The 71,322-nt window shown below is 51.0% G+C and overlaps 1 protein-coding gene across 1 annotated transcript; it reads left to right on the top strand.

Moving 5' to 3' along the window:
* Positions 1–28,698: 28,698 nt before the first annotated feature.
* LOC141998486 (E3 ubiquitin-protein ligase TRIM39-like) lies at positions 28,699–59,545 on the top strand. The gene is given in 8 exon segments (XM_074971345.1): positions 28,699–29,216; positions 32,098–32,199; positions 32,746–32,976; positions 33,518–33,540; positions 34,233–34,348; positions 57,510–57,569; positions 59,032–59,364; positions 59,367–59,545. Coding segments are annotated over 8 exon segments (1,461 nt in total). The 5' UTR covers positions 28,699–28,799.
* Positions 59,546–71,322: the final 11,777 nt, after the last annotated feature.

Here is a 71,322-nt window from a genome sequence, read left to right as displayed (position 1 = left end):
AATGGTCCCGTTATTGTGGGGAACTTTCCTGACTTAAACACTGCCCGGGTGGAATCAAATAGCAGAAGGATCTGAGTCCTCGCTCCCTCTTCCCTCACCCAGAGCCTGTCTCACCTTGGGGGCTCCCCTTCCACTCTCCTGTGTGGCAAAGTCCTTATAACCCCGACAAGGCTGGGCCCAGGCTTCCTGTGGGGCTCGGCCCCCCCAACCTGGTTGTGACCACTCAGGACACGGGCTAGAGCATCCCCACTCCGGGTACTTCCTCTGCTCTGGATGCTTCCCTGACCTCTTCCCTGACCATTGTCTATATCCCAGAACAAATGCAATTTATTAAACAGCAGCTAATAAAAGAAATCAGGAAGCAATGGGAAAGGTGAAAGGAAAACACTTAGCCCCACTCTGTGGGCTCTGGGGAAGCACAACCAGGGTCTCTGGAATGCCAGGGCAGTTCACAGTCTGTCCTTCCCACATCCCAGGCCTCCTGCCCAGGCCCTGGCTGTGCTGCAGGGATGCTGCGGGTTAGACCTGTGCCCTGGCAGTGGCCACACGCCCTCAGGCTCTCGGTGACAGGACCTTTCTTCCCTGTGTCCTCAGAAAGGAGCAAATCCAGAGGATAAATAAAAAGCCCCCCCCCTTTGGTAATCTCTGTCAGCTGATGGGGAGGGGGGAGACTCCTGATCTTTGAGCACTTCTGGCTGCTGAGCTAGTTCTGTCCCTGCCCTCCCCCAGGGTTCCACGGGGTGCAGGCCATGGACTGGGACACCCCATGGGGGGAGGAAATGACAGTACGGCAGGGATGACTTCATCAGCTTCCACATCCTGCGTCAGGCCCCTTACCCCTGTCTGCATCCCGACTCCCCCCCCGCCCCCTGAAGCCATGGCCCTGCTCCCGGCCCCACCTCAACGGGATGGGGCGGCACAGAGAGGAGAGGGATAAGGGGGGACACCGCACCCCTTCTCTAAAAATCATTCCACTGGGCCCAGAGCAATTCCAGCCTGTCTGCCTGCGCTTTGCAGGGCTAAACCAGTCATGGCGGCAGCAGGGATGCCGGGTGGGGGCGAGAGCCAGTATCCTGGGCGGGGGCCTACGTTGTGAATTCCTTTAACGTGTAACCAATACAATTTCAATAGTTGAAACGGTTACTTTTGTAAAATGCTATTTTCATCCCTAGTCTGGACACCTGCCTTGTAGCTTCAGAGCCCTTAGGCAGAAACCTCCACCTACCCCCAAAGCTTCCCTGACTATTTGCAGTAAAAGAATGCCCCTCCCCCTCTCCTGCCCCATGGGGTGGGGAGCTGCCATTGTATCTTTCCCTCTCCTTCTCCCTGACCCCACCCTCTTTCCCTCCCTCCCCCAGCCAGTCTGCTCTTGCTCTCACAGTCTACTCCCAGCTTCCCCCAGCCTGACATCCCGCCTTCCCCTCTCAGTGACCCCCACCACCAGTTTCCTTCTATTGCAGCTCTGTTCCCGTCTGGCCCATAAGTCTTCTCTATTCCCCTGCGTTACCCCATGCCCCCTGCCCTGCCCACTGCATCCCCCTCCTGCCCCTGACCCGTCCTTCATCCCCCCTGCCACAATCCCATGTTTTCTACACCCCCTTCCCCTCTTCAGGTGTCTTTCAGCTCCCCGCAGGGGTGGCTGTCTCAGCCCTCCGCACTGCGTGGGCTGGCTTCCCCCCTGCTCTGCACACAGTGGGAACTGGCGAGTGTCGTACTGGAAACTGTTCCCTGTAGGAATGTGCTACCTGCACCCGTTGCAGATATGTAAAAGGTTTGTAAGAAACTGCTATGGGAAAAACAAATGCTCTCTGATGGAACAAATGATGACAGAGAACAGTTTGCCCCCTGCACTCATGGCAGGACTAAGTATTATCTGGACCATTCCTGGCAGGTGTTTGTCAGGTTCATGACCCCCCCGACCAGTCAATTTTCCCCCCTGATCAGACCCTAGCTGCCCCCCTTCTCCGATTTGCCCCCTTTGCCTCTTTTTAACCCCTGTAAAAAGCAGTTAGCACAATCTTATGCTTAGTAAGGGCAGGGTGAAGGGCAGTGGCACCATTCCTACAGGGAGCAGTTGTCTGTACTGCACCAGCGGGAGAGTTAATTAATCCACCCCAATGGGCGATAGCAGCTATGTCCGTGGGAGAAGCCAATTGACTCTCCTTCGGCAGGAGGCAGGCAAATGGGAAATGCCAGCCAGAGGGGATTTCCCTGGCAGATACTGTTTCCAACTCTCCCGGACCAGACGCCATTGCCACAAATGGCGTCCGGTCCAGGAGAATTGGCAACCCTACTGGCAGATGAAAAATTTTCCCCACAGACCCTAGAAGAGGCTAAAAAGCTGAAGAATGATCAGCTCTGGTCTGAGCATGGGCAGCAGGTATTACAGGCCAGGGGAAGGGATATTAAGCAACGGTGGTTGAAGCATGAAGGGACAGAGGAATCTTTAGCGTATCTGGCATGTAAATATCTTGCGACTCCGGCTGCAACAGTGTCATCAGATTGCCTCGTCTCACTTGCCGCATTACCTCCTGCAAATGGAAACAAACTTGTTTGTCTAAGCGATTGGCTGAACAAGAAGTAGAACTGAGTGGACTTACAGGCTCTGAAATTGTACATTGTTTTATTTTATTTATTTATTTATTTATTGAATGCAGGTATTTTTTACATAATTCTACATTTGTAAGTTCAACTTTCATGATAAAGGGATTGAGCTACACTACTTGTAAATAGGTGAATTGAAAAATACTATTTCTTTTGGGGGGGGGTTTACCGGCAAATACTCGTAATAAAAAATAAAGTGAGCACTGTAGACTTTGTATTCTGTGTTGTAATTCAAATCAATATATTTGCAAATGGAGGCAACATCCAAAAATATTTAGAGAAATGGTATTCTATTATTGTTTAACAGTTCAAATAATCATGTGATTAATCAGGATTAATTTTTTTAATCACTTGAAATCCCTGATTCCAATTGATTTCTTTGTTAAAATTATATGATAAAAAAGAGAAAGGAAGTAATTTTTCACTAATAGTAGCTGTGACACTTTTGTCTTTTTCTGTCGGATTTTGGAAGCACGTCATTTTTCAGTGAGCCAAGGAGGCAAGACAGATCAGATTCCTGAAAGAGGTACCATGGTGGGGAAAGGCTGAGAGCCACTGGAATATAGGACCAACAGAAAGAGCACACTGGAGAACAGACAATGGTGGGGGGACCACTTCAGCGGTTTACTGGACTATAACTGGGGGACAAGAACAGCACCCTGCGGTCCTTCAGGAAGCCAAAAGGAGAGCATGCTTTGCATTCATGAAAAGGGGGATTTCATCAGTGGTGGCTGGTGACCCTGGGAGAATGCTTTAGCCATGGATTTTACCTGTTAAAGTTAAACTCGGCCTATCTGAACCCTGTTATACCTGATGATTGGTTTGTAACCTGTTGGTGTTATTGCTTCGCTCACTATCTCTTCAATCTTAACTAATAAACTCCTGTTTGTTTTCACTAAAAATACATTTCAGTGCTGTGATGTTCTCTTGGCACTGACCCTCAGTTGAATCAAAGAAGCTGGTGTTGTCCCGATGGCCTACCTGGGAATGTCTGAGTGTCCAGTGGAGAGGGGGTGGCCACTACAGAAGGACACGTCACAGGGGCTGGAGACAAGGTTGCGCCCAGTGTTAATCTGCAAGGCAAAGTTAGGACTGGCAGAGCCCTGATGAGTTTTTGTGGGGAGGTAAAAGGCTGGGAGTGACAGGGAACTGACACCCATTGAAGCAGAAGCACGACTCCCTCGCACTGAGACAGGGGTGGAAACAAGGAGATTCACTGTCCAGGGTTTTGGGATGGTGCTGAATTATTATGAATTACTGTGCTTCTTATTAATGAATGTGGTACGGCTTGACCTGTTTGAATTTGCTAGAGGATTCTGGGAGCAGGGCCTCCTTAGTTTCAAACGGTTAAAGTGGAAATTCTCTATTCTGCATATCTGTTCTGTTACCGACCTTTGTCAGTCAATATGCTGGCTCACTAGGTAAAGAAAATGTATAGACACAAGATCAGTGAGCTTGGCACAAGCTGACCCGGGGCAAAATGACCCCTTTGGAAGGCATTTAACTGACAGCTTGAGTGAATGATTGATAAGAGCACCAATGTGGGGTGATGTCTGGTCGGTACCCCTTCTGCAGTCCCTTCCAAAGTATTAATTAGGAGAAAATTAGTAATAAAATGTCCACCGGGCATATGACTCCTTTGAAAACCACTGCCTCGGGGGAATCCTTGATAGATCAGGTGACTGAGAATAGAAGACAATGAAAGAGATAAATCCTCATCTAGATTGATAGTTACACCCGCTTTCCTAGCCAATCAGAATACAGTGTGGGGCCAGTATAAATACTGAGGGTTTGTGCTTCGGGAATTGAGGCTCACTAGGGAGACGTGCATTAGATAGAATCACAGAAGCAGTATAAGGTTTTTTCAAATAAACTGTTTTGCATGGAGTCTACTGACTCTGACTTGTTGACGGGTACCGGGAACATTCTGCCCAGCTGTGAGCCATTAAAGATCCATTTCAACATTTCGTAGCCGAGGATGGTGACCGTGCCAGTGATGAAGTCAACTGTTTCTGAACTGGTTGGATAAGCTAAAATCTTGTCTTAAGATATTAGACTCAGTGGCCGAGGAATTGAGGATTGGATCAGATTGGGATCAGATTATTGGGAGAGAGGGAAATACATAGGCACATGGAGTTGAATTCGTGCTATCTTCAAGTCTATGATGTTCTGCAAGTGCGAGCAAGGTGGGTTTACTCCTGAGAAGAAGGGGGACACCCTGAGGCCTCCAGCTATGGTTGATGAGTGCTTGTTAAGACAGGTGTTTAAAAGCTTGGGGTCTGATCCATGTGTGACTGCTGCAGTCTCTACACTGCATAAGAAAGGTTTCGACAAGTTCTTGTTGGGGAATCAACAGGGCTATTTTCCCAAGAAAGTCCAAACAGCAGCACGAGTCACCTGTGCTATGTCTCAGGCTCAGAAAAGCACCATGCCTGTGAATATGAAAAGGAAAATTTGGAACAGGAATTGGAAAAACTAAAATTGCAACATGAAAACCAGAAACAAAATTTGGATAGTTGGATGGGGGCGGGCTCCCAGGGCATGGTCAGGGAGCGGGGGGGGGGGTTAGATTGGGTTGGGGGTTCCGGGGGGCAGTCACGGGGCAAGGGGAGTGGATAGGAGGTGGGAGATCTGGGGGTCAATCAAGGGGCAGGGAGAGGGGCAGGGTTGGATAGGGGGCAGGGGCCGGGTCACGCCTGGCTGGGGAAGCACAGCCTCCCCCAGCCTTCCCTACCTGTCCCTCCATACAATTTTGGTACCTGATGTGGCCCTCAGGCCAAAAAGTTTGCCCACCCCTGCTGCAGACTCATTGTCACCCCCTCGCTCTGACCCAGGGGCTATTTAATTATTTAGCCAATGTGGAGCAGCTTGATCAGAAAAGATTGAGGGGGATCCTCACATCAGAATATCCCAGAACCCCGTAGTTAGGGCAGTCACATAAGATGTGGCAAATCTCTGTTCAAACCCTTCCTCTCCATCAGGCAGAACGGAGAGTAGAACCTGTATCTCCCAGACGCCAGGCGAGTGTCCTAACCACTGGGCTCTATGTTATAAAGGAGCTTCTGCCAGCACCTCCGTTGGGTTTTGTCTGAGCCCTGATCCAAAAGGGGTGCTCAGCGCACTGCTACAGGATTGGGCCCCACAGGCAAGAGAGGCTTTCCACTGCCGGCCTTCTGCTTGGAGGCTCCTTCTGGAGTTTAGACGTGAGGCAGGTTTCTGGACACCGAGAAGGAGGCAGCAGGGCCCAGGCCCAGAAGCAGAAATTCAGGAACCTTGGGAAATTTTCCCAACGAAATGAAAAGGAGTACTTGTGGCACCTTAGAGACTAACCAATTTATTTGAGCATGAGCTTTCGTGAGCTACAGCTCACTTCATCGTTCACTTCAGCTGTAGCTCACGAAAGCTCATGCTCAAATAAATTGGTTAGTCTCTAAGGTGCCACAAGTACTCCTTTTCTTTTTGCGAATACAGACTAACACGGCTGTTACTCTGAAACCCATCAAAATGGTGCTGAGTGAGTTGAGGCCCCTGCAGAGTTAGGGGCAGCCAGGCAGAGGTTTTCTGGATTTCAGTGGCACCTAATTCTGGGAGTCAGGGGTTGAAACCTGGGCTTTAGCCACCTAAGTCCCACTGGGGATCTGGGTCTTCACTGCGCCGTGCCTCAGTTTCCCATCTGTGAAATGGGGAGAACGTCACTGACCTTCACTGTAAAGTGCTTGAGCTCTACAGATGAGAAGTGCTATGTACGCGCTAGGGGAGGAGGAGGGTGATGAAATGGCCCATGAGTCTCCACATGTCCGTGACCTGCCATCACAGGGAAAGACAGAAGCTTAGAGGCAGGAAATTGTTTCTCATTTTGACTCTCTGGGCTGGAATATCCAGGACCAAGAGGAAAAGGAGGACTTGTGGCACCTTAGAGACTAACCAATTTATTTGAGCATAAGCTTTCGTGAGCTATAGCTCACTTCATCGGATGCATGCTTATGCTCAAATAAATTGGTTAGTCTCTAAGGTGGCACAAGTACTCCTTTTCTTTTTGCGAATACAGACTAACACGGCTGTTACTCTGAAACCAGGACCAAGAGCTATTCCCGCTGGCCCAGCTTGGGGAACTGGACAGGGAGATTGGGAAGAAATTAAGTGAAAATGCCACCAACTTTTCCAAGCCAATATCTTGTCTCAACAAGCTGATCAGTGAGCTGGAGGGGCAGGGCCAGCAGCCAGCGAGTGAATTCCTGCAGGTGAGACTGTTCCAGCCACCCAGACCCCTGCACAGAGACAGGACAGATCCTGAATCCTGGGCACTGGAGTCCAGCACTCAGAGATCACAGCATAACTCGGTGTGTGCATGGCAGAGACGGGAATTATTATTGTTCTTAGCAGAGTTACAGACGTGCAGATGTTAGCGATAAAAAAAGCCCCATTCGCTCAGAGAATCCATGGCTTTGGGGCCAGGGCAGGGTCTCGATTTCCGGTGTTTGTAAAATCCCTTCTGATCCTTGTTGATGCCTGGCGGTTACCGTTTCTCTGGTTTGCTTGTGTTCCCTAATTCTTTCCCTGCAGTATTTACTGTCCCTGAATAGTCTTTGGCTGCCTCCCCCTTTCCATTCCCAGGACAGGTTGGTTTATCCTCAGATCCCTTAGGGAGCCACCGGCTGATTCTCATTCCTGCACTCAGCGTTGTCAGGGCCGTCAGAGGCTGGTGCTGGCCTTGAGTTCAGTGGGCCAGACCCAGCCAGCCATTTTTATGCAGAACTCCCCAGTGTGCTGAGAACTGCACTGATAACACATGTATCCAGGTGGTCTGCTGGGCTGGGGCCTTTCACGGATTAGATTCTGCAACTGCCAGCACATGGTTTGCTGAAATCTCATCCCCTGATGCTGCTGCAAACTCTACTTGCTTCCCTCACTCTGCATTTGCTGAAAGGAGGATGTAACTTACCATAAACAGAGCAATCGCCCTGTATCCCAGAGTCCAACAGCCCCACCCCACTGTGAGACATATTAGACCGAGCGCTCTTCTCTCTCCTTTTTCCCTCTAGGACGTCAGAGGCACCTCAACCAGGCACGTGGCTCCTTCTCACTCCCCCTCACACTTCTTGAGCCTGGGCAGGGGCGTGGCCACCAGATGAAAGCCACGTCTCCCCAGGGCACCTCAGCACAGTGTGGACAGGAGCCACATTTCCGCTACTTTCACTTTGTTCAAGTTAACCTTGAGGTTCTCGCCCTGTGAACAAAACGGTGGATTTACCCATCTCGTGGGAAAGATTATGAACTTGTTACATCCCTGGGGGACTGGCTGCCTGTAGACACTGGGGATATAATATGGGCCTTACACTGCTAGCTCTCTGCTTACCATAGGTGCTGACTTTTATTTTTCCCTGGGGGTGCTTCACCCCCGCTCCACCCTGAGGCCACACCCCCACTATGCCCATCCCTGAGGCCCTGCCCTCACTCCGCCTCTTCCCACCCCCACTCTGCCTCCTCCCCTAAGGCCTTGCTCTCTGTCTGCCTCTTCCCACCCCTGCTCCAACCCCTCCCCGAAGCCGCAGCCAATCTGCAGCTCGCTGCTCTCCGCCCTCGCCCAGGCACCTCCCCCAGCCACCAAACAGCTCATTGGCAGCCCCACAGAACAGCTGTGGCTGGTGGGTGCTGAGCTCCCCCTGTATTTTTTCCGTGGGTGTTTGAGCTCCGGAGGACCCATGAGGTCAGCACCTCTGCTGCTTACAAACATGGGACCGAGCAGTGACCAAGTATAAACAGCAACATACAATGAGACTTAGCCCACGTACTGCTGTTAATGGACAAGTCGGTGAGGCCTAAATTTACAGCAGTGGCCTAAAAAAGTGGCTATCCTTCAACAAAAAAACTTCAAAAACAGACTCCAATGAGAGACTGCTGAATTGGAATTAATTTGCAAATTGGATACAATTAACTTAGGCTTGAATAGAGACTGGGAGTGGCTGAGTCATTATACAAAGTAAAACTATTTCCCCTTGTTTATTCCTGCCGCCCCCCCCCCCCCCGCCCCCACTGTTCCTCAGAGGTTCTTGTTAACTCCTTGAAATGTGCTGGAAATGGCTCACCTTGATTATCACTTCAAAAGGTTTTCTCTCCCCCCACCCCACTCTCCTGCTGGTAATAGCTCATCTTAAGTGATCACTCTCCTTACAGTATGCATGATAAACACCCATTGTTTCATGTTCTGTGTGTATATAAATCTCCTCACTGTATTTTCCACTGAATGCATCCGATGAAGTGAGCTGTAGCTCACGAAACCTTATGCTCAAATAAATTGGTTAGTCTATAAGGTGCCACAAGTCCTCTTTTTCTTTTTGCGAATACAGACTAACATGGCTGCTACTCTGAAACCTGTTATAAATAAGAAAGCCTGAAATCTCATCTCTTTTCTCCTTTCCCCTGCCAGACACTCTGCCGTCTGCACTGGAGACACAAATTGGGGAATCCCTAGGAGCACACAGACAGGGTGAGTTTGCAGCTGGAGATTGTCTTTAAATTATGAGAAAATTCCAGTGAAAACATCTTCATGAGATTGTAACGAAAGTTACCAACCAAATCAACAGTGGCCATGACACACACAGCCCTAAAAATAACCCATTAAACAGCGAGGAGATCCAGGGGCACTGGAACATGGGGGCCCAGGGGGCCAAGCCCACCCACTTTTTAACATGGACATAATTTGGGGGTAGGGAGCTATGTTGGCCCCCCAAACTGCAAGCCTTGGGCAGGCGTGGAATATCGCAGCATTGGCTGTGCTTTGTGGCGGGGCAGCTGATCAGCTCCCGCCTGTGTAGCGCAGCCACTTCCCGGAGTTGGCCCCTCTCAGTGGTCCCACCCCTGCTCCTCTTCCCCCTGGACCCTCCACCTGCCCTGGGTGGTGCACGCCGGAGAGTGGGGACATGGGAAGATGGAGGGTCAGGGGCTCTCCATAGTGGCCAAGGCTCCCAGCCTGGCCAGAGGCAGGGCCTCAGCGGGAAGATGAAGAGTGGGGCAGGGCCAGGGAGAGGGCAGGGCCACAGGTGGTGCGACCTAGTACCCCCCTCCCCAACTTCTGCCAAGGTGCCGGAACACCTGGGGAGATCCCAAGCTGACATCACACAAATAATCCTGACACCAACCTGAGTGCTGAGTTCATGCACATGCTAATGAACAGAAACACTCTCCCTGAGCAGCACCCGAAGAGAGCTCTCTCTCCTGAGGGCTGACACATCCCTCTACTTTATCCCAGTGCAGGGGGGTCTCCTCATCGCCCTTCTCCAACATCCTGCCTTTCCTTTGGGCAGGGCTGGGCTCTCTCATTGGAGCTGCTCCCTGCTTCCTGGATTGGGAAGATGCTCTTCCTCTGATGCTGGGAGCTCCTCCCTTCTCTCTGGGCTGGGGATGGGGCTACCCCACCCAATGCCACCTCCTACTCTCTGGTGTTAATCAGCTCTTCCCCAATGCTGCATCTTCCTCTCTGTTCCCAGCCCTTGGAGTGGAGGCTGCATTAGGGGAGGGAGGTTCCGTCTCGGATTCAAAACTGTACCTGCTTCCTCTGCTCCCTCCCCACTAAAACCTTTCTTGGTGTGTCTCTCCTGCTGGGAATGGAGCAGAATCAACAGGGGTAGGTGGGAGCTGAAGCTTATGGAAGCAAATGGGAAACTAATGAAGTGGGTCTCCTTACAGAGACTGAGGAAGTGCAGTGACATCCCTGCTCAGTCTCAGGTGCCCAGGACAGAGGCAGCTCCCTGGGATCTAGGCCTGTCCCAGCCAGAACAGGGCTGCTGGGGAGTGTGAGAAATGGCCCCAGCCTCCCCCAAGGCTGAGCTCTGCCCCTCACGCTCCGATTCTCTCTCCCCAGCGAATGTGACTCTGGATCCAGACACGGCTGATCCCCACCTCGTCCTGTCTGAGGGTCGGAAAAGTGTGAGATGGGGAGACACACGACAGCGACTGCCCAACAACCCTGAGAGATTTGACACTGAGCACTGTGTGCTGGGCTGTGAGGGATTCACCTCGGGGAGACATTGCTGGGAGGTGGAGGTAGGGGGTGGGCAACGCTGGGCTGTGGGGGTGGCCAGAGAGTCTGTGGGGAGGAAGGGACGGATCAGCCTTAGCCCTGAGCGAGGGATCTGGGCTGTGGGGCGGTGGGAGGATCAGTTCTGGGCTCTCACCTCCCCTGTGACCCTCCTGCCCTGGAGCCGGGCCCCCAGCAGGATCCGGGTTTGTCTGGACTGTGGCCGGGGGCAGGTGACATTTATCGATGCTGGTGACGAGGCTCCGATCTTCACTTTCCCGCCGGGCTCCGTCCCTGGGGAGAGAATCCGCCCCTGGCTCGGGGTGGGGCCGGGATCCCGGCTCCGACTGTGCCCCTGAGACCCATAGCAAAGAGGGAACCGGAAATCAGCCTCTCTAGCCTCACAGACCCCAGTCTCTATGAGGGGGAGGAATGGAGCAGCCATGGGGGATGATCTGTAACAGGGAGGGGAGGAGAGTGGGAGAGACACAGGAAACTAAACGGATCAGAAGTGAGGGTTAGAAAAATGAATAGAAAAGGAGAGTATGAAAAGAAAGGGAACAGAGAGATTTATGACATGTTACTGAAAGTGAGACTGTAATTTATTAATTCCCTGTATTAATTCCTGGCCATTGGTGCTATTTTGGTGCCATTAAGAAAACTGTTCTCGTAGCTGGGGATCTCCTTGCCATGCTGTGGTTATTAAGGCTCCTTCTAGGCTCCTTTTACTTACCACCTTTAGTTACTTACTGTAAATAAAACATTACAAACAATTCTTCTTGTTTGTTCCGCTTGAATGTCCCAGCTGCAGTTGTCGGGGGCAGAGTCGTGGGATTTGCTTCTTGACCCCCTAGACCCCACAGGGAATATCGCACCTCTAGGAGGAGAGTTTGGGGTTTTACTGGGATGTGTCACTCTCCAGCCTCTGCTCTGTCTCTGTCCTGTGCACGCCCATGTCAATCTGGAATTGCTCAGCTGTGCGCTGCGGAGAGATGACTGGTTGCACAGGGTGCAATCCACGAAGGGACTTGGTGTTGCAATGCTGAGCGTCACAGGGCCTAGTTTGTAGGCAACCAGAAAATCACACTCTGCAAAGCTGAGTCAGGGGCCTGAACCCCCTAGACAATGCGTGGGCATCAGAGGCACCTTACAGTGCGATTCACAAAAGCCAGCTCACTCGGCGGGGAGCCATCTAAGCAAGACAAGGGGAGATGCTGACGAGGGGGGAGGGGACAAGGGGGGAGGGGTGGCCTAAGCCCTGCCCCCTCTCCCCGACAGGTGCCTAAACCGGGGCTGCAGGGGGCGTCGGTCTCTGCTCAGCCGCCCACAGACGGGAACCCAGTGCCTGACGGTCAGTGGCTCAGGCTCCTACGGCGTTTCTTGCTGGAATGAGTCAGGCACCTGCCTCGCTCCACACAAAGTGTGAGTGTGGGGGTGGGGAGAAGGTGGAGGTGGGTTTTGTGATGTCACCTGCCTTATAACTTTCACCCCCATGGTGAGAGCACTCAGCTGGCATGTGGGAGATGCAGGTTCAACTCCACTGTCTAGAGTAGCTCACCAATGTGAGTACCAACCTCAGGGCAAACAGTTACAAACCAGGGTACAAACCCCACGCTAGGTATCAAATGTGATCCTCTCAAGCACCATAACAGCCTGAACATGGAGTCACAGACAGTCCCCTTGGGTTCTCCGGTCTATCTTGCTGCTTTTCTGCCTCCTCCCCTGCTGCATCTCCCCGCTCCCCCTGCCGGGGCTGCCACATTCCCAGCAGCAGAGTCGGGGCAGCTCCTGGCCACAGGTGTCTCTGGTTAAAGCCATCAGCTGCTCTATCCTGGCCACAGAGAACGGTGGAAGATGTGGAACAGGAGACAGCCTCTCCCCAGCCCAGGAAGAACCATTAATAGAAACTTTCGCACCCCAAGGCAAAGGGAGCAGGAGGTGGCAGCCCTGGAGGGAGAGACTCTTATCCAGAAACAGGGAGAAGCATCCAGGAAAGAGCCCCCCTCAGCCCAAGACAAAGGGGTGTGGCAGCCTGAGGGGGAGACCTCTCCATTCATGTCTCCAGAACCCACCTGGTCAGAGTTAAGGGGGTTTGAATGCTGGGCACTGAGAAGGTTTCTGTTTACTGGTGTGTGTATCCCAGACCTGGTGAGGTGCCACCGGTCTGAAGAAAGGGGAACCCAATCTTCTGAGCCCCAGGATCCCCAGATAATTCAAGCCTCTGGGACCGGAACAGAGTTGACCCTCCAGACTCCCGCGTGCTTAAACTCACCATCTCCCAGAACTCCACCCCAAGGTGAGAGCCTGCTGGTTTCAGCAGAATTCCCTCCGGAGGCGCGCAGTCGTTGTGAAGCATTTGGCTCTGTCTACACTAGACCGCAAACCGCTGCCTGTGGGGTCACCTGCGAGCGCTGGGGAGAGAGATCTCCCAGCACTCCTGGTCAACCAGGTCGATGCTCAGAGCCTGTCTACACTGGTGCATTACAGCGCTCAAACTTGCTGCACTTGGGGTGGGGGGGTGTGATTTTTGACACTCCTGAGACAGCAAGCTACTGTGCTGTAAAGGCACTGTAAAGGCTGCCATCACCAATAATAGCATTAAGTCATCAGTGGCTCCATTTCACCTCCAGAGCCTCCTTCTCAACGCCTAATTAGGCTACCTCCTGTGGGAACAACTTCCTGATGACATAGACAACACGGTGTTCTCCTCTGACTTGTTGAGATAGCACTGCTCCGAGTCTGCCATCGGACGCATCTGTTTGGAGAATAAAGGGCTTTGAGAAGGCTGAGTGGATTAGTACTGGCTCCTGGGTCAACGGCTTTTGTCGTGCCCTAAATGCCTTGTCACAGCTTTTGATCCAATAGACCCTTTTGGTTGCAGTGTCCTTAACCTGGTCTGTCAAAGCGGCAGCCGTGGTAGGATGAACCGTCGATAGTATCCCGCTATTTGCATAAGCCACTAGACTGGCTTGTTAGTGAAAGGGACAGGGCAGCCCACTAGGGCTTGGCGTTTTTCCAGCAAAGGTCGTAGCTTCCCCTTCCCCACCCCACAGAATACAATACGTAAGAGACATCATGGGTGGCCACTTGACACTTGGTTGGGGTGGCCATGAAACCCAGCTGTCACTGCAGATGATGATATTATCAATGTGTGTGGCTGTGTAGGACCCATGCGGCCGAAGCACTTTGTCCATCAGCTGCTGGAAAGTGGCAGTGACCCCACGAAGTCCAAAGGACATGGTTTTAAACTGGTGTACTCCATCATTGGCACAGGAAGTTTGATCAATTGTGGAGTTGTTTGCTTTTAAATGTAACTTTTATTTATTTATTTTTTTACATTATTAAACCTGTTTTTGTTTGTTTGCTTACTTTATTCATTATTATTATTGTTGTTTTTTTGTTTATTATTATTATTATGGACATTAATATAACTTCAAAAAATGTCGGTGAAAGACTAACCTGGATAAATATTCCACAAAAAGCTAATTTGAATAATTGGTAAGCAATAGAGTAATTGGGTTTGTTCAGTCTGTAGATGAGAAGACTGGGGGGTCGGGGGGACATGATAATTTTCAAGTATATGAAAAGTTGCTACAAGGAAGAAGGAAGTAAATTGTTCTCATTAACCGTGCAGGATAGGACAAGAAGCAATGGGCTTAAATTGCAGCAAGCGTGGTTCAGGTTGGACATTAGGAAAAACTTCCTAACTGTCAGGGTAGTTAAGCACTGGAATAAGTTGCCTAAGGAGGATGTAGAATCTCCATCATTAGAGATTTCTAAGAGGCAGGTTTTTATTCTTTTTTGGAAGGGTTAGTGTAATTCTGTAAAATGTGGGGAAATGCTAAAATGGATAGATTGCACACCAAAAGCTACTTTAAAAAACTGACAAGCAATAGAGTCATGAAGTCAGAGTTTAAGATCAGAAGGGACCACTGGATCCTCTTGTCTGATGTTCTGGAGAGGATGTTGATTTCTCTCAGCCTTAACTTTGATGACAAAGTGAAATAAAAGGTAAGAAAATAGAAATGCCTAACAAAAATATATATTTATTTCTCTTTCGTTTTTAGAGAAACGAGATAACGAAATAAGTAAGTGTCATTATCCTTCCTCTGACAAGAAACTTTTTGTTCCAATTTGGAGTCTCATGTGGCTGTTTGTTTAACTGTGGTGGAGTTGTTTGCTTTTAAATTATTATTTTTTAATTGTTACAATAGGAAATCTTTTTTGTTTGCTTACTTTCTTTATTACTATCATTCTTTTGGGGTGTGTGTTTTTTAATGTGTCTTTATAAAATGTGGGGAAAGACTAAACTGGATGAATTTTCCACAAAAAACTAATCTGAAAAATTGATAACCAATACAGTAGTAAAGTAGGTAGTGGCCAAGAAAATATGGCCCAGGAGGAATTGTGGGAAGGCACTGGAGGACTATCACCCCCTGAGACGAATAACCTCCCTCCAGATGGCAAAGTGGGCATGTAACCAACCTGAATTAAAGTGGTACTTGGGCTAAAGCCTACACTCAAAGTCTTGCCAGCTAGCCTGAGTGTAAAGCACCACCAGACTTGAGTCAGAGTTTTATGCTTGCGCAATAAACAAATTGGGGCAACAGCCAGGTCTGATGCTGGCCTAACTTTGCAGTGAAGATCCACCCTGGAAGAGAGACACTCATGCAACCCAGTGAAGCTTCTGATGAACTTATAACTTTATTTTTCCCTCAGTGTATTTGTTTGTACAATATTGACTCATGCAATACCGGTTCAGACCCGCTCTCCTCTCTAATTTTGTGGCTGGTTTTAGGGTGGAGAAGATCTGTGGCACCTATAAAAGAAAGTAATTAAAGATCATATTTTATCAACATCCAGATATCTGTTCCCATGAGGCAATATGCCTCTTTCCTTGAATGTGGGAGTGGATGTGATATGTAAGGGGACTGTTGCCCCCTTACTAACATTCAGTGGGGGGGCGGGGTTGGTTGGCTAGCTCCCAGTACTAAAAGGGGAAGGGTCTATGGGAAATCAGGACCCTGAGACTGATAGTCCCCAGGAACAATGGGGAGAGGCCAATGCTCCAGGTCAGCATGAATGACAGGGTGGGCAGGCTAATGAGAGTCAGGAGGCCAGGGAGGTCCCATCCTCCCTGTGAGCTGGATTTGCCTGGGTCAGACAGAGTGAGGCCGAGCTAAGGAGAAAGCAGGGGCCCAAGCTAAGCTGGGGAGCAGAGCTGGGCCAGATCCAGAGGGACCAGAAAAGCAGCCCAGAGAGAGCAGACCCTGTCCTGGGAGCAGAGCTGCAGCCCCAAAGCCAGAGGCCCAGCCCAGAGAGAGCAGACCCTGTCCTGGGAGCAGAACTGCAGCAACCAGAGCCAGAGGGGCCAGAAAAGCAGCCCAGGAAGCAGGTCAGTGCTGGGAGCAGAGTCACAGAAGCAGCCTGCAGAGCAGACCTGTCCTGGGAGCAGAGCTGCAGCAACCAGAGCCAGGGGGGCCAGAGAAGCAGCCCAGGGAGCTGGAGGCAGAGCAGCAGCCCCAGGAGCAGTGCAGAGACAGAGTGGTGCAGCTGGGGCTGGGTGCCATGAGCAGCTGGGGGGAGCGAGGGGGACCCTGGGCAGCGGGCCCAGCACAGGGAGACGCCTCAGCCAAGGGGCTCTGCAGGCCAGGCTTGGATCATAAACCCGACAGGGCGGGGGCGATACTGGGAAGAAGGGTCCTACCACTTAGAGCCTGAGAGCGTGTGGCCACCACCAGAGCAAGTGTCCAACCCACAGCATCCCTGCAGCACAGCCAGGGCCTGAGAAGAAGACCTGGGACTTACAAGGAACAGACTGTGAACTGCCCTGACATTCCAGAGACATTCTTTGTGATGTTCCCTGCCGCAGAGTGGGGTGATGTGTTTCCTTTAACCTTTCCCATTTTTCCTTATTCTTTTTAAAATTAATTGTTGATTAAATAACTTGCATTTGTTTTAACTTGTATGTAATGGTCAGTGGGTCAGAGAAGTGCCCAGTGCAGAGAGAGTACTCCAGATTGGGGACACCCTAGCCCCTGTCCTAGGTGACCACAGCAGGGCTGGGGTTCGAGCCCCCCAGGAATCCTGGGCCCAGCCTTGTTGGGGTTACGAGGACTCTGCCAGACAGGAGAGTGGAAGGGGAGTCCTCAAGGGCAGGGAGGCCACTGGGTAAAGGAAGTGGGAACGAGGACTCAGATCCTTTTGCTAGCCCACTTCACCAGGGTAGTGCAGAGGCCAGGAAAGTTCCCCACAAGAGCGGGACTGTTCCCCCGCTTACACTCGTTCAGGGAAGAACTCCCCAGCACCCTGCATTTCACAGCATATCACAAGGTGAGACAGGGTTTGTGCCTATGTCCTACCACACCATAATGAATCTACATCATGTTACATCTACTCTTCCTTCCCCTCCACCGCTGGCATGTGCAGTGCACCCGGCAGAGATCTGTGACAGCCGCTGCCACCCGTTGTACAGAACCAGTGGGACATACACCTCCACAGCCACTTCTCCAGGGGCCGTTTGTTTTGTCTCCCTGTGCTGATGGCCAATCCCCAATTTTTCTCTGTTTCTTCCTTCATCTTTTCCCCTCTGAAGAAAGCCAAGAGCTCTGCAGTGACCCCACACTGATGGGGTGAGCAGGGACTGTGTCTGTGGATGACCCCGGCACCAGTCTCAAGCGGAGGACCAGAGCCTTGATCAGACAGGGGCTCTCCTGGCTCCATTATAAAGATACAGGGAGCTCCTGTGATCAGAGCTCTGAGCTTGTGTCTTTGCTCCTCTCTCCATCCACCTTGACCCCAGTAGTATTCTGTCTCTGGTAAACAGGATGTCACTTCAGTCTCCTCACCACTAGCATGACCCGCTCCCTCTTTCCACCAGCCACCTATTCCATATCTTCCCCTCTCCCCCAGTGGCCCAGGCCAATTGGGTGTCTCTGTGCCCCAACCTGCTCTGCCTGTCCAGCACTCTTGCCACTGAGTGGGGTCTGGGCCTAGGGGCTTGCCGGGCTTGTCCCATTCCACCGGCCTGGCACTCCAGCCGGGGAGTGAAGTCGGGTGTGGGGGTTGGCCCCGCTATCCGCCGGGACTGCCAGGTGGGCGGAGAGGGGCAAACCCCTGTGCCCTGACTCCATTTCCCCTGCAGAAGTGTGAGGAGGTGGAGGGACTGCAGGCAGAAGGGGTGGGGTGGGGTGCCCCCTTGCTCTGGCCCATGGCCCCAGAGAACCCTAATCCGCCCCTCCTCCCCCACACTCATAGCTTCTTCCTCATTACCCCTTCACTTGTGCTAACCCCTCCCTCCCCCAGGCTAATGTACTTTTGTGCTTTGACTGCTGCTGAGCAGTGAAACTCTGGGCATGTTGAATCCTGGTACCCTGTGGCCTGTTGCTGTCCGAGCTGTGACATTTCAGAGGAGGGCGGGTCCCAGCCAGGACAGGGCTGCTGGGGAGAGTGAGAAATGGTCCCAGCCTCCCCCAGGGCTGAGCTCTGCCCCTCACGCTCTGACAGGGGCAGCGAGTTATAGCTCCACGTGGTGCCTTGGCACCAGCAATATTCAGAGCCCAGGGGCCCAGTTCCACCAATATTTGGGGCCGGGTGTCGCCTCCCCCGCGCCTCCCCCAGCCCCTGCTTGCGGCCCCCCACACACCTCCCCGGACCCAGAGCAGAGCATCCCTGGCTGCCTCTTCCGTCAAGCTCCAAGCTGCCTCCCTGCAGCAATTGCTGCCGCAGAGTCCTAGTGCCCCGTCCCCACTGCCTGGGCAGACTGACTGAGCCTGCCCTTCCACGTCAGACCCTTCCCTTCTCCGGCGGGACCCTCCACCAGCACAGGGGGGACCCCCCGCCTGCAGTCACCGCTCCTGCCCCATGCTGGGCAAGAGGCAGCCCCATCCCTCACCCCCAGTGAGGCTACAGTGAGGGGCAGCAGGAGGGGAGGAGGTGCACGCAGCACCCCCTGGCACCCACCACGGGGGAGGCGAGGGAGATTCCTGGACCTGAGAGGGGCCCTAGGAGCACATGCAGTGACAGTGGTGGGGGTGTGTGTGCTGCTCGGGGGGCGGGAAGGGGGGGCTCCTCCCCCAGAGCTCACTGCTGCTGGCAGGGAAAGGGCTGGGGGGAGTCCTCCTCTCTGGCCCCTGTCCCGGAGCAGCCTGCCTGCACCCCAAACTCATCCCCAGCCCTGCCCCACCCCAGAGCCCACACCCCCAGCCAGAGCTTTTACCCCCCCACACCCTCAATCCTCTACCCTAGCCCTGAGCCCCTCCAGCACCCCAAACACCTTATCCCCAGTCCCAGCCAGAGCCCTCACCCCCCCTGCACTCCAAGCCCCTGCCTTAGCCCTGAGCCCCCTCCAACACCACAAACCCTTCATCTCCAGCCCCAGTCAGAGCCCTCATCCCCCCACACCCCAACCCTCTGCCCCAGCCAAGCCTCTCTAACACCCCAAACCCCCCAGCCCCAGACGGAGCCCTCATCCCCCACATTCCTACTCTCACCCTGAGCCCCTGCCACACCCCAAACCCCTCATTCCCAGCCCGATAGAGGCCTCACCCCCTACACCCCTACTCTCGCCCTGAGCCCCTCCCACACCCCAAAGCCCTCATCTGCAGGCACACCCCACAGCCCTCACCCCTGCATCCCTTCCCTCTGCACTCCCTCGCATCCCCAAACTCCCTCCCAGAACCTGCACCCCTCCCATCCCCAAACTCCCTCCCAGAGCCTGCACCCTGCAGCCCAATCCCCTGCCCCAGCCAAGGGCCTGCACCCCAGACCTCCTGCCCCACCTAAACTCCCTCCCAGAGCCTTGGGCAGGAGGGGGGCGGAGTTTGAGGGGGCGGATTCTGGCCACCACCAAAAATTATACAAACCTGCTGCCCCTGTGCTCTGATTCTCTCTCTCTCTCCAGTGACTGTGACTCTGGATCCAGACACGGCTCATCCCGACCTCGTCCTGTCTGAGGGCGGGAAAAGTGTGAGATGGGGAAACACGCGGCAGGATCTGCCCGACACCCCTGAGAGATTTGACACTTGGCCCTGGGTGCTGGGCTGTGAGGGATTCACCTCGGGGAGTCATTGCTCGGAGGTGGAGGTGGGGGGTGGGCGATTCTGGGCTGTGGGGGTGGCCAGAGAATCTGTGGGGAGGAAGGGAGGGATCAGCCTCAGCCCTAAGGGGGGGATCTGGGCTGAGGAGTGGTGGTGGGGAGAGGGGTCGGCTCCAGGCTCTCACCTCCCCTGTGACCCCCCTGCCCCTGAGCCGGGCCCCCAGCAGGATCTGGGTTTATCTGGACTGTGGCCGGGGGCAGGTGACATTTATCGGTGCTGGTGACGAGGCCCCGATCTTCACTTTCCCGCCGGGCTCCGTCCCTGGGGAGAGAATCCGCCCCTGGCTCTGGGTGGGGGTGGGGGGGATCCCGGCTCAGACTGTGTCCCTGGGCGGGGCGGGGGGATATCCCACTGGGGAACCAGAAATCAGCGTTTCTAGCCTCACTCACCCCAGTCTCTAAGACCTTGGAGGACCCCTGTCTACCCAGCCCCTGGCTCCTCATTTCTATGACCCCTGGAAGCCCCTCCCCTTCCCTGTAGCCCCAGGGATGGGAGGGGGAGGAACCCCTGGAGCAGCAGGAGGAGCAGAGGGGCCCTGAGGGGCAGAGGCGGGGGCTGGGCAGGGGGCAAAATTAACAGCCGGGCTGGGGACAGGCAGAGGTGGGGGCTGGGGGGGACCCAGCATGAATCAGTCAGGGTTTGGGGGGTTGGGGAGAAGCAGCAGCAGGGAGCATTTTGTACAAATCTGTGTCCTTAGATCCCATTGCAGGTCTCCCAGCCAGAGCTTCTGTGCAGAACCATAATTAAGCATTTTAGCACCTTCGGCAAGCAAGGATATTTGCATCCCATAGATGTGATGTGGGGGGGGGGGGCGGCATCCATGTGACCCTGTGTGCCCCCCAAAGGCACACAGTTTCTGCCTTCCATTAGCACAGAACTATTCCCTGAGGTGCTTTCTGCAATACCCATCCCCTTGGGCATTGGCCTCTCCGCAGCCCAGTCACACCCCGCTCACTGCCTGGGGACCTCCCATTGCAGCTGCGTCACTCTCCCCAGCCTCCCTGTGCAAGGAGCAGAATTGTCCCTTGCTCCCCTTGGCTGCCCTGCCCCGACCTGTGGCTGCCAAGCTTGTGATCACACAGCCCAAGCTCTGAGCCCAGCTGTGCGACCCCAGTGTCCAGCCCAGGTGATGGGGGCAGGCCACTGCGGCTGACAGGGTGGACTCAATCCTGCAAGCTCTGGAAGCCGAGGCCATGAGAAAGGAATGAAACCCCCACCACCACCGCACAGGCCACCAGACATGGGGAGGTGGCAGGGGGCACGTCTGACACACATTTCCGTTCAGGCCTGTGGCACCCAGCTCCCTGCCACTGCCCCACGGTCCTAGCACTCTCGGGAGATCCTGCTCCAGCCAGGTTCACTGGGCCTGATCCTGCGGGGAAGGAAGACTGCTAAGCACCGTGGGCTCCCTCCAGCTGACACTGCTGGGCCTGATCTTGGAGGGGCTGAGCACCCTCTGTTCCAGGTGACGCAGCTGGGCCTGAACCTGTGCGGCAGGGGGCTGAGACCCCTCTGCTCCCGCTGAAGCCACTGGGCTTGATTGTGGGTGTGGGGAACAAGAACCTCTGGCACCATGGCAGCTAGGTTTCATGGGCAGGGGCCAGCTCCAGAGGTTATCATTAGCTGACACTGGGCTTCTTTAAAAGAAAAGGAGTACTTGTGGCACCTTAGAGACTAACCAATTTATTTGAGCATAAGCTTTCGTGAGCTACAGCTCACTTCATCGGATGCATACTGTGGAAAGTATAGAAGATCTTTTTATACACACAAAGCTTGAAAAAATGCGTGTTTACCACTACAAAAGGTTTTCTCTCCCTCCACCCCACTCTCCTGCTGGTAATAGCTTATCTAAAGTGATCACTCTCCTTACAATGTGTATGATAATCAAGGTGGGCCATTTCCAGCACAAATCCAGGGTTTAACAAGAATGTCTGGGGGGGCCGGTAGGAAAAAACAAGGGGAAATAGGTTACCTTGCATAATGACTTAGCCACTCCCAGTCTCTATTCAAGCCTAAGTTAATTGTATCCAATTTGCAAATGAATTCCAATTCAACAGTTTCTCGCTGGAGTCTGGTTTTGAAGTTTTTCTGTTGTAATATCGCAACTTTCAAGTCTGTAATCGCGTGACCAGAGAGATTGAAGTGTTCTCCGACTGGTTTATGAATGTTATAATTCTTGACATCTGATTTGTGTCCATTTATTCTTTTACGTAGAGACTGTCCAGTTGACCAATGTACTTCTTTGGGGCATAAGTAAGAGTGCATCATGGGTGCAGCTTAGAGCTGTGCTCCCCACCCTGCCTGGGGAGACCCTGGCCTTGCAGAAGCAGCCCGGCTCGGGGAGAAGGACATAGAGGGCTGCTGGGAGTTAGGGGGCTTATTCCTTCACCCACTTACTTCCCTGGTCTTTCTCGCATGAACAGAGAACAACAATACCCGAAGTCCAAAGGTTCAAACAATTCGATGTTTATTGGGGTGAACTTCCAGCAAGCATGATTCCAGTTTCATAGAATCATAGAATATCAGGGCTGGAAGGGACCTCAGGAGGTCATCTAGTCCAACCCCCTGCTCAAAGCAGGACCAATCCCCAATTTTCACCCCAGATCCCCTAAATGGCCCCCTCAAGGATTGACCTCACAACCCTGGATTTAGCAGGCCAATGCTCAAACCACTGAGCTATCCCTCCCCCTTCCTTCCTTAGTGTCCCCCTTCCCAGCTCTGACACCACAGAGCCTTACACCTGTGTCCCTGTTCCCATTCCTGCCCTTAGCCAAACATGATTCCAATTTCCCCACCCCCATTCCTGTTCCCATTTCCCCCACCCACACACTCACTCCCTGATTGACTGCAGACTATATAGTAAAACTTGAGTTCTGCTTAGCTATACCTTAACCAATCATTTTCCTAACCAATCCTAACATAGTGTAACATGATTATTTAACCAATTATATCCCACCACCTTAATTAGTTTACACCCAGCAAAATTAATTATACAGCAGCAGAAACAATCACAGAACCAGACAGAGATTATGCAGACAAACAATAGGGAAATGGGGACTACAGTGATAGAACAAACACAGAAATGAGGATTTCACATCCCAGCTATTGATAAGTGAGTTCTTGCCAGACAGGATGCTATCAAACTAAGTTTCCTTTTACATGTTCTAGGCACTTCCCTTTCTCTGGAGGCGATGGGCATTATCAGGAGAGGATTGTATTCCTAACAGCCCAATAGCACTTTATTTCAATGTGACTAGGTTGGAATGTGAGGATGTGACCGGTCGCTTCCCAGCTTATGGCTGCCTCTGCTGCTTAGCCAAAGGCCTTAGCCTAAGAACAGGGCCTCAGACTGTCACAGTGAGAGAAGGACCTTACACCCGCAGACAGTGATTTTGATTCTTTCTTTTATACCTCTAGAACTAGCCAAGTGATAAGAATACACCTAAATTCTTAAAGACTAGGCCTTTGCAGACAAGCCTGAATATCTATATCCTAACACTAGGCAGACAGCCAGTTCCCTGGCTCCCAAAGCATGAGCAGGCCAGGTGGCTTCCACCAGCTTCTGATCTGCCGGTGCCCCCCTCAGTTTGAAAATCTCTGTGCTAAATGGAAGGCAGAAATCGGGGGGGGGGGGCGTGAGTCCCACTTGCACACCGGCCCATTTTTCTGCCCCCGCTGGCTTTGCACCCTGGGTGGCTGCCCCTCTCACCCTGCACTACTTATGGACCTCTTCCTGTGGCAGGGGCCAAAGGCACCCTCCTCTACGAAGCTGGGAGGGTTGGCACCATTGTAATCACACACATGGGGATGAGCAGGGAATGGACAAAAATCACAAGATAAACCAGATATATTATATAATATATTTTTGAAACCTCCGTTTTTTTTGGCTGGGGCGGGGGTTGTCAAACCCATGCTTTTTGATTCTCCTTTTCTTTCTAGAAAAAATGGTGAGTCAAAAAGGAACAGTATGAAAGAAAAGGGAATGCAAGAGGGACAGAGAATTATAAACTGTCCCTGAAAGTGAGACTGTAACTCTTCAGTGTTACTTCCTTTACTTTGTTGTCATTTTAGTGCCATTAAAAAAGCTGTTTCCAAAATCTGTAGGTCTCTTTTCCATTGTTGTGGGTATTAAAATTGCTTCTCGGCTCCTTTTCACTCAGATGGGTATTTATAGTAAATAAAGCAGGAAAGACAATTCTGATTTGTTCCTTGTTAATATTCCAACTGCAATTGTTGCGAGGAGAGTCATGGGATTTGCTTCCCTGCTTGGTTGTGTCCCCCCAGCACCCAGAGAAAATATACCATGTAGCCTTTTATTTTATTTAAAGTGAATTGAGTAAGGTGGTGTTACACCTCCCTGGGTTCAGCTTTGGTGGCGACAGTTTCAAGCTCAACAGAATGAAAGTCGCCTCTGTTACATGTTTCAGATTTAGAGCCTCTAGGAACACAGAAAGACCAAGGATGGCGACCGCACAGACATTCACAAGTACATACATCCTGAACGATAGTCTTCAGGTCTGATGGCTGCCTTGCCAATTGGTCATTAGTAGAGGGATGGTTCCTGCAGGAGTTTCCCATCGGAAACTCATTTTACCCAATCTGCAAGCAGGGGTGCAGGTGCTCGGGCTGTGGAGGGCACCAGGATTAGTAAGGACGGCCCTGCTCAGCTGAGATCTAAAGGGTCCTGAGGTCAAGTGGAGAGGGGGCTGTTGCAGTCAGCAGGTGCAATGCTCACCGTCCCCCCTGCACATGTCCTCCATTTTGCCCGTTTTGGTTTTCTTTGGTGGAGTTTCCAGCTCAGTAACTGTCCCAACCTGGTTTTTCCTTTCTCCTGTGCAGGGGGTGCAAAGATCTCCCCCCTCTTCAACTCTGCTGCTGTGCCAAGCACTCGGGGAAGTATGGTGTCGGCACCAATACCTGCAGCTGGCACAGACTGAGGAATTTGTCTCTCCAGTCTCCTCCCCACTGCTCCTGGCTTTCACTTCTGCTGCCCTAAAATAATTGATGGGGGAGGGGAAATGAAGAAAAGCAGCTGAAACTCTTTGCCAGGGACAGTGAAATAAGGTAACTCTGGGTCTGAGTTCCATTCTGTTCCATCCATGCTGGGAGTGAGGCTGATCCTCCTGGCAATGAGACCTCTTGGGACAGTGCTGAATTCGTATGATGTGGTTCGCAAAAAGAAAAGGAGGACTTGTGGCACCTTAGAGACTAACCAATTTATTTGAGCATAAGCTTTCGTGAGCTACAGCTCGCTTCATCGGATGCAGTTGTTTTGTGTTGTGATGTGGTATGAATGAATGTGGTATGGCTTCACATGTCTGAATTTGCTCGAGGATTCTGGGAACAGGATTCTTCTCTTAGCATCAGTGGAAATTCACTGGCTGGCTCTATTCTGTGTGTATGTTTCAATACCAACCTTTGGAATATGTCAGTCAATATGCCAGCCCACTAGGTAAAGAAAATGCAAAAAAACATGTTTCAGAGGGGTAGCCATGTTAGTCTGTTTCTGAAAAAACAACGAGGAGTCCTGTGGCATCTTAAAGACTAACAAATTTATGTGGGCATAAGCTTTCATGGGCTGGAACCCACTTTGTCAGATGCATGAAGACAAGCGATCAGTAAGCTTGGCACAAGCTGACCTGGAGAAAAATGACCCACTTTGGAAGACATCATGCCATCCGATGAAGTGAGCTGTAGCTCACAAAAGCTTATGCTCAAATAAATTGGTTAGTCTCTAAGGTGCCACAAGTACTCCTTTTCTTTTTGCGAATACAGACTAACACGGCTGTTACTCTGAAACCTGTCATTGATAAGAGAGTAAAAATGGAGTGATCTTTGGTCGGTACCTCTGTGCGCTCCCTTCCAAAATATTAATTAGAGAAAATTAGTAATAAAACATCCACAGGGAATGTTTCTGGAACATGTGACTTCTTGGAGAAAAAAAGGTATAAATATTAAGTAAAGTAAATCAGGTTTAGAAAGAAGGAAACATTCCTTAATTAGCTTCCGAAGACACCTGTAATGCTGTAAGACAATCTCCGAGTAGCCAAGACTCTGCCTTGGGGGATATTTGACAAGCCAAGTGACAGAGAAGAGAAGAGAAGAGCCTTCATCTAGAAGTGATACCTACACCCACTTTGTTTGCCAATCAGGATACAGTGTAAGGCCAGCATAGTTACTGAGGGTTTGTGCTCGGGGAATTGAGGCTCACTCGGGAGACGTGCATGTGATAACCTTATACTGCTTGTGTGATTCATTCTCAAATAAACTCCTGTGCATTCACCATACTGGATCCGACTTTTCACTGGTTCTAGTAAACATTCTCCCCAGCGGTGGGAGGTTAAAGATCTGTTTCAATAAGACCCAGGTAGAATATCACTCAGGGCATGTCTACATTAAAATATTAAGTCAACCTAACTTATGTCGGCCTACAGCTGCCATGGTAACTGCATCACTTGTGCTGTCTGCACTTTGCTTCTTGTGTTGGCGGGGCGTGTCCCCACCAGAAGCGCTCGTATTGATTGGACTGTGAGTGTGCGGCAGCTTGGAATGGCTCCTGGGAGCCAGTAACAGTGGATGTAAGCTATGCAGTGTCCACCGGAGCACCGGAACCAGTTGGAGCCAAGGGGCCATGCTCCCCCCCTTTTTAACGTGGGCATTGTTTGAGCAGCAAGGGGCCAGGTGAACCCCCCAAACTGAAAGCCTTGGGCAGACGTGGAATGGCACCAACAGGGGTTGCGCTTCCTGGTCGGGGAGCTGAGAAGGTGATCAGCTCCCTCGATGTGAAGTGCAGACCCTGCCAGCAGTGCCAGCTTCTTCCTGGTGGGGGAGTTGAAGTGGCCTTAGCCCCCGACCGGCAGTGAATCTCGATCCCTCTCAGTGGCCCCACCCCGCTCCTCCTCCTCCTCTCCTTAAGCTCCCACCCCCTGGCCTGCCCTAAGTGATGTGCCCTGGGGGGCAAAGGAGTGGAGCACCTCCAGGGGAAACGAGAAGTCAGCACCTGTGTGGCACAGTATTGACAACCCCCAGCATTTACAAAGCACAAGTCAGGCTCCTCAAAATCATGAAGTTGGTGTTGGTCCTGCTTTGAGCAGGGGATTGGACAGGATGACCCTCCTGAGGTCTCTTCCTAATCTTCTGTGATTCTATGAAAAGTAATCATAATAAATATTAGGTTGTTTCTATTTGGGTTTTGGTTGCTCAGACCTGTAGGCGGCACCTGGGTCACTTTTTTTAGATTTTCTCGGCAACTGAGAGGGCGAGAATCTTCCATTGCATAGAAAATGAAAGCCGAGAGTCTCACCTCATCCCATGCTTCCAGGAGCTGGGGCTTTTCAGGCCTGTCTGTAAAGGCCTATACTTTAAGAATTTTGGTGTATTCTTATCACTTGGCTAGTTATAAAGGTATAAAAGAAAGAATCAAAATCAATGTCTGTGGGTGTAAAGGCCTTCTCTCACTGTGACAGTCTGAGGCCTGTGCTTAGGCTAAAGCCTTTGGCTAAGCAGCAGAGGCAGCCATAAACTGGGACGCGAACGGTCACATCCTCACATTCCAAACTAGTCACATTGAAATAAGGTGCTATTGGGCTAAAGATGGTTGAAGAAAACTTAGTTCGATAGCATCCTGTCTGGCAGGAAATCACTTCTCAATAAGTTGTGGTTGTGAAACCCTCATTTCTGTCTGCTGTATAATTAACCCTCATAATTCTTTCTGTCTGCTGTATAATTAATTTTGCTAGGTGTAAGTTAATTAGGGTAGTGGGATATAATTTGTTAGAGAATTATGTTACAATATGATAGGATTGGTCAGATAGATTTCAGTAAAATGATTGGTTAAGGTACAGCTGAGACTATTGCTATATAAATTAGGGGCAAACAGGAAGTAAGTTGGGATTCAAAAATAAGGAAAAAGGAGCTTGGATTTAAGCTTGGTGGAAGTTCACCCCAATAAACATTGAATTGTTTGCACCTTTGGACTTCGGATATTGTTGTTCTCTGTTCATGCGAGAAGGACCAGGGAAGTGAGAGGGTGAAGGAATAAACCCTCTAACAGGGCTTTAGCAAATGCACCAAATATAATGAGACTCATGATAAAATTATGAGAGGTGGTGACACTGCTTGCATTAAGGCCTGTTTACATTGAGCAAGAGCAGCCTTAATGTAAATGAGAATCAGGCCTTTGAAACATGGACTCCAGATTAACAAAGTTTTTAGCCTGTGAATTTAATATCCCTAGGCTTAGAAGGAATAGAGTTTATCAGTAAACGGTGATAAATGTTGATTTCACTGTACACACGCAAACCAATGACTATATATTTCCATTGACGATAATCACAATGTACAGTCACAGAAGGAACAGTGCTGCATGAGAACTTATTCGAGTTTGACTTAAGGAGAGTTATTTTGCATCTTTTCACATGTGATGTTGACAATTTGTGTTTTAATGGTTATAAAGCTTTAACTTTTTGAATCTCAATGTCTGCTGTCATTAAATAATTGTAGTCTGACTCGCCATTGTTTTATCCCCCACTAATTTCCCACAACTGTGAAAATTTAAATTGAGAAAAATATAAAAACAAAGCTTCAAACCCATCATATTCTGCAAGTATGAAAATTTCACTCAATAAATAAAGAAAAATGCTTAAAAACAAACAGCAATATTATACATCAAAATTATAGACACACACATATACAATAGCTTGACTATCCTTCCTTAGACACACACAGACCCTGCTCCTGCAAGCACATTGTGACAGGGGGATGCTGATGTCCTGTGAAGTCTCAGTGACTGTCCACAGGAGCAAAGAGCCATAGGGGCACATTTGATCACGTTCCACCCCAGATTTTAATTGTTAAAGCTACGTGCTCCCAGGCGCGTCCCCGGGGTGCCTGCATTCTTCCCCCTGCCCTCCTTCGCCCTCCTGGCCACTTTGTTATCAGTGGGCTCGCTCCACCTCAGCAAACAGCCTGAGTCAGTTCCAGGAAGGTGAACCTGGTGACACTGGATTGTGTTGCAGGTGGAGCATATTTATGAGCTCAGAAAAGTGAAACTAACTCTGTTACACTGTCCAGGGGAAGCCATGGCTGCAGAGAATCCCATGGAAAGTCTGCAGGAACAAGCTACTTGTCCCATCTGTCTGGAGTATTTTAAAGACCCAGTGATAATAGAGTGTGGGCACAATTTCTGCCGAGCCTGCATCAGGCGGTGCTGGGAGGGATCCGGTACAGCCGCCTCCTGCCCTCAGTGCAGAGAAACTGTGCAACAGAGAAACCTCAGGCCCAACAGGCAGCTGGAAAACCTGGTAGCAATAGCCAAATGGCTGAGTTTACAGGCAGCAAAGACAGCAGGAAGAGAGAGGATGTGTGGGGAACACCAGGAAACTCTGAAACTCTTCTGTGAAAAGGACCAAACCCCCATCTGTCTGGTTTGCTATCTATCCCGGGCTCACAGAGCTCACACGGTGGTTCCCATAGAAGAGGCAGCCCAGGAGTACAAGGTAGGGAATTTCTCTCAAGTTTAATGGGCAATAACTTTGGATTTTAATTACAGGTTAATTTCACTACAAGTTGCCTGTCACAAGTGTATCTACATCATGCAGCTCTGGCGGAATGGCAAGAAAGGCAAAAAAAAAAAAAAAATTCTTTAAAGATACCTGACTTGGGAAACTTTTATCTGAGAAGCTGAACCCTTGTCAAACCCAGCTTCCACTGGGGAAATAAAGGAACTTTTTATGAAATGAAAGCTGTTAAATGATCAGGGAAGCTGAGATCACAAGAGCTGCAGGCCTGTCTATGTGAGAGTGCTGCTTTCAGGCTGGAGAAGGGGAAGTTACAAGCTGTGCCTGTTATTGCTGATTTGTATCATGGTTTATAATTGTTCTTATTTTTATTTGGCTCACAGCAGCCCTTACAGCTCTGAAATGAGATCTGTGCCCTGCACAAAACACACTGAGGGACAATCCCTCCCCTGAGCACGTTGCAGACTAAGTAGACAAGAGAACGGGTGTGAAGGGCAACGGAGGCACAGAGAGGGAAGTGACTTGTCCAAGGTCACACAGCAGGTCAGTGGCAGAGTTGGGAATACACCCCAGGTATCCCAAGACCTAGTCCAGTGCCCAAACCACTAGGCAATGCTGCCACCCTAGCAACAGCACTGAGCAGTGATAAAGTACAGCCATTAGGAGGGAAAGATGCCTTAATAGAGGTCCCAGGGGAGCCCGGCAGGGAGAGGAGGTTTCCCACAGGGATTCTGAATTCCTATGTTGCTCCATGAGGGGTTAAACTCAGACACCGGCCTGCACTAGAGATGATCAATGTGCTAAGCACTGTGTGGGACCCCGAGCACTTTGAGTCCACACACAAAAGGGCTCCAGAGAGTGCAGGCTCATTCCAAATACCACAAGGATTAGGCTTGATTGCAGCAGAACTAACCTTTGGGCGGTGCTGAGCGGGGTCATTCATCTGCTTTATTGTGTACGTAGGCAAGGACCAGCCAAAGCAGTTCCATTAGTCCCACAATACAGCATTTTCAAATCTCCCAGAATCCACTGCTTCTGCCACCTTTACTAGGCAGTGGGACTGTAGGGGTAGCTACCCAGAAGGCATTTCTGTGAAAAGCATTCAAGATAGCACTAGGGCAAACCCCAACCATTCTTACCAAAAATCAGCCTGTCTAATGGGGTTTGTCTGTAATGCTTAGACCAAGTCTGTCCAGCCAGTGCAATCCCCAGGGCTTCAAGGCTGAAATTCAACTGGGAGTTGGGCTGCTTAGAGAATCCCAGCCCATATTTCGAGCCCTGGTGGTTTCTGGGATTTGTATCACTTTGTTAATCTTCTGAAAATCACGTTAATTGATTCACCACCACGTGACCCCAGTTTCCTGTTCTATGCTGGACTAGTTGTGATGTTGCACCCCATAATGCTTTATAGAAATATGCTTATGAACGTAAATATGCCATAAATGGAATATGTTTTATGTTACATATGCCATGTAACATATCTTTGCAAAGGTTATGTTCTACTGAATGTATTCATCCTATTTGTATGCATGTGTCATTTTTATATCTGAAGTTATGGGCTTGGCTCTATGCTTGTATTTAAAGTGTTTCCTGTAGGAAGCACCTAAGGCAAATCTGGTCAACATAGTGTGAAGGGGTTATTCAAGTAATTGGGAGTACTTGGCTAACAATGGACCTTGATAGACACCAATCCACATCTGAGCTTTCCTGGGAAGGTTCAAACTAGCATGTGGACAATGGTATCGGCCTGTAAAGAACTGAGTCATGCATGGGCATGTGACTTGCCCATGTGACTCCAAAACTCCATCTTGTAGCTGTAATTCTACACAGGGGGAGAGAGGGGTTTCCACCCACAAGAGAGAGACTATATAAGCCCCTGGGAAACCCCTCCATTTTGTCTTCAGCTGGCTGAAGAGATAGCCTTTCCACCCCCAAAGAGATGCTGTAAAGAAACTGGAACAAAGGACAGTAACTACAGGGGTGTGAGTGATGGCTGGACCCAGATAGGAGGAAGTTCAGTCTGTAAAAGAAGCTTATTGGAACATCTCTGAGGGTGGGATTTACCTGCATTTAGTTTCTGACTGTATTAGGCTTAGACTTGCGTGTTTTATTTTATTTTGCTTGGTAATTCACTTTGTTCTGTCTGTTATTACTTGGAACCACTTAAATCCTACTTTTTATGTTTAATAAACCCCCTTTTTACTTATTAATTAACCCAGACCAAGTAATTAATTCCTGGGGGAGCAAACAGCTGTGCATATCTCTCTATCAGTGTTATAGAGGGCGAACAATTTATGAGTTTACCCTGTATGAGCTTTATACAGAGTAAAACAGATTTATTTGGGGTTTTGATCCCATTGGGAACTGGGTATCTGGGTGCTGGAGACAGGAGCACTTCTTAAGCTGTTTTCAGTTAAGCCTGCAGCTTTTGGGGGACGTGGTTCAGACCTGGGTCTGTGTTTGCAGCAGGCTAGCGTGTCTGGCACAACCAGGCAAGGCACTGAAGTCCCAAACTGCCAGGGAAAACAGGCTTAGAGGTAGTCCCAGCACATCAGGTGGCAGACCCAAAGGGGTTTCTGTGACCCAACCCTTCACACTAGTAATTAATTAATAAATACCAATCAAGCTTGGGTAATGGAGCTCTCTCTCTAATTACTAAAAAGACTGAATCTGAACTGGTAATAAGCCTGAATATGATACACTGCCAGTCTCCATTGTTAGGTTTAATTTCTTTGGTGGCCCTGGTGTCATCAACCGATTAGAACCAACATTCACCTTGGGTTTGGGTGGAAAAACATCCCCTTACACACCCCTCTCATCTCTCAAAATAAAACCTCCCAAATCATCTCTGTTTCTACAGGGAAAAATCCAGGCCCATTTGAAGACTCTGAGGGAAGAGAGAGAAAAGCTGCTGGGATTAAAAGAGACTGGAGAGAAGAAAAGCCGGAAGTATCTGATAGGTGCCTGTTGTTATTAACCGGCAGGGACTGACCCTGGGAGGTCTGTTTGGAAGGAGACTCCTGTGTGGCCTTGGTGAACGTGGGCTTGTGTGTGTTCCTCCATGATCCTAGATTTTCTGTGTTAGGTTCATGTGCAGAATCTAAGCTTTCATCTCAGTGAATGAGTTAATTTCTAGCCCTTGTGACTTTCCCTGTGTCTGCGTCATTTCTTGCGTTGGTGAATTCTTTGATTCCTTTTTTCCCTTGGAACTTCTGTCAGTGTAATGCTGAGTCCTGCCTCCTGCTGCTCTAGGTCTCCATGCTCAGAGGCCATTGATAACACACCTATCCTAACCACCTCAGAAATGGAAACATCCCTTTTTAGAGACACTGTTGAGAAATGAAAAAGATGAGAGAGAATCCTCTCCCAAGTGACCACAGGGGAGAGTCAAGTGTCAGCAATTTTAGGGTTTGAAAGGAAATTCTCCCCTCTGCACACTCAGCACTCGATGGAAGGACCCCAGGCTGCTGCCATGTCCCTGACCAGCCCTTTCCCTGTTGCTTTACAGAAACACATAGAAAAGGAGAGGCAGAAAATTGTGTCTGAATTTCAGCAACTGTGGCAGTTCCTGGAGGAACAAGAGCGACTCCTGCTGGCCCAGCTGGAAAAGCTGGAAGAGGTGACTGTGAAGATACAGAAGGAAAATATCACCAAACTCTCTGAGGAGATTTCCTGTCTCAGCACGTTGATCAGTGACCTGGAGGGGAAGTATAAGAAGCCAGCGAATGAATTCCTGCAGGTGAGACTGAGTTAGAAATACTCCAGATCCCACCACAGGGACAGGACAGCTCCTAAAACATGAGCACAGGAGTCCAGCAATCAGAGACCACCGTGTAATTCCATGTGTGCATTCCTGAAATGTGAATGACCATTGGTCATTGCAGAGTCACAGACACATAGATATTAAGAGAGACAAAAGCCCCATTACTTCAGTGAATATATAGCAATGTAGTCAGGGCAGGGCCTCTCTTCCCCATATTTCAAAATCCCTTTCTTGGAAAATTAAGTGTGTCAGGTGAGACTTTTTTCAGAGTAGCAGCCGTGTTAGTCTGTATCTGAAAAAAGAAAAGGAGTACTTGTGGCACCTTAGAGACTCACAAATTTATTAGAGCATAAGCTTTCGTGAGCTACAGCTCACTTCATCGGATGCATCCGATGAAGTGAGCTGTAGCTCACCAAAGCTTATGCTCTAATAAATTTGTGAGTCTCTAAGGTGCCACAAGTACTCCTTTTCTTTTTTCAGGTGAGACTGAAATTATTTCCCTCTCTCTCTCCTCTAGGATGTCAGAAGCACCTTGACCAGGTACGTGGCTCTCTCTCACACCCCCTCACACTTGACAATGCTGAGAAAAATCTTGGTGGTTATGTTAGCACCGCATCTCCCCAGGGCGCTACAGCAAAATGTGTGGGGAAGGTCATATTCTGGATACAAATCTCTCTGATCCATTTAATCCTGAGATTCTCACCCTTTTATAGAAGACTCTGGAATTCTCCATTCAGTGGGAAAAACTGACCTCCAGTATTTCCAAGAGATGTCACATCCCTGGGGGACTGGCTGTCTCAGGATTGTTGGGATGGAATATGGGCCTGTCACTGCTGGGGCCCTGGTTACCATTCAGCCCAGGGTAGCTGCAGTCAAGAGTCTTTCCCACCTGAGGAATGTGTGGAGACCTGTGTGGAATGAGCTGAGGGAGGGGGGACTCAGTCTAGTTCCTAGTTGACAGATTTATACAACACTTAACAAGGAAACCTCCTGTCCCTCAGAGCATGGAGGCCAAAGAGTGAACTTGCTATAGAGACTCATGTCCCCTTTTGTCCCCAGAGCTGGTCCTTTGGGGGGAAGGTTGCATGGCCATGGCTTGTGTTGCATCTGCACTAAGGCTGGGAGAAGTAGAGGAATTCTGACTCTAGGCCTTTTAGAACAGCAACTGACTAGCAACAACTTATAATGCATCACTAATTGAAATAGAACCATGTGAAATGTTTTCTCTCCAGGTGTGAGAAGGGGAAGTTCCAGCAGTCAGTGAAGATTTCTCCTGAGCTGGAAAAGAGGCTCTGTGATTTCTCCCAGAAAACTGGTGCTCTAATGGAGACTCTGAGGAAGTTCAAAGGTACAAAGAAGGAATCTGGGGGGGTGGAGGGATGAGGGTGGGGAATTAGGATAAGCCTCTGAGATTGAGGGAGGAGAATGGTTCTGGCCAACTGGTTCATAATTAGATGACACTTCTATTTAATTGTTGGGTGAGAATGTCACACAGTTGGGGTCCAAGTCACTCAGGTGGATTAATTCAAACCTTTATTTCTACCACAAGCATGCCTTGCCATGACAATTACTATGAGAGTACGTAATGACAGACATACTGAAAGAAATATTGCCCAGTTACTGGGGTGGAGGATAGGTTGTCCCAGGCCCCACAGCCCCCTAAGGACAGCCCTACCTGGGGCATAGGTGGGTCACAGGGGATTTCTTCTATGATGCTCCGACTACCCTCTTACAATGTCTGACATATTATACACATCCATATTATATATTTATTAGTTCTTCTTCGAGTGATTGCTCTCAACCCCCCAGGCAGGAGGTCGGTGGAATGCTCCTCTCTGGTCCCACACTCAGAAGGGGACCAGACACTGCACGTCCATCCTCATCCTCCCTGGATGAGGCCATTATGGCACCCCCTCCTCCTGTTCCCCAGGAGGATACACAGGCCCACCAAGAGCTCCTGAAAAGAGTGGCCTCAAGCCTCAACTTACAGGCTGAGGAGGTTGAGGAGCCCTTGGACTCCCTCTTTGATGTCCTCTCAGCCACAGTGCTGGCTAGGGTGGCCCTCCTGCTCCATGAGGGGGTGACAAAAATCTCCACTGCCCTATGGCAGACCCCATCTTCCTTGCCCACCATCTCTAAGAGGGAAGAGCGGAAATATTTTGTGCCCACCAAGGGGCACAATATCTGTACACTCACCCCTCCCACAACTCCCCTGTGGTCAAGGCAGTCAACCACAAGGAGCACCAAGGCCAGCCCATGCCCACCCCAAAGAATAAGGACTCAAGGAGGCTGGACTACTTAGGCAGAAAGCTTCATTCCTCTTCAAGCTTTCAGCTGAGGGTGGCAAACCACCAAGCCCTGCTGGGCAGATATGATTTTAACTTGTGGTGGTCAATGCCTAGGTTTACGGACTCCCTCCAGGAACATGATAGGAAAGAGTACAAGGTCCTGGTGGAGGAGGGCACCGCTGCTGCCAGAGCAGCCCTTCAGGCAGCCTAGGACATGTCAAACGTGGCAGCAAGAACCATGGCTTCTGCAGTGTCCATGCGGAGGGTGTCGTAGCTACTCTTGTCCGGGCTGTCCAATGAGGCACAGAGCTCCCTGCAGGACCTCCCCTTCGACAGCAAGGCCCTGTTCGCAGAGCAAACAGACATAAAATTACACCGGTCTCAAGGACTCTTGCATGACCTTAAAGACTCTTGGCCTCTATGTCCCGGCCCCGGCCAGGACCAAGTTTAAGTCTCAGCAGGCCCCCAGCCAAGCCACCCACTCCAGGCACAAACCTTCTTACAGGAAATCTAGAACCTATAAGAAGCATTCACAGTGGCAGTCTCAGTCCGCCCCCCAACCTGGCCCCTCTAAGGGCAAGCAGGTGGGTAAGTGCACATTTTGATGGGATGCCTGGGGATGACTTACCAGTCTGCACTAGGGATCCACCCACCCTACCCTTCTCCAACCATCTCTACACACTCCTCCCAGTGTGGTCACTGCTGACCTCAGGCCGCTGGGTACTCAACACCATCTCCCGGGGCCATACCCTCCAATTTCTTTCTACTCCACCTACCCACCCTCCCTCCCTCCCTGTCCCACATCAGGGACCCCTCTCAGGAGAGTCTGCTCGAGCAAGAGGTGAGGCAGCTCCTTCACCTAGGAGTGGTGGAGGTGGTGCTTGCGGAGTTCAGGAACAAAGGTTACTACTCCAACTATTTCCTTATCCCAAAGACCAAAGGGGGTCTAAAGCCCATCCTGGACCTGTGAGGACTAAACCAATACATGGTAAAACTCAAGTTCTGCGTGGTCTCCCGGGCCTCCGTTATTTCCTTCCTGGATCCCGGAGACTCGTACGCTGCCCTCCATCTCCAAGGTACTTTCACATTCACATATTCGAGGGACACAGATGTTTCCTCTGCTTCATGGTAGGAGAGGAACGCTACCAGTTCACCGACCTCCCGTTTGGCCTCTCAACGGCACCCAGAGTCTTCACAAGTGTATGTCTGTGGTGGCAGCCTACCTCAAACGTCGGGGGGGGTCCAGATCTTCCCCTATCTTGGCAACTGGTTGGTCAAAGGCAGCTCCAGGTCACAGGTACAGGACCATGTAACACTCCTCCTGCCCATGTGCACCGCACTGGGGCTGTTGGTAAACAACATCAAATCTACGTTGGTATCGGTACAACAAATAGAGTTCATTGGTGCAATTCTCGATGCGACATCGGCCAGAGCTTCTCTCCCTCCGGACAGGTTCGAAACCTTGAGGGATCTCATTAGGGCAGTCACAAGGTTTCCTGTGACAACAGCCAGGGAGTGCCTCCAGCTCCTGGGCCACATGGCAGCATGCATGTACGTGGTACGCCATGCCAGACTCAGAATGAGGCCCCTTCAGCTCTGGTTGGCCTCGACGTTCTCCCAGTCTGGAGACAGGTTGGACAAAGTCCTCACCATGCCTGAGACCATACTTGTCTCCCTCCTTTGGTGGACCACCCCGGAGAACAAGCTCCAAGGGGTCCCGTTCAGGAGCCACTCCCCCACCATAGAATTGGTGAACGATGCATCGGACTTGGGGTGGGGAGCCCGTGTCAGAGACCTCCAGACCCAAGGCTTGTGGTCTGCGCAGGAACTGGGCCTGCACATAAACGTCAAAGAGCTCCGAGCAGTCTGTCTGGCCTGCATGGCTTTTCACTAGTGCCTTGCAGGCGGGGTAGTCAGAGTTCTCATGGACAACACAGCCTTGATGTTCTACACCAACACGCAAGTCAGAGCCCGCTCTATAGCCCTCTGCCTGGAAGCCCTCCTGCTGTGGGATTTCTGCATCACCCACAATATCGACTTGGAAGTCTACCACTTACCTGGCATCCGGAACTCTCGAGGTGGATCACCTGAGCTGGGACTTCTCCTCCCAGCACGAGTGGTTGCTGCATCTGGAGGTGGCATACATGATCTTCCAAACGTGGGGCACTCCCCAAGTGGACCTCTTTGTGACCAGGCAGAACCGCCGGTACCCCCAGTTTTGCTCCAGGAGGGTCCTGGGCAAGGGCGTGATCTCCGACGCCTTCCTTCTGTCCTGGTTGGGCTAGCTGCTATATGCCTTTCCTCCAATTCCGTTGATCAACAAGGTCCTGCAAAAAATCAAGCTGGACAAGGCTCACATCCTCATGATTGCCCTGGCATGGCCTAGACAACACTGGTACAGGACTCTGACGGACCTGTCCATTGCCCCACCCATGGCCGCTGCTGGGCCACCCAAACCTTCTCTCTCAGGACCAAGTCACCTCATCCACCCCAACCTTGCAGCCCTCCACCTCATGGCATGGATGCTCAGTGGTTAGACCAAGAGGAAAGGACCTGTTTGGAGGGTGTCCAGCAAGTCTTCCTGGAAAGTAGGAGGCCCTCCACGCATCAGGCTTATCTGGCAAAATGGTCAAAGTTCTCTTGATGGGCCGCCAATCATGGCGTCTCACCGGTGGCTGCTCCCCTCCAGCTAATACTGGATTACCTCCTTCATCTAAGAGCCCAGGATCTAGTGCCCTCGTTCGTCAAAGTGCACCTGGCAGCCGTATCAGCTTTCCACCAGCCTGTGCAAGGCCACACACATAAGTTGCCAGTTATATGGGCCTGTGGTGCCTGGGCACCAGGAATATTCCTGGCCCGGGACCCGGCTCCAGCAATGTTTGGGATTGTGTCTCTCCCACGGCCCCACCTGCTGCCCCCAAGTGCTTCTCCCCCGCACGTCCCCCAGGCGATTTAAAATGGCCCTGGGCCCCCACCCACCACTGGCAGCACAGCGGGGCTGAGTGGCTTCCTGCCTGCTCACTCCTTGTGGCTGCTGGCCCCTCCCTGTGGCCCCTGGGCAGGGTGGGGCGGGGCTGGGTCTCTGCGTGCTGCCCCCGTCCCAAGCACTCCTGTGGCCAATAGGAAGCTGCAGGGGCAGAGCCTGAGGGTAGCAGAACATGGAGACCCGCCCCCAGCCTACCCCGCCTAGGAGCCCCAGGTAAGCGCCGCACCCCCCACCTCCTCCCAGAGCCTGCACCCCTCACCCCCTTTCCACACCTCCCCTCCTGCCCCCAAACTCCCTCACAGAGCCTGCACCGCCACCCCCTGCCCCAGCCCAGAGCCTGCACCCAAACTTCGTCCCAGAGCCTGCACTCTCACCCCTCCTCCTGCACCCCCTGTCCCAGCCCAGAGCCTACATCCCTTACCCTCTCCTCTGGCACCAGTCCACAACCTGTACCCAAACTCCCTCCCAGATCCTGCACCCCCACCCCCTTCCCATACATCCTGTCCTGGCCACAAACTCCCTTCCAGAGCCTGCCCCCAAACTCTGTCCCAAAGCCTGCACCCCTCACCCCCTGCCCCAGAGCCTGCAGCCCACACCCCCTCCTCCTGCATGGAAAGTTGCCTTTCTCATGGCAATCACTTCAGCTAGGAGAGTCTCAGAGCTTTGGGCCTGACCTCCGAACCCCCATATACGTTTTTTCATAAAGACAAGGTCCAGTTCTGCCCACACCCTTCATTCCTCCCCAAAGTAGTCTCAGCCTATCATATGAGCCAGGATATCTTCCTTCTAGTCCTCTGTCCCAAGCCTCACGCATCTAGTGAGGAGTGCCATCTCCCATGCTAGATGTGAGACGGGCCCTGGCTTTTTACCTGGAATGGACAAAACCTTTCAGGAAATCTACACAGTTGTTTATCGCCACGGCTGAAGGAATGAAGGGTCGACCGATCTCCACTCAGCAGCTCTCCAGCTGGATCACTTTGTGTACCCGTACATGTTACGACCTGGCGGGAGTCCCCCCGTCACCAACTGTGAGGGTGCACTCGACAAGGGAGCAAGCCTCGTCGGCTGCCTTTCTGGCTCCCGTCCCTATTCGAGACACTGGTAGAGCCGCAACATGGTCATCGGTGCACACATTCACCTCGCATTATGCGATCGCCTCCCAGACGCCGTGTTCGGCGGGGCAGTGCTCCGTCCCAAGTGTCTGTGAACTCCTACCTACCGCCAACAGGTATAGCTTGGGAACCACCTGCTGCGGAATACACATGAGCAATCACGCGAAGAAGAAAAGAGAGTTTCCTTTTCTGTAACTGGTTTCAGAGTGGCAGCCGTGTTAGTCTGAATCAGCAAAAAGAACGAGGAGGACGTGTGGCACCTTAGAGACTAACAGATTTATTTGAGCATAAGCTTTCATGGGCTAAAATCCACTTCATTGGATGCATGCAGAGGAAAATACAGTAGGAAGATATATATATATACACAGAGAACATAAAAAAATGGGTGTTGCCATACAGACTATAATGAGAGTGATCAATTAAGGTGAGCTATTATCAGCAGGAGAAAAAAACCTTTTGTAGTGATAATCAGGATGGCCCATTTCAAACAGCTGACAAGAAGGTGTGAGTGACAGTACTGGGGGGAAATAAGCACGGGGAAATAGTTGTACTTTGTGTAATGACACATCCATTCGTAGTCTTTATTCAAGCCTAATTTAATGGTGTCCATGGTGTTGCAAATTAATTCCAACTCACAGTCTCTTGTTGGAGTCTGTTTTTGAAGGTTTTTTTGTTGTAATATTGCGACTTTTAGGTCTGTAATCGAGTGACCAGGGAGATTGAAGTGTTCTCTGAATAGTTTTTGAATGTTATAATTCTTGACTTCTGATTTGTGTCCATTTATTCTTTTATGTAGAGACTGTCCGGTTTGGCCAATGTACAAGGCAGAGGGGCATTGCTGGCACATGATGGCATATATCACATTGGTAGATGTGCAGGTGAACGAGCCTCTGACAGCGTGGCTGATGTGAGTAGGTCCTATGATGGCGTCCCCTGAATGGATATGTGGACAGAGTTGGCAACGGGCTTTGTTGCAAGGATATGTTCCTGGGTTAGTGTTTTTGTTGTGTGCTGTGTGGTTGCTGGTGAGTATTTGCTTCAGGTTGGGGGGCTGCCTGTAAGCAAGGACTGGCCTGTCTCCGAAGATCTGTGAGAGTGATGGGTCGTCCTTCAGGATAGGTTGTAGATCCTTGATGATGCGCTGGAGAGGTTTTAGTTGGGGGCTGAAGGTGATGGCTAGTGGCGTTCTGTTATTTTCTTTGTTGGGCCTGTTCTGTAGTAGGTGACTTCTGGGTACTCTTCGGGCTCTGTCAGTCTGTTTCTTCTCTTCAGCAGGTGGGTATTGTAGTTGTAAGAATGCTTGATAGAGATCTTGTAGGTGTTTGTCTCTGTCTGAGGGGTTGGAGCAAATGCGGTTGTATCGTAGAGTTTGGCTGTAGACAATGGATCGTGTGGTGTGGTCTGGATGAAAGCTGGAGGCATGTAGGTAGGAATAGCGGTCAGTAGGTTTCCGGTATAGGGTGGTGTTTATGTGACCAGTTTATTAGCACTGTAGTGTCCAGGAAGTGGATCTCATGTGTGGACTGGTCCAGGCTGAGGAGGATGGTGGGATGGAAATTGTTGAAATCATGGCAGAATTCCTCAAGGGCTTCTTTTCCATGAGTCCAGATGATGAAGGTGTCATCAATATAGCGCAAGTAGAGTAGGGGCGTTAGGGGACGAGAGCTGAGGAAGCGTTGTTCTAAATCAGCCATAAAAATGTTGGCATACTGTGGGGCCATGCGGGTACCCATAGCAGTGCCGCTGATTTGAAGGTATACATTGTCCCCAAATGTGAAATAGTTATGGGTGAGGACAAAGTCACAGAGTTCAGCCACCAGGTTTGCCATGACATTATCGGGGATACTGTTCCTGAGGGCTTGTAGTCCATCTTTGTGTGGAATGTTGGTGTAGAGGGCTTCAGCATCCATAGTGGCCAGGATGGTGTTTTCAGGAAGATCACCGATGGATTGTAGTTTCCTCAGGAAGTCAGTGGTGTGTCGAAGATATCTGGGAGTGCTGGTGGCGTAGGGCCTGAGGAGGGAGTCTACATAGCCAGACAATCCTGCTGTCAGGGTGCCAATGCCTGTGGTGATGGGGTGTCCAGGATTTCCAGGTTTATGGATCTTGGGTAGCAGATTAAATTAAATTAAATTAGGCTTGAATAAAGACTGGGAGTGGATGAGTCATTCATTACACAAAGTAAAACTATTTCCCCATGTTTATTTTCCCCGCCCTACTCTCACTCACACCTTCTTGTCAACTGTTGGAAATAGGCCATCCTGATTATCACTACAAAAGGTTTTTTTCTCCTGCTGATAACAGCTCACCTTAATTGATGACTCTCGTTATAGTCTGTATGGCAACACCCATTTTTTCATGTTCTCTGTGTATATATATTTCCCTACTGTATTTTCCACTGCATGCATCCGATGAAGTGGGTTTTAGCCCACAAAACTTATGCTCAAATAAATGTATTAGTCTCTCAGGGTATGTCTACACTACGAAATTAGGTCGAATTTATAGAAGTCAGTTTTGTAGAAAGCGTTTTTATACAGTCGATTGTGTGTGTCCCCACACAAATGCTCTAAGTGCATGTAGTCAGCAGATTGTGTCCACAGTTCCAAGGCAACCGTCAACTTCCGGAGCGTTGCACTGTGGGTGGCTATCCCACAGTTCCTGCAGTCTCCACCGCCCATTTGAATTCTGGGTAGAAATCCCAGTGCCTGATGGGGCTAAAACATTGTTGCGGGTGGTTCTGGGTACATATCGTCAGGCCCCCGTTCCCTCCCTCCTTCCGTGAAAGCAACAACAGACAATTGTTTCGCGCCTTTTTTTCTTGAGTTACTGTGCAGATGCCATACCACGGCAAGCACGGAGCCTGCTCAGCTCACCGTCACCGTATGTCTCCTGGGTGCTGGCAGACGTGGTACTGCATTCCTACACAGCAGCAGTTTATTGCCTTTTGGCAGCAGACAGTGCTGTATGACTGGTAGCCGTCATCGACGTAGTCCTGGGTGCTCTTTTAACTGACCTTGATGAGGTTGGGGTGCCTGGGCAAACATGGGAGTGACTCAGCCAGGTCATTTCCCTTTTAAGTTTCTTCTCATGGCGATTCAGTCCTACCGGCAGTGCGCTGTCTTTTAACCTCCAGCCAGCAGAAGATGATGGCTAGTCGTCATACTGCACCATCTTCTGCCGAGCACCCAGGAGATGACGATGGCTAGCGGTCGTACTGCACAGTCTGCTGCCAGCAAGATGTACAAAGATAGATGAAGTGGATCAAAACAAGAAATAGACCAGATTTGTTTTGTATTCATTTTCTCCTTCCTCCCTCTGTGAAATCAACTGTGTGCTAAACCCAGTTTTGAGTTCTATCCTTGAGGGGGCCATTCTGTTTCTCGCAAAGCCACCCCTTTGTTGATTTTAATTCCCTGTAAGCCAACCCTGTAAGCCATGTCATCAGTCGCCCCTCCCTCTGTCAGGGCAATGGCAGACAATCGTTCTGCGCCTTTTTTCTGTGCGGATGCCATACCATGGCAAGCATGGAGCCTGCTCAGATCACTTTGGCAATTAGGAGCACATTAAACACCACATGCATTATCCAGCAGTATATGCAGCACCAGAACCTGGCAAAGGAATACCGGGTGAGTAGGCAATGTCAGCGCAGTGACGAGAGCGATGAGGACATGGACACAGACTTCTCTCAAAGCACGGGCCCTGGCAACGTGGGCATCATGGTACTAATGGAGCAGGTTCATGCGGTGGAACACCGATTCTGGGCTCGGGAAACAAGCACAGACTGGTGGGACCGCATAGTTTTGCAGGTCTGGGATGATTCCCAGTGGCTGCGAAACTTTCGCATGCGTAAGAGCACTTTCATGGAACTTTGTGACTTGCTTTCCCCTGCCCTGAGTCGCAAGAATACCAAGATGAGAGCATCCCTCACAGTTGAGAAGTGAGTGGCAATAGCCCTGTGGAAGCTTGCAATGCCAGACAGCTACCGGTCAGTCGGGAATCAATTTGGAGTAGGCAAATCTACTGTGGGGGTGCTGTGATGCAAGTAGCCCACGCAATCAAAGATCTGCTGCTATCAAGCGTAGTGACCCTCGGAAATGTGCAGGTCATAGTGGATGGCTTTGCTGCAATGGGATTCCCTAACTGTGGTGGGGCCCTAGATGGAACCCATATCCCTATCTTGGCACCGGAGCACCAAGCCGGCGAGTACATAAACCGCAAGGGGTACATTTCAATGGTGCTGCAAGCACTGGTGGATCACAAGGGACATTTCACGAACATCAACGTGGGATGGCTGGGAAAGGTACATGATGCTCGCATCTTCAGGAACTCTGGTCTGTTTCAAAAGCTGCAGGAAGGGACTTTATTCCCAGACCAGAAAATAACCGTTGGGGATGTTGAAATGCCTATAGTTATCCTTGGGGACCCAGCCTACCCCTTAATGCCATGGCTCATGAAGCCTGGACAGTAGTCAGGAGCTGTTCAACTACAGGCTGAGCAAGTGCAGAATGGTGGTAGAATATGCATTTGGACGTTTAAAAGCGCGCTGGTGCAGTTTACTGACTCAGTTAGACCTCAGCAAAACCAATATTCCCATTGTTATTACTGCTTGCTGTGCGCTCCACAATATCTGAGAGAGTAAGGGGGAGACATTTATGGCGGGGTGGGAGGTTGAGGCAAATCGCCTGGCTGCTAGTTACGCACAGCCAGACACCAGGGCGGTTAGAAGAGCACAGGAGGGCGCGGTACGCATCAGAGAAGCTTTGAAAACCAGTTTCATGATTGGACAGGCTACGGTGTGAAAGTTCTGTTTGTTTCTCCTTGATGAAACCCCCCGCCCCTTGGTTCACTCTATTTCCCTGTAAGCTAACCACCTTCCCCTCCTCTCTTCGATCTCCGCTTGCAGAGGCAGTAAAGTCATTGTTGCTTCACATTCTTGGGCCGGTTTTGTTCAATATCTTCATAAATGATCTGGAGGATGGTGTGGATTGCACTCTCAGCAAATTTGCGGATGATACTAAACTGGGAGGAGTGGTAGATATGCTGGAGGGGAGGGATAGGATACAGAAGGACCTAGACAAATTGGAGGTGTCACGGAGTGTGGGGGAGTCCAGGCCCTGCACCCCTCTTCCTGGGATTCACTGAGACTCTCAGCCAGCCAGTAAAACAGAAGGTTTATTGGACAACAGGAACACAGTCCAAAACAGAGCTTGTGGGTACACCCAGGACCCCTCAGTGAAGTCCTTCTGGGGGAGCAGGGAGCTTAGACCCCAGCCCTGGGGTTCCCTGTGTTCCTCCACCCAGCCCCAAACTGAAACTAAACCCACCGAGCAGGTTCCCTGCTGCATCCTCCATCCACATTCCTGGGCAGAGGTGTCACCTCCCCCTCCCCCTCCTGGCTCAGGTGACAGGCTCTCAGGTCTCCCGTCCCCAGGGCACATTCCCAGGTCAACACTCCCCCCTCCCTGCTGCGTCACATCGTCACATCTCTCCCCCCTTCGAGACTGAACTGAGCGGGGTCACTGTGACCAGTGACCTGGGGAAGTTCGGGGCCCCCTCTCCGGGACAGCGCATCCGCTATCAGGTTGGCACTTCCCTTCACATGGACCACGTCCATGTCGTAATCCTGCAGGAGCAGGCTCCACCTCAGGAGCTTGGCGTTGGCTCCTTTCATCTGGTGCAGCCAGGTCAGGGGAGAGTGGTCGGTGTACACGGTGAAGTGTCGCCCGAAGAGATAGGGCTCTAGTTTCTTGAGGGCCCACACCATGGCCAGGCACTCCTTCTCGATGGCCGCGTAGTGTTGCTCCCGGGGTAGCAACTTCTTGCTCAGGTACACGATGGGGTGTCTCTCCCCCTTTTCATCCTCCTGCATTAACACCGCCCCCAGTCCCGTGTCGGAGGCGTCGGTGAACACCACAAAGGGCTTGTCAAAGTCTGGGTTTGCTAGAACTGGGCCACTGACCAGAGCCTCCTTCAGCGCCCGGAAAGCCTCTGGCACTGCTCGGTCCAGACCACCTTGTCTGGCTTCCCCTTCTTGCATAGCTCAGTGATGGGGGTGGCCTTGGCGCTAAAGTGGGGCACAAATCTTCGGTAGTATCCTGCCATCCCAATAAAGGCTTGGACCTGCTTTTTGGTGTGGGGAGCGGGCCAGTCTCTGATCACCTCCACCTTGGCCGGTTCCGGCTTTAGGCGGCCGCTCCCCACCCGATGGCCCAGGTAAGATACTTCAGCCATCCCCACCTTGCACTTCTCCGCTTTGACAGTCAGCCCAGCCCCCTGGAGTCGGTCCAGCACTTGTCTAACCTGGGACACGTGGTCCTCCCAGGTCTGGCTAAAGACACAGATGTCGTCAATATACGCCACGGCGAAACTCTCCATCCCCCTCAGGAGCTGGTCCACCAGGCGCTGGAAGGTGGCCGGCGCTCCCTTGAGGCCAAAAGGCAGGGTCAGAAACTCATAGAGCCCCAGAGGGGTGATAAAGGCCGATTTCAGCCGGGCATCTGCATCCAGCGGCACTTGCCAGTAGCCCTTTGTAAGGTCCATGGTGGTAAGGTACCGAGCTCCTCCCAGCTTGTCTAGGAGCTCGTCCGGCCTGGGCATGGGGTAGGCATCCGATACAGTGATGGCATTGAGCTTCCGATAGTCCACACAGAACCGGACTGACCCATCCTTTTTGGGGACCAGCACCACCGGCGAGGCCCAAGGGCTGGCCGATGGCTGGATCACCCCCAAAGCCAGCATGTCCCGGACCTCTCTTTCCAGGTCCTGAGCAGTTTTCCCTGTGACTCGGAAGGGGGAGCATCTTATCGGCGGGTGCGACCCTGTCTGCACCCGGTGGACAGTCAGATTAGTGCGTCCAGGCTGGTTGGAAAACAGCTGTCGGTACGGATGCAGCACCCCCCTGACCTCAGCTTGCTGGGCAGGGGTGAGCTGATCCGAGAGGGGGATTGTTTCCAGGGGGGAACCAGCTCTGGTCCCAGGGAATAGATCTACTAAAGGGTCATCTCCCTGCTCCTCCCACTGACCACACACAGCTAACACCACATTCCCCCTGGCATAATATGGCTTCATCATATTCACATGGTACATCCGGCGGTGGTGGGCCCGGTTCGACAGCTCCACCACATAGTTTACCTCATTGAGCTGCTTGACGACCTTGAACGGGCCCTCCCAGGCGGCCTGTAGTTTGTTCTTTCTCACGGGGATGAGAACCATCACCTGATCCCCGGTGGCGTAGGCACGGGCCCGCGCCGTGCGGTCATACCAGACCTTCTGCTTCCTCTGGGCTCTGGCCAGATTCTCCCTGGCCAGGCCCATGAGTTCAGCCAGTCTCTCTCGGAAGGTCAGGACATACTCCACCACTGACTCTCCATCGGGAGTGGCCTTCCCCTCCCACTCGTCTCTCATCAGGTCCAGGGGGCCCCTCACCCTCCTTCCATATAACAGTTCGAAAGGCGAAAATCCGGTAGACTCCTGGGGCACCTCCCTGTACGCGAACAGCAGGTGAGGTAAGTACTTGTCCCAATCCTGCGGGTGCTGGTTCATAAAGGTTTTCAGCATCATCTTTAGCGTCCCGTTAAACCTCTCCACCAGCCCATTGGACTGGGGGTGATACGCTGAGGCCCAGTCATGCCGGACCCCACATTTCTCCCACAAGCACCGGAGCAGGGCCGACATGAAGTTGGAGCCTTGGTCTGTCAAGACTTCCCTGGGGAACCCCACTCGGCTGAAAATGGTCAGGAGCGCATCTGCCACGGTGTCTGCTTCAATGGAAGCTAAGGGCACTGCCTCGGGGTAGCGGGTGGCGAAATCTACCACCACCAGAATGTATTTCTTCCCCGACCGGGTCGTCTTGCTGAGAGGCCCCACGATGTCCATGGCCACCTTCTGGAAAGGCTCCTCTATGATGGGCAAAGGTCTCAACGCCGCTTTCCCCTTGTCCCGGGCCTTCCCCACCCTCTGACAGGGGTCACAGGATCGGCAATACTGCCGGACGGTGGTAAAGACCCCGGGCCAGTAAAAGTTCTGTAGCAACCTCTGCCGGGTGCGCCGGATTCCCTGGTGCCCTGCGAGGGGGATGTCATGGGCCAGGGACAGGAGCTTGCGGCGGTACTTCTGGGGGACCACCAGCTGCCTCCTGATCCCACAGGACTCCCCTTCCCCTGGGGGAGCCCATTCTCGGTACAGGAACCCCTTCTCCCACAGGAACCTCTCCTGGCAGCCTCTCCTCATGGTCCGTCCCTCACTGAGGTCGGCCAGGTCCCTGAGCTTCTGCAAGGAGGGATCTTTCCTCAACTCGGCCTGGAACTCAGCGGCTGGGGAAGGGATGGGGCCCGGTTCCCCCTCCGTGGCCAGGTCTGAGGCCGCAGCCTCTCTGAGCCGTGCCCCTCGGCGCTCCCTCCCCACCCGAGTAGGGTCTCGCGCCTCCAGTGTGGTACCCTCCCCAGGGTCAGGTCGCAGTGCCCCTCGCCGGCTCTGGCTACGGGTCACAACCAGGGCGGTCTGGGGGTCGCTTGGCCAGTCCTCTAGGTCTCCCCCCATCAAAACTTCAGTGGGCAAATGGTGGTGTACCCCCACATCCTTGGGGCCCTCCTTGGTCCCCCATTTCAGGTGTACCCTTGCCACGGGCACCTTAAATGGGGTCCCGCCCACCCCCGTCAGGGTCAGGTAGGTGTTGGGCACCACCCGATCTGGGGCCACCACCTCGGGCCGGGCCAGCGCCACCTCCGCGCCCGTATCCCAGTATCCATTGACCTTCCTCCCATCCACCTCCAGGGGAACAAGGCACTCTCTCCGGAGGGACAGCCCCGCACCCACCCTGTAAACCGAGCACCCTGAGTCCAGAGCCTCCAGCCCTCTGGCGGGGCTGGCTGGGGGTACTCTTCCCTCCTGAGCAGGTGGCAAACTGGTAGCCCCCCTTTCCTGGGTCGCCTGCCCCTCGTCCAGCTGAGTTCCTACCCAGTTAACCCTGGGTAGGTTGGGTCTGCTCAGTTTGTCCCTGAGCCCGGGGCACTGGGCCCGTACGTGGCCTCTCTGGCCACAGTGATAGCAGCTCAGGTCACGTTGGTCCCCTCGAACGGGTCGGAGGGGCCCGACACCAGGCGTTCCCCTTTGGAGGGGGTTCTCCCTATTTCCCCGCTGGGAGGCCCCCTGGTGACTCTCTCTCTGCATCGGGAGGGGCCTGTTCTTTTGGGACTCCTCCCGGCTACCCCCTGACCGACTGTTCACAAACTCGTCGGCCAGCTGCCCTGCATGCTGGGGGTTCGCGAGCTTTTTGTCCACCAGCCACAGCCTCAGGTCGGAAGGGCACTGTTCATACAGGTGCTCCAGTACAAACAGGTCAAGCAGGTCCTCTTTAGTTTGGGCCCCCGCTGTCCACTTGCGGGCGTATCCCTGCATCCTGTTGACCAGTTGTAGGTAGGTGACCTCAGGCGTTTTACGCTGACTCCGGAACCTTCTCCGGTACATCTCGGGGGTCAGCCCAAACTCACGGAGCAGGGCCTGTTTGAACAGTTCATAGTCCCCTGCCTCTGCCCCTGTCATCCGGCTGTAGACCTCCACGGCTTTGGGGTCCAGTAAGGGGGTGAGGAACTGGAGCCTGTCTGCGGGGTCAACCCTGTGCATCTCGCAGGCATTCTCAAAGGCCGTCAGAAAGCTATCTATGTCCTCCCCCTCCTTCCGCTGGGCCAGGACGCACTTATCAAAGCTCCTTGCAGTCTTGGGTCCCCCCTCACTCACCGCAGCCGGGGCCCCACTGCTCCTCAGCCTGGCCAGCTCCAGTTCATGCTGTCTTTGTTTCTCCTTCTCCTGCTGCTCATGTTGACGTTCCCTCTCCTTCTCCTGACGTTCATGTTGACGTTGTTTCTCCTTCTCCTCCTGCTCATGTTGACGTTGTTTCTCCTCATGTTGACGTTGTTTTTCATGATCCTCCAGCTCCCTCATTTTCCTCTCCCTCTCCCATTCCAGCCGCATCCGCTCCAGGGATGGGGAGCTCCGCTGGGAGGATCCCCTGCTGGCTGCTGGGGTCAGGGGGCCCTCGGTATTCGCTGGGCTTCCCACAACCCCTCCCCCAGGCATAGGTAGGAAGGGTCTCGGGGTGTCCTGGGCAGCAGTCTGACCCCTCCCAGCCTGGTCAGGCCCCAGGGCCCACGCTGCGTCCGCCGGGCGGCTTCCCTCAGGGACAGGGATCGGGTCATCCAAGCGATCCCTCTCCTCCAGCTGGGCAATCAGCTGTTCCTTGGTGGACCTCCCGACGCGCAGCCCCCTCTGCCTGCACAGCTCCACCAGGTCGCTCTTAAGGCGTTTAGCGTACATCTCCCGGCTGGCCACTCGCAGGCCGGGCAGCTGTCCACGGTTTCCAGGAAAAGCCCCTAGTGTGCCAGTCCTTCTTGAGGTCACCACCTCTTTGCCAGGGTCGAGCTGCAGACTCCTCCGCGCCTGGGACCGCTCGCTGCAATCCCCCGGGGGACCCTGTTACTGCAAAAGTCCTTCTCTCTGGTCACACACTCCCAGGGGTTAACCGCCCCCTGAAACCGTCTCTCTCTGAATCTTCAGCACGCCTGGTCCCCGTCCATCCCCCTTCGTTTTACTGTTCCCCAGTCACTTACTGCAGGAAGCGCCGTTCACGGGGTGCAGTAGATCCCACCGCTGCCACCAGTTGTCACGGAGTGTGGGGGAGTCCAGGCCCTGCACCCCTCTTCCTGGGATTCACTGAGACTCTCAGCCAGCCAGTAAAACAGAAGGTTTATTGGACAACAGGAACACAGTCCAAAACAGAGCTTGTGGGTACACCCAGGACCCCTCAGTGAAGTCCTTCTGGGGGAGCAGGGAGCTTAGACCCCAGCCCTGGGGTTCCCTGTGTTCCTCCACCCAGCCCCAAACTGAAACTAAACCCACCGAGCAGGTTCCCTGCTGCATCCTCCATCCACATTCCTGGGCAGAGGTGTCACCTCCCCCTCCCCCTCCTGGCTCAGGTGACAGGCTCTCAGGTCTCCCGTCCCCAGGGCACATTCCCAGGTCAACACTCCCCCCCTCCCTGCTGCGTCACATCGTCACAGGAGGATTGGGCCAAAAGAAATCTGATGAGGTTCAATAAGGATAAGTGCAGGGTCCTGCACTTAGGATGGAAGAATCCAATGCACCGCTACAGACTAGGGACCGAATGGCTAGGCAGCAGTTCTGCAGAAAAGGACCTAGGGGTGACAGTGGACGAGAAGCTGGATATGAGTCAACAGTGTGCCCTTGTTGCCAAGAAGGCCAATGGCATTTTGGGATGTATAAGTAGGGGCATTACCAGCAGATCGAGGGACGTGATCGTTCCCCTCTATTCGACACTGGTGAGGCCTCATCTGGAGTACTGTGTCCAGTTTTGGGCCCCACACTACAAGAAGGATGTGGATAAATTGGAGAGAGTCCAGCGAAGGGCAACAAAAATGATTAGGGGTCTAGAGCACATGACTTATGACGAGAGGCTGAGGGAGCTGGGATTGTTTAGTCTGCAGAAGAGAAGAATGAGGGGGGATTTGATAGCTGCTTTCAACTACCTGAAAGGGGGTTCCAAAGAGGATGGCTCTAGACTGTTCTCAATGGTAGCAGATGACAGAACGAGGAGTAATGGTCTCAAGTTGCAATGGGGGAGGTTTAGATTGGATATTAGGAAAAACTTTTTCACTAAGAGGGTGGTGAAACACTGGAATGCGTTACCTAGGGAGGTGGTAGAATCTCCTTCCTTAGAGGTTTTTAAGGTCAGGCTTGACAAAGCCCTGGCTGGGATGATTTAACTGGGAATTGGTCCTGCTTCGAGCAGGGGGTTGGACTAGATGACCTTCTGGGGTCCCTTCCAACCCTGATATTCTATGATTCATGCATTCTTTATTCATTCATCACACAAATAGGGGGATAACTACCAAGGTAGCCCAGGAGGGGTGGTGGAGGAGAGAAGCACCAGGAAGGGTGGTGGAGGAGGGAAGGACAAGGCCACACAGCACTTTAAAAGTTTAAAACTTTAAAACTGGTTGAATGCCAGCCTTCTATTGCTTGGGCAATCCTCTGGGGTGGAGTGGCTGGGTGGCCGGAGGCCCCCTCATCGCGTTCTTGGACATCTGGGTGAGGAGGCTATGGAACTTGGGGAGGAGGGCAGTTGGTTACACAGGGCTATAGCGGCGGTCTGTGCTCCTGCTGCCTTTCCTGCAGCTCAACCATACGCTGGAGCATATTACTTTGATCCTCCAGCAGCCTCAGCATTGAATCCTGCCTCCTCTCATCACGCTGCTGCCACCTTCCAGCTTCAGCCCTCTCTTCAGCCCTCCACTTACTCTCTTCAGCCCGCCACCTCTCCTCCCAGGCATTTTGTGCTTTCCTGCACTCTGACATTGTCTGCCTCCACGCATTCCTCTGTGCTCTGTCAGTGCGGGAGGACAGCATGAGCTCAGAGAACATTTCATCATGAGTGCGTTTTTTTCACCTTCTGATCTTCGCTAGCCTCTGGGAAGGAGAAGATCCTGTGATCATTGAAACACATGCAACTGGTGGGGGAAAAAATGGGGACAGTGGTATTTAAAAAGACACATTTTCTAGAACAATGGCTACACTCTTTCACGGTAAACCTTGCTGTTAACATTACATACATAGCACATGTGCTTTCGCTCCGAGGTTGCATTTTGCCTCCCCACAGCGCGTGGATAGCCCCTCCCCCCTCCCCGTGGCTAACAACGGGGAACATTTCTGTTCAGCTACAGGCAAACAGCCCAGCAGGAATGGGCACCTCTGAATGTCCCCTTAAGAAAAGCACCCTATTTCAACCAGGTGACCATGAATGATATCACTCACCTGAGGCTAACACAGAGAGATAAAGAATGGATGTTGTTTGAACACCAGCAAACATGCACTGCAAGGCTTTGTGCTACAGTGATTCCAGAGTACGCGCTACTGGCCTGGAGTGGTAAAGTGTCCTACCATGGTGGATGGAATAAGGTTGCCCTTCCCAGAAACCTTTTGCAAAAACTTTGGGAGTATATCTAGGAGAGCCGCGAATGCCAGGGCAAATTAATCATTAAACATGCTTGCTTTTAAACCATGTATAGTATTTTAAAAGGTACACTCACCAGAGGTCCCTTCTCCGCCTGTTGGGTCTGGGAGGCAGCCTTGGGTGAGTTCGGGGGGTACTGGCTCCAGGTCCAGGGTCAGAAACAGTTCCTGGCTGTCGGGAAAACCAGTTTCTCCGCTTGCTTGCTGTGAGCGATCTACAACCTCATCATCATCATCATCTTCCTCGTCCTCAAAACCTGCTTCCGTGTTGCCTCCATCTCCATTGAAGGAGTCAAACAACACGGCTGGGGTAGTGGTGGCTGAACCCCCTAAAATGGCCTGCAGCTCATCATAGAAGCGGCATGTTTTGGGCTCTGACCCGGAGCGGCTGTTCGCCTCTCTGGTTTTCTGGTAGGCTTGCCTCAGCTCCTTAAGTTTCACGCGGCACTACTTCGGGTCCCTGTTATGGCCTCTGTCCTTCATGCCCTGGGAGATTTTGACAAATGTTTTGGCATTTCGAAAACTGGAACGGAGTTCTGATAGCACGGATTCCTCTCCCCATACAGCGATCAGATCCCGTACCTCCCGTTCTGTCCATGCTGGAGCTCGTTTGCGATTCTGGGACTCCATTATGGTCACCTGCAGCTTGCCAAGCTGGCCAAACACGAAATTGAAATTCAAAAGTTCGCGGGCCTTTTCCTGTCTACCTGGCCAGTGCATCTGAGTTGAAAGTGCTGTCCAGAGCGGTCACAACTGAGCACTCTGGGATAGCACCCGGAGGCCAATACCGTCTAATTGTGTCCTCAGTACCCCAAATTCGACCCGGCAAGGCCGATTTCAGCGCTAATCCCCTTGTCGGGGGTGGAGCAAGGAAATCGATTTTAAGAGCCCTTTAAGTTGAAAAAAAGGGCTTCGTCGTGTGGATGGGTTCTTCGTCGTGTGGACAGGTGCAGGGTTAAATCGACTTAATGCTGCTAAATTCGACCTCAGCTCCTAGTGTGGACCAAGGCTAAGGTGCCACAAGAACTCCTCGTTCTTTTTTCTGTAACCGGTGTTCTTTGAGATGTGCTCCTCATGTCCACTCCACATCCCACCCTCCTTCCCCACTGTCAGAGTTGTCCGGCAAGAAGGAACTGAGGGTTGGGGGAGTGCGCAGCGCCCCTTAAACTGTGCCATGGAGGCGCTGCCCTACGGGTACTGCTAGGGGAAAAACTTCCAGTAATAGTGCACATGGCGAGCACGCACACCTACTGTGAAATGGACGTGAGCAACACATCTCGAAGAACACCTGTTATGGAAAAGGTAACTGTCTTTTCTTTTCCAATCACCTTTGAGTGTTATGAATATTAAGCACCTTTTATAACTCACACTACACATGCATGAGCTTTTTAAAAGCCGGGCTTTTGCTGTCAAAGCTATTTTCACGTCTCTATTCTCTTCTCTGCATAGGTGTTGCAGACTTTGCTAACTGCTCCTTTGGGTGTCTGTTGCATGGTCAAAACATCTCTTTGTCCCACACAGCAACTTATGAACACATCACTTAATAACAAGGCAATTTAAGGCAACATTTCCTTTTGCCAAGCAAACTGCTAACCAGAGTCCAGGCCAAAGCTAAGTCAGTCAGTATAAACGCTCCATCTTGGTCTGTCCAAAAGCTGGCCCCAGCCCATCACTGGGTTCTGGTCCCGTACGGCAGCTAGTCTGGGCCAAATGGGCTGCAGGGAAGGAGAAAGCCCCTCCCCCATGGTGAGGGATCCCTTCAACACAGGAGCCTCTGGTGCCCCCTCCCCAGCAGCTGCAGGCACAAGGCGGGTTCCTGAGAGGGCTGGGAATGGGGTGGGGGTGGCGAGGGCGGGTGGAAAAGGGAGGGGGGTGGATGAGGGACAAAGGGAGGTGGGCAGTGTAAAGCTGGGCCTCTGACACTGCACTCTGGGCAAGGCACACGGGGGCCATTGTCAGAGGGAGGTAACTCTGGCTGGCTTCAGAACTTCCTCAGCCTGGGCCAAGGTCTGCACCGGCCCCTGCAGCCACTGAACAGCAGAGTCACAAATGGCCCCTCCCCTCTCTCCTTTTGCCAGGGGTGAATCTGGCTCACTGAGCCACCTTCTCTGAGCCTCACTTTCCACTTTGAAAAAATGATTTTATTATTGTTCCTATATCTGCCTATGAAGGACAAGGCCCCATTGTGCTGGTCGTGCTAGAGAAACTGAGTAAACAGACTCACAATTAAAGCCAGGATTTCACAGCCTCTTAACAGCCCATTAGTGTCAAAGGGACCAAAGTGGGTAAAGTTACTTTTATGCTAAAGTCTTTGTATGATCTGGTTCTAGATTACTATAAAAGGCAGTAAGTGAATGAGACAAACCAACTGGAGTCTGAAGGGTGGGAGGGGATGATGAGAGAAAAGTAAATCTCTGTTACAGATTGTGTGTCCTAAGATGGTTGTGAAGCTTCATGGAAGATCATGTTGCTGCCATTACTGGGAGAGGCCTGAATGAGAGAGGAAATAGAAGGTTTCAGAACTTTTTATATTAAATACCTGAATGTGTCTTGATCTGGTTCTCTATCATAATTAAAACACAGGTCTATGAGTTCAGAGTGAGGATGTCATTATAGATATGTTTCAGAGTAACAGCCGTGTTAGTCTGTATTCGTAAAAAGAAAAAAGAAAAGGAGTACTTGTGGCACCTTAGAGACTAACCAGTTTATTTGAGCATGAGCTTTCGTGAGCTACAGCTCACTTCATCGGATGCATAGCATATCGTGGAAACTGCAGAAGACATTATATACACACAGAGACCATGAAACAAAACTTCCTCCCACCCCACTCTCCTGCTGGTAACAGCTTATCTAAAGTGATCATCAAGTTGGGCCATTTCCAGCACAAATCCAGGTTTTCTCACCCTTCCCCCCCCCCCCCCCCCACAGACACACATACAAACTCACTCTCCTGCTGGTAATAGCCCATCCCTCTTTGAAACCTCTCTTTATAATGCGCATGATAATCAAGGTGGGTCATTTCCAGCACTAATCCAGGTTTTCTCACCCCCCCCTCCCCACACACACCCCCCTCCAAAAACCACACACACAAACTCACTCTCCTGCTGGCAATAGCTCATCTTACAATGTGCACAGCAATAATCCAAGTTTAACCAGAACGTCTTGGGGGGGGGTTTGTAGGAAAAAAACAAGGGGAGATAGGCTACCTTGCATAATGACTTAGCCACTCCCAGTCTCTATTCAAGCCCAAATTAATAGTATCCAATTTGCAAATGAATTCCAATTCAGCAGTTTCTCGCTGGAGTCTGGATTTGAAGTTTTTTTGCTTTAAGATAGCGACCCTCATGTCTGTGATTGCGTGACCAGAGAGATTGAAGTGTTCTCCGACTGGTTTATGAATGTTATAATTCTTAACATCTGATTTGTGTCCATTTATTCTTTTACGTAGAGACTGTCCAGTTTGACCAATGTACATGGCAGAGGGGCATTGCTGGCACATGATGGCATATATCACATTGGTGGATGTGCAGGTGAACGAGCCTCTGATAGTGTGGCTGATGTTGTTAGTCCCTGTGATGGTGTCCCCTGAATAGATATGTGGGCACAGTTGGCAACGGGCTTTGTTGCAAGGATAGGTTCCTGGGTTAGTGGTTCTGTTGTGTGGTATGTGGTTGTTGGTGAGTATTCGCTTCAGGTTGGGGGGCTGTCTGTAGGCAAGGACTGGCCTTTCTCCCAAGATTTGTGAGAGTGTTGGGTCATCCTTCAGGATAGGTTGTAGATCCTTAATAATGCGTTGGAGGGGTTTTAGTTGGGGGCTGAAGGTGACGGCTAGTGGCGTTCTGTTATTTTCTTTGTTAGGCCTGTCCTGTAGTAGGTGACTTCTGGGAACTCTTCTGGCTCTATCAATCTGTTTCTTCACTTCCGCAGGTGGGTATTGTAGTTGTAAGAATGCTTGATAGAGATCTTGTAGGTGTTTGTCTCTGTCTGAGGGGTTGGAGCAAATGCGGTTGTATCGCAGAGCTTGGCTGTAGACGATGGATCGTGTGGTGTGGTCAGGGTGAAAGCTGGAGGCATGTAGGTAGGAATAGCGGTCAGTAGGTTTCCGGTATAGGGTGGTGTTGATCTGACCATCGTTTATTAGCACTGTAGTGTCCAGGAAGTGGATCTCTTGTGTGGACTGGACCAGGCTGAGGTTGATGGTGGGATGGAAATTGTTGAAATCATGGTGGAATTCCTCAAGGGCTTCTTTTCCATGGGTCCAGATGATGAAGATGTCATCAATATAGCGCAAGTAAAGTAGGGGCGTTAGGGGACGAGAGCTGAGGAAGCGTTGTTCTAAATCAGCCATAAAAATGTTGGCATACTGTGGGGCCATGCGGGTACCCATAGCAGTGCCGCTGATCTGAAGGTATACATTGTCCCCAAATGTAAAATAGTTATGGGTAAGGACAAAGTCACAAAGTTCAGCCACCAGGTTAGCCGTGACATTATCGGGGATAGTGTTCTTGATGGCTTGTAGTCCATCTTTGTGTGGAATGTTGGTGTAGAGGGCTTCTACATCCATAGTGGCCAGGATGGTGTTATCAGGAAGATCACCGATGGATTGTAGTTTCCTCAGGAAGTCAGTGGTGTCTCGAAGGTAGCTGGGAGTGCTGGTAGCGTAGGGCCTGAGGAGTGAGTCTACATAGCCGGACAATCCTGCTGTCAGGGTGCCAATGCCTGAGATGATGGGGCGCCCAGGATTTCCAGGTTTATGGATCTTGGGTAGTAGATAGAATATCCCAGGTCGGGGTTCCAGGGGTGTGTCTGTGCGGATTTGATCTTGTGCTTTTTCAGGAAGTTTCTTGAGCAAATGCTGTAGATGCTTTTGGTAACTCTCAGTGGGATCAGAGGGTAATGTTACCAGCAGGAGAGTGGGGTGGGAGGAAGTTTTGTTTCATGGTCTCTGTGTGTATATAATGTCTTCTGCAGTTTCCACGATATGCTATGCATCCGATGAAGTGAGCTGTAGCTCACGAAAGCTCATGCTCAAATAAACTGGTTAGTCATTATAGATATGAGAGCCTGAAATCTCGTCTCTTTTCTCCTTTCCTGCTCCAGACACTCTGCCATATGAAGTGGAGACAAAAAGAGGGGAACCCCTAGGAGCACACAGACTGGGTGAGTTTGCAGCTGGAGATTGTCTTTAAATTATGAGAAAATTCCAGTGAAAACATCTTCATGAGATTGTAGCTAAAGTTACCAAACAAACCAACAGTGGCCATGGCACACAGAGCCCTCTAACACACTGAACAGCGAGGAGATCCAGGGGCACAGGAACAAGGTGGAGCAGGGGGGCATGCCCCCCCCCAATTTTTAACATGGGCATAGTTTGGTGGCAGGAGGCCAAGTTTCCCCCAAACCTCAAGCCTTGGGCAGGTGTGGAGCATCGCAGACAGTGCTTCATGTTGGGACAGCTGATCAGCTCTCCGCTGCTCACAGCTCCAGCCTCTTCCCAGTGCTGGCCCCTCTCAGTTGCCCCACCCCTGCTCCTCTTCCCCTGAGGCCCTGCCTCCTGGCCAGGCCAAAAACTAGAGCCAGGCTGCCACTGGGGAGCTGTGCTGGGGAGCCCTGCATCCTCCACCTGCCCTGGGTGGCGCACTCTGGAGAGTGGGGATATGGGCCAAGGGCTGCTCTCTGTGCCCCCAGACCTCTGCCCAGGCAGGTGGAAGGACAGGGGCTCTCCATAGGGGCCAAGGTTCTCAGCCTGGCCAGGGGGTGGGGCTTCAGCAGGAAGAGGAGAAGTGGGCGGGGCTATGGAGGAGGTGGGGCCACAGACAGCAGGACTTCGTGACCCCCGCAACATCTCTCAAGCTTCTAGCACTCCTGGGGAGATCCCAAAGTGAAGTCAAACACTCCTAACAACAAACTTTGTGCGGCGTTCAGGCCCACGGATGAACTGATGCTGCGTTCGTGCCCACTCATTCTCACTGAGCAGCACCCGAACAGAGCTCTCTCCCCTGAGGGCTGACACATCCCTCTGCTTTACCCAGAAACTCCTCATCGCCCTTCTCCAACATCCTGCCTTTCCTCTGGTCAGGGCTGGGCTCGCCCATTGGAGCTGCTTCCTGGGTTGGGGAGATGCTCTATCTCTCAGGCTGGCAGCTCATCCCTTCTCTCTGGCCTAGTGATGGGGCTACCCGCACCCTATGCCACTTCCAACTCATTGGTCTTAAGCAGCTCTTCCCCTACACTGCACCTTCCTCTTTGTTCCCTGGCCTGGGATTGGAGGCTTCATTAGGGGAGGGAGCTTCTCTCTGGGGTTTAAAGCTGGTACCTGCCTCCTCTGTTCCCTCCTCACCAAACGCTTCTGATACCTTCCTGCCTGTGTCTCTGCTGCTGGGAAATGAGCAGCCCCAGCAGAGGGAACAGGGAGCTGAAGCTTCTGCAAGCAAATGAGAAACAGAGTGAGGAGCTTCAGTGACACCTCTGCTCAGCCTCAGACTGCCAGGTCAGAGGCAGCTTTCTGGGATCCAGGCCTGTCCCAGCCAGAACAGGGCTGCTGGAGAGTGTGAGAAATGGCCCCAGCCTCCCCCAGGGCTGAGCTCTGCCCCTAACACTCTGATTTTCTCTCTCTCTCCAGCGAATGTGACTCTGGATCCAGACACGGCTCATCCCCAACTCATCCTGTCTCAGGATCGGAAAAGTGTGAGATGGGGAGACACACGGCAGCAACTGCCCGACAACCCTGAGAGATTTGACTATTGTTTCTGTGTGCTGGGCTATGAGGGATTCACCTCAGGGAGTCATTGCTGGGAGGTGAAGGTGGGGGGTGGGAGATACTGGGCTGTGGGGGTGGCCAGAGTCTCTTTGAGGAGGAAGGGATGGATCAGCCTCAGCCCTGAGGGAGAGATCTGGGCTGTACAGCGGTGCAGGGATCAGTTCCGGGCTCTCACCTCCCCTGCGACCCCCCGACCCTGAGCCAGGTCCCCAGTAGGATCCGGGTTTATCTGGACTGTACCCGGGGGCAGGTGACATTTATCGATGCTGGTGACGAGTCCCCAATCTTCACTTTCCCACCAGGCTCCATCCCTCGGGAGAGAATCCGACGCTGGCTCTGGGTCGGGTGGGGATCCCGGCTCAGACTGTGTCGCTGAGACATGTAAGGGAGGGGGGAATATCCCACTGGGGACGCTGAGATCAGCCTCCCTAGCCTCACACACCGTTGTCTCTGCCTGTGGACTTTCTATCATGCCGTCACTGTTACCCTGGAGGTTGCTTCTGGTCTCAACTCTGTGCAGCCTCTGCACTATCAAACCATAGAAATCAGGGAGTGAGAGAGGCAGGGAAGCCAATCTCATTGCCCCAGGGATTGTGCAGCCTGTTTGCCACTGTCCTGTATGGTCCAGGAGGACTCTGGGGATGCTGGGTCAGACAGTGTCACTGAGACATGGGGGGGGAACAACCCACTGGACACGAAAAAATGGGCTTCTCTAGCCAAGTCATCCTAGCCCCTATTGTCTGGAGGACTCCTGTCTACCTAACCCTCTGGCCTCTTAGCTTTATGACCCCTGGAAACATAGGCGCCCACTTCTGCTGGCACCGGTAGGTGCTCGACCCCCTCAGCCCCACCCCAACTCTGCCCCTGCCCCGCCCCCATTCCAACCCCTTCCTTAAGGTCCCCGCCCCCCACTCTGCCCCTTCCCTGCCCCTATTCCAACCCCTTCCCCAAATCCCCACCCTGGCCCCGCCTCTTCCCCACCTTTTCCCCTGAGCTCTGGGCATTCCTGCTCCTCCCCCTTCCCTCCCGGAGCTTGTTACGCCACAAAACAGCTGTTTTGTGGCAGCAAGCGCTGGGAGAAGAAGCAGGGAAGCAGTGTGCTCAGGGGAGGAGATGGAGACAGAGATGAGGTGGGGCGGGGAGGGGAGGTTGGCTGCTCTGCACCCACCAATTTTTCCCTGTGGGTGCTCCAACTCCAGAGCACCCACAGAGTCAGCGCCTATGCCTGGAAACTCCTCCCTCTCTGCAGTACCAGCGGTGGGAGGGGAAGAAAGGGGAGGGAAGGGAAGGGGGAAGAACCCCTGGAACTGCAAGAGGAGCATAGGGGCTCTGAGAAGAAGATGTGGGGGCTGGGAAGGGTCAGAACTGATGGAGGGGCTGGGGGAAGGAGTGATGTGGAGTTGGGGGAGAATTAACATCTGGGGACAGGCTGATGTGGGGGTGGGAGGGACACAGAATTAATTAGTATTTGGAGAGTTGGGGAGAATCTGGAAGCTCTGAACCAGCAGGGATCCTGGGAGTGGGAGAGCCAGGGACTGAGGAGTGTGACCTACAAGCCATGAAGAAAGGGCTGTTTAGGTGGGAAGGATTTAGAGGGCAGGGTGATGTCAACTAGATGAAGATGTGGAGAGTCACGCACAGGGCAGATTTAAGGGAGTGAAGAAATGAAAGAATAAAAAAGGGAAAAATAAAGTAAAACCAGTGTAAAGAGAGAAGCCTGGAGAAAGTGGAGGGAAATTCAAATGAAGAGTGAATGCAAAATTATCCTGAGGAGGGAAATGATCTGAGTGAGCAGCAAGAGACGAAGGAATAAACTCAGGGGAAAGACCTGGGAACCTGAGGTGGAATGATCACTGATAAGGAATAGAGAAGGGTTAGGGAGATTCAGAGAAATACACAGATGGAAAACGAGTGCTAGAGAAAATGATGTGTAAAACTCGATGTGAAACTTACTCCCGGGGGAATTGTGCAGATTTTGCACAGAATCCCATGCGCTGCACGGAATTGGGGCTGCAGAGCTGCTGGCCACCACGAGGGGCTGCTGGACTCTGCAGAGCCCACTCTCCCTCTTGCAGTGAGCCGAGTGCCTGGGCAGGGATGGAGGCTCTGTATGCTGTGCGGCAGGGCTTGATCATCCACCAGAGATGGGAGTGGGCCCGGGAGACCCGGCTCTGGCAAAAGGTGAGGCAGGACAGGGCTTTACCACGTCCACCAGCGAGACAAAGCTGTGCTGAGCAGAGCCTGTGGCTGAGCTCTTGGGGGAGAGTGGGCAGATGTCTGGGCTTGGGGCGGCCTGTGGCTGGGCTCTGGAAGGAAGGGGCAGGTGTCTGGGCCAGGAGGCCCTACGGCTGGGCTCTGGGGGGCCAGAGAGGGAAGGGAGCATGTGTCGGGGCAGGGGGGGGGCCTCACGCAACCCCCTCCAGCAGCCCCCAACTGGAACTGGATTGTTTTAGGGCAGGGGTGGCCAACCTTAGAAGGAGCCAGAATTTACCAATGTACATTGCCAAAGAGCCACAGTAATATGTCAGCAGCCCCCTTTTCAGCTCATCCGCCTCCAGCGCCTCCCCCTCCCCCGCATGCCTCCCGCCTGCCATGATCATCTGTTTTGCATGTTCAGGAGGCTCTGAGGGGGAGGAGGGAGGGCACAGCATGTTTGGGGGAAGGGGCGGGGGCTTTGGGGGAAGGGGTGGAGTGGGGGCAGGGCCTGGGGCAGAGCAGGGGGTTGAGTAGTGAGTGCCCCCCCACCCCCCGAGCACATTGGAAAGTTGGTGTCTGTAGCTCCAGCCCCGGAGTCAGCACCTATGCAAGGAGCCACATATTAACCTCTGAAGAGCCACGTGTGTCTCCGGAGCCACAGGTTGGCCACCCATTTTAGGATTTAACTCTCCATTCCCAGAGGAATCTTTTTTGCTGTCTGTGTCGTTGACATACTTGCTGACAAGTATTTTGAAATTAATTACTAAAATAATTGAAACTGGTGTGATTTTATTGTGTTATTTTTGACAAATAAAACATGCAGAATTTTAAAACATGCACAGAATTTGTAATTTCTTGGTGCAGAATTCCCCCAGGAGTACAGTACACCTGAGCTCAGCAAAGGTGTCTCCAGACACACCAAGAGGTTGCAACCATTGTTCAAGCCTAACACTAGAGGATGTTTCAGAGAAGGAGACAAGTCTCATGGGGTAGCCGTGTTAGTCTGTATCCACTAAAACAACAAGGAGTCCGGTGGCACCTTAAAGACTAACAGATTTATTTGGGCATAAGCTTTCGTGGGTAAAAAATCCACTTCTTCAGATGCATGGAGTGAAAATTACAGACACAAATCGGACATCAGGCCGGTAGGAGAACATTTCAATCTCCCTGGACGTTCTATAACAGATTTAAAAGTAGCCATACTTGAACAAAAAAACTTCAGAAACAGACTTCAGAGAGAAACTGCAGAGCTACAATTCATTTGCAAATTTAACACCATCAATTTGGGCCTGAATAGGGAGTGGCTGGCTCACTACAAAAGCAACTTTCCCTCTCTTGGGATTGACACCTCCTCCTCAATTATTGGGAGTGGACCACATCCATCCTGATCGAATTGGCCCTGTCAACACTGGTTCTCCACTTGTGAGGTAACTCCCTTGACTTCATTTGTCAGTATATCTATGCCTGCATCTGTAATTTTCACTCCATGCCTCTGAAGAAGTGGGTTTTTTACCCACCAGATCTTAGGCCCAAATAAATCTGTTAGTCTTTCAGGTGCCAACGGACTCCTGGTTGTTTTTCAGAGAAGGAGAGTGACTTGACCAGTTGTGCAGAGGGAAGCTGACAGATACCAGGTTTCACAGTGGAGGCCCATTCACATGGAAAAAGCTGCCTTGACAAAGAACACGGACTTCATGGATATACGTAGCTGGCTGGAGGGAAAAAGTGGCCACAGGGGCATGCACAGGAATAAAAATGTGGCTGCATTTGGAGGAGCATTTTCTGTGCCCCCTGCAGCCAGAGGAGCTGGCTCTCCACCACTGACCCGCTGCCAGAGTAGCTGGCTCTCCCTCTCCCTGTAGCTGGAGGAGCTGGCTCCCCCCCCCCACACACACACAAACCTGAGGGGACGAGAAGTTGGCTCCCCCCCACACTCCCATGACTGGAGGAACTGGTTCTCCCCACCATGGCCCCAGGGTTGGTGGAATGGAGCTGGCTCTTCCCTCCTCCCACTGCAGCCCTGGGTCTGTGGAACTTGCTTTTCCCGGCAGCCAGACGAGCTGGATCTCCCCCCCCCGACCCCAGGGCTTGGGGAGCTATCTCCCACTCTGTCTCAGGGCTGGAGGAGCTCACTCTCCCCGCTCCAGCAGAGTCTTTTGCCCCTGCTTTCCCACCCCCCCTCTCCCTTGCACACACCCATGAGTGGCCACAAGAACTAGTGTTCTGTCAATGCCACACTGTGGGCTCCCTTGTCCAGGGCTCCAGCTGTCTGTACTGCCTGCTCCTCAGTGTCCATACCAGTGCTTCTAGGGCAGCGGGCAGGAATGATGGGGAGGAAATGGGGGCAAGAAACTAGCTGAGAGGTGTGTGAGTGGGAGACCCCTAAGGAGCGATCAGGCAGCCCTTGGGTCTGTTGCATTCCCTTAGTTCACCAGACAACAAGCTGCTGTTCATTGAATCAGAAGATTCTTCTTCGAGTATGTGTCCATGCGGATCCCATGCTAAGTGGGCATGTGCCCCTGTGTATGAGGCCAGATTCCTTTAGGTAGCGTTATACAGTCGAGCCATGCATGTGCCCTGAGCCTCCTTGTGCTCCTGTGCAAGGGAATACAAGTGGGAGCGTTCCTGCTGTTCCCTCAGGTCCCTCTGACCATCCGCTGAAGTGAGTTAGAACCTAGTGGAATCCGATCTGCTGAGCAATCTCCAGCATTCTAATTCTTCCAAAAAATGTCTGAACATTCAGAACTCCTCTAAATTACCCCCCTTCATCGGCCTACACACCGAAATCCTCACAGGGAATGGAAAATCTGTGACCAACCCCACTCTCTGGGACTCCCTCTTGTACAGACACCTCCCGCCTCCCCGTACAAGTGATGGACTCTAAGATGGGCTTCAAGCTGTGCCATCATGGGATGGTCTCCAAGCTGTGCCATCATGGGATGGTCTCATCCCCCGACAGATGGGAATAGCAGGTGCCTGTTCGGCCTGGGAGAATCTCACATCTCAGGCAGGTGTTCTGCCTGCCTGTCGTTCTCCACCCCAACCAAAAAAAAAAAAATCACAGGATGCCTGAAGCTCCGTCCCCAGGAGCAGTCGCTGAGAGTAGCTTCAGACTCAGAACAAGGGGGCCAAGTTCTCTGATAAGACTGTAGCCATGGAGCAGTGAGGGTGAGGCCTAAGGTGGACAATGGATAAATCAGTTCTGAGTTCGCCACCAGCACCAGCAACAGGATTGCTCCCAGCAATAAGCCCAAAACCCAGGTTCTCTCAGTTGTTTGTGCTGAGATCGGCCTCCCAATCTGCAAAGCAGACTGATAGACGGTGTACAGAATTCTGGGGTCAAGGTTTAAGAAAAAGATCCATAGCCCCACCCACAGAGACATGGGACGATCTTGAAAGAGAAATCTTCCAAATCTCACCAGCGCACAGTACAGAGCTGCAACCAGAGGGGCAATGTGATTAAACAGCAGTAGCAGGGAGCCAGTTTCTCACTGTCAACCTGCAAACCGGCCAGAGTGGGATACCAGCAACTGAAACGTGTGTCAACTGTTTGCAATGTGGAACACCTGCAGTTTCCAGCAGGTCAGACCAGAAGCTACAGATTATAGTTAAAGCATGATGGTCTGAATGAAATAAAGCACTGAAAAAAATTATGCAAAAAGAAAAGGAGGACTTGTGACACCTTAGAGACTAACCAATTTATTTAAGCATAAGCTTTCGTGAGCTACAGCTCACATCAAGCTTATGCTCAAATAAATTGGTTAGTCTCTAAGGTGTCACAAGTCCTCCTTTTCTTTTTGTGAATACAGACTAACACGGCTGCTACTCTGAAACCTGAAAAAAATTATGATCTTCAATCACAAAATCACCCTTAAAAATAACCTCTCTCTATTACTTGAGTTTCAGGATTAATTGCTCTTGTTTCTATGGCTCAGCTGCTAGTGGAGGGAGCTTGACAAACATTTTGCCATGGGGTTACACAACCATTTACTAGACAGCAGTAGAGTATTTGAGATCAGGACTCCTGGGTTCTCTCCTGGCTCTGTTGTGACGGGGGAGGGGGAGGGACAGCAGCTGGGACCCCTGGGTCCTTCAAATTACCTCCAGAGCCCTGGGGTGCCGACTGCCACCGCCACAGCCCCAGGGCTCCTGGCCACCATGGCAGCAGCTGCCATGAAGGGCTGGCTGGGGGAGTCTGATCCCCAGCCCTGCTCCTTCCACCCAAGGCCCCGCCCATTCCAGGGGTCAGAGCCACCCCCTCACACCTTGCCCAGGAGGGACCCAACATACCAGTAAGTCCCTCTACTTACTTTCACCCCTGAAATATGATGACAGCACCAGGGTTGTCCGTGCTTATTTTCCTTCTGCCCCTGGAGATTCCCTGCCCAGGTCTCAGTGACTGGCCCTGGTCACCCAGTCGCTGCCATTGCTGGTGAGGATATCGCGTTACCCTGGGCCTTGATCCCAAGGATTAGTGCGGAGCACATGGAGAGGCGCTGGCACCTCCGAGCCTTCTGCATCTCTCACTCACATGGAAAGGGTCCAGCTGAGGACCAGATGTCACGGTGTTGTGGAGGGACAGAGTTTCTGAAAGACTGACTCAAAGGATGTGTAGCCTTGAGGGGACATGATCTCAGACCTTCTGGGGAAGAATACTTTAAAAAAAAAATTGATTTTAAAAGGACACTAATTGGAACTTACCATTCAAACTTGCATGGCTGCCAGACCCTTCTAAAATTCTAAGCATCTATTTATTTGGATGACTCTTCATTGCTTCTTACACTTACCAATCCTAGCCCACCGCTGGGACCTAGGATTGTAGTGGTCCTAGAAACGAGGTCTTAATAGAGCCTGTCTCCCAACGCCTCCCACTTCTTCCTTGGTGCCAGACCCCCAAATCTGCCTCTCTTTCAAACAGGGTCCCCTTCCATTGGGGTCCTCCAATAATTGCTCCAGGAGCAGAAAATAAATAAAAGTGTTCTTATGATCGCCCTCTCCTTCCATAGCTGTGATCACTTGAACACTCAAAAACAAAACATTGTTCATATCATCATAGTACTATCCACTGTAACCATATTAACCCTTCTCAGGCATATCAGTCAAAACAGGACTCATTCTTATGAACATAGAATTATTTACCTTAAATTCCCTTAATATCTTACAACTGAAAGCTTTCACTTACCTTTCAGTATGCTTTTATTCAAACGAAACCAGTTTTAGATGTGTGTATATAAATACATACAATATATATATATATATATATATATATATATATATATATAGCCAGCCATACCTAAAGGCTGCCATGTGTGTGTGTGTGAGAAATCCAGCCAGGTAGTGATTTAACCTGAGTACAATTAAGATATCCTGGCCACACCTGAGTGAAAAGTTTTACGTGGCAATGGCATCCAGTCTAACTGAGTTGGTGTCAGGGTTCCCACCCCACTCTGAACTCAGGGGTACAGATGTGGGGACCTGCATGAAAGACCCCCTAAGCTTATATTTTACCATCTTAGGTTAAAACTTCTCCAAGGCACAAATCCCTTTCCTTGTCCTTGGACTGGTATTGCTGCCACCACCAAGTGATTTACACAAAATATTCAGTGACGGGTCACTTGGAATCCCTATCCCCGCAAAATATGCCCCCAAGCCCCTTCATCCCCTTTTCTGGTGAGGCTTGAGAATAAACTACCAACCAGTTGCCTTACCAAAGTGAGCACAGACCAGACCCTTTGTCTTCAGGACACTGAAATCAATCAGGTTCTTAAAAGAAGAACTTTATTTATAAAGAAAAAAGTAAAAGAATCACACCTGCAAAATCAGGATGGAAAGTAACCTTACAGGGTAAGAAAAAGATTTAAAACACAGAGGATTCCCCTCGGGGCTCAGCTTCACAGTTGCAAAATCAGGAATGAAACTACTTCTGTAGCATAGGAAAATTCACAAGCCAAAACAAATGATAACCTAACGCATTTCCTTGCCCTACTCACAGTTTCTGTGGATTTAGATGGATTATTCCAGGTATATTTTTCAGGAGATATTGTACCTGCTTGGCTTCTCCCTCCATCCGGAGAGGGAACAACTCACAGAACAACAAACAAATCCTTCCCCCCCAGGTTTGAAAGTATCTTCTTGTCTCATTGGTCCTTCTGGTCAGATGCCAACTAGGTTATTTGAACTGCTTAACCCTTTACAGGTAAGGCAATCCAGTACAGCTGCCAAGCATACATAAAGGTTGCTACCCTTCCCCCTATAGTCATGAGAGTTGGCAGCCCTAGGTGCTGCACCCCTAGTGCCCCTACTTCCAGCACTTATAACTTCTTTTTTAAAGGCTACGTATCTGATTGAAAATAGTTCTTAGACCCAGATTCCTGGGCAGTGTTTGAAACCCAGACTTTGGAGCACTAGGACATTGAAAGTGAAATGAATTAAAAGTGGTAACACTGATTTTTTTTCAGCAGCCACACTTTGACAAATGGAGAAAGTAGAGCACAGCCAGGCTGCAAGAGCCGTGCTGCAGAATAGAAAACCTGGAATCTTTCCCTGCTGTGAGGAAACAAGCATAAGCTTCCACCGCCACAAACATTGTTTAAATTACACTTAAAACTTTCCAGTTTTTTTCCAACTCTCTAAGTTTGCAGTGAATGGCAGTGCCCCATTGTGGCCATTTATTCTACCATTTAGTCCCACTTGTCTGTGGAAGTCTTTCCTTTGCCAACAATGGACTTTGGGTCAGGTCCATCGGCTGTGACACAGAAACACCGATTCCCCTGGGAATGTCTGGATTTTACCAAATCTCCCCAGAGTGGGGCTGTACTTTTCTTGGACCTTTTTCCCAGAGACCTTTTGAGGAGCTGCTGCCCCTCAACTCCTACCCTTGGGCAGCCATTTGGCAGCTTTCTGCTGTATCTCCTCTTCCAGCTGGTAAATATTCGTATCTCCGATTGTACTTACTGTTCAACATTTGTGAGCATGGCAGAGTCTCACAAACTTGAGTGTGATCAGTGAATTTCATGGAGGTGATGTTTACTGTATCAAATCCTTACAGCAACACACTAGAAACCTCCTTCCAGCTTAATCCTTTGTATTTATCATAATTATTTGTATAAACCCTTCAGTGAACATAACCCTATGCCAATCTGAACAATTTGTACAATTGGGTTGGCAAATTTTGTTTGTTATAAATCTGTGCTGCTAATATCAATCATTTAATTGTACTCTAGATAGTCATTCTTTTTAAAGGCATAGACCATAGTGTTAATAAAAAAAATGTTTAAATAAATAGATTGGGCTACTTTTGGGCTAGTTTTTAAGTGAATGTGGACTACTGATGCAGTAGAAAATAGCCCTGGGAATCATGGTTAAAGATGCCCCCCCCACCCAAAAATCTGAAATGGTGCCCCTGAAGGCTAAGCACATTGAAGATTGTGAGGTGTCCAGATACAGCAGTGACGGGGGATAGAAAGGTATCAGCAATGATAAGAAGTGATGCTGTTCCCTTTCCACACCAAATCACACACAAATCACAAGTGTGTTTCACAAACTCTCTTAATGTCATCTGGATTCCTTCAATATCTTTTGGTTTTGTTAAATCCCCAGCTCCTGGAATCCTGTGAATATAGGAGAAACTCTCTCTCTCTCTATTTTTTTATACAAGTTTCTTGCAGGAGAAGCTTAAAAGTTTGAAGAGTTATTTTCTCTTGTGGATTAGTGGAAAAACTTGAGAATCTGACCAAAGTGAAACCTCATCACTCAGCACCAAAAAAGTGATACATTTTACACAAGATCTCATGATTCCTTCAGCCAATCTCATGACTTTTGAATACTTGGTGCTGGCAGTACTGCATGGTCATTGATCAGTTTATGTTTCCAGGGCTGTTTTCTCCAAGTGAGACTCTAAGTCTCAGATCCTCAGAGGTGTTTAGGAATCTAACTCCCACTTCTGTCAATGTGAGTTAGGAGCTTACATACCTTAGAGGATCTGGATCTAGGGATCTAAATGTAAACTTGAGCATTCTCCTTTATCTTTTTATTTCACCCCCAGCTCAGAGGGGCTGTGCTCATTTCCTCCTTGGGGCCTACAGCACGGCTCCGTGTGCAGTCCCAGAGCTTACCCTCTCTGTCTATTTCCCTGTCTGTTGATTCTGCTGTTTTTGATAACTGGTGACACTCATTTAGTGGGCTTTCCATGGGTAAATTGTCGAGAATTAAAGGCTGAATTCTCACTGGCACAGTATTGCCAACCCCAGTACAAACCAGTGAAAAAATATTTTCCATAAACCATAATCAAAATGTACAGCTGGTTACTTTGTTCTCTCCTTTTGAGTTGGAGACAAAGAGCAAGATCCATGGAGGGACCTAGATATTGTACTCCTGGGGGAATTCTGCACCAAAAAATTAAAAATTCTGCACACAGTATTTTAAAATCTGCATATTTTATGTGTCAAAATAACACAATATAACCATACAAGTTTCAATTATTGGTAATTTATTTCAATACCTGTCAGCAACTATATCTGTAACAGACCAAAAAAAAAATCTGGTAAATTTTTTTCACAAATAGATTCAGCTGTTCTGGTGCCATGGTCACCCCTGGTGGGTGAAACACGAAACTGCAGCACTTCTCAGGCAGAGTATGTTCTGCAGAAGAAAAGAATTCTGCAGCTGGACATAAATTCTGCGTGTGCACAGTAGCACAGAATACCCCCAGGTGTAGTATTGCAATGTTGAATGTCACTGCATCTAAATTTTAGCTGCCTGGAAAATCACTGGAATGACACTGTGAGCCACAAAGCCTGAGTTATGGGGAGATGTAAGTGTCTTACAATGGGTGACACAAAAGCCAGCATGCTAGGCAGAGAGCTGCCTAAGCCAGCCAATGGGAGATGCTGTTACGAATAACAATGCTGACCTGAGGGATATTCTACAGGGAGTCTAGACACCTAACTCAGCTTGGTGGATTGCAGAGCTGTTCCTGTGACAGTCTAGGCCCATAGTATCTTGATACATTTTGTTCCTGAGGTAAAATCTCCAAAACACAGAGCAACTTTTCTCTTCTTAGGATCAATTTTGGAGCTGTTTGGGGAGTTTGAAGAAAGAGGGAGATGAGAATATGGTGTTTAACCAGAGTGAGGAAAAGGAAAATCCAGGAACTGATGGTAGGTGCCGTTGTTATTCACCAATAAATACGCACAGGGATGTTATCAGTGCTCAGATCTCTGAGTAACAGGAGAGTAACAGCAAGTAACATGCTCTTCCCTGTGAGAGACTATTTATTGTTTCCTCTGTGCAAAGTAATTTCTGTTCTGGCTTAATGGAAATGAAACAGGAGACAGGAGAATGGAGGAAATTATATTTACTCACTGAATAATCCAAATAGTTTTCTTTAAAATGTGAACAATTTGAACAATCTTTATTAGAAATCTCAATTCCTCTGCATCTAAAGTACTCTATAATTACAGCTAGTTGACATTTTTCACACAAAAATGTCTGTCACCTGAAAGTATCGCTTCAGCAAAATCTGAAACCTGGAAATGTTGCTTTTTACGACATTACTCTAGATTCTGATCAGGAGAATCAAAATGTAATGTCGAACAGTTGAATCATTTCATTTTCAGTCTAAAATGTCCACCCACATTTTCTGTTTCCACATTTCTGCAGAAAAACATTTCAGAATAGTTAGTTCCAGAAATATTTTCAATATGCTGAGATTTCAGTCTGATCCGGAGAGGGAAAGGTCTAAATTTCACACAGCTGGAACATTCTGTTTCTCTAAGATCATCCCAGCAGGAGATCATGTGCTGCTCCCTGCCCTCCCGCAAGTGACCTACCCCAGTGACCGTTCTAGGCACTGATCAGAGGGTGACCCTGTGCCTGGTCGTACTCTGCTGCTCCCCCTAGAGTTGGGCACTGGGAGTGCTCCGGAAGCAGCATCTATAGGGGAATATCTCAACTGAG

This window comes from Natator depressus, chromosome 14, assembly GCF_965152275.1.
Source record: "Natator depressus isolate rNatDep1 chromosome 14, rNatDep2.hap1, whole genome shotgun sequence".
Taxonomy (NCBI): Eukaryota; Metazoa; Chordata; order Testudines; family Cheloniidae; genus Natator; species Natator depressus.
Note: the sequence above shows the minus strand (reverse complement) of the source record. Positions and strands in the feature narration are given on the sequence as shown.